The 56,965-nt window shown below is 32.9% G+C and overlaps 6 protein-coding genes across 27 annotated transcripts; 4 read left to right on the forward strand and 2 right to left on the reverse strand.

Annotated features, from left to right (window-relative positions):
- The first annotated feature begins 958 nt into the window (after positions 1-958).
- Positions 959-6,745, forward strand: EME1B (essential meiotic endonuclease 1B). 5 transcript variants are annotated; one of them, XM_022276664.2, is made up of 14 exons: positions 961-1,496; positions 1,682-1,843; positions 1,975-2,048; positions 2,423-2,599; positions 2,684-2,837; positions 2,922-3,031; positions 3,340-3,512; positions 4,508-4,571; positions 4,679-4,797; positions 5,065-5,154; positions 5,600-5,714; positions 5,811-5,958; positions 6,061-6,225; positions 6,416-6,745. In XM_022276664.2, exons 1-13 carry the CDS (start codon positions 1,217-1,219, stop codon positions 6,075-6,077), a joined length of 1,683 nt encoding a protein of 560 aa, XP_022132356.1. In that variant the 5' UTR covers positions 961-1,216; the 3' UTR covers positions 6,078-6,225; positions 6,416-6,745. The 5 variants fall into 5 exon arrangements, with proteins under 5 accessions (XP_022132358.1, XP_087978094.1, XP_087978098.1 ...); XM_022276663.2 differs by having other exon boundaries at positions 963-1,496; positions 5,811-6,225; XM_022276666.2 differs by lacking the exons at positions 6,061-6,225; positions 6,416-6,745 and having other exon boundaries at positions 959-1,496; positions 5,600-5,718; positions 5,811-5,948.
- Positions 6,746-8,557: 1,812 nt separating this feature from the next.
- On the forward strand, positions 8,558-9,138 carry LOC148213362 (uncharacterized). The gene has a single exon (XM_088121978.1). It carries the CDS (start codon positions 8,630-8,632, stop codon positions 8,876-8,878), a length of 249 nt encoding a protein of 82 aa, XP_087978104.1. The 5' UTR covers positions 8,558-8,629; the 3' UTR covers positions 8,879-9,138.
- Positions 9,139-9,387: 249 nt separating this feature from the next.
- LOC111005279 (putative serine/threonine-protein kinase At1g54610) lies at positions 9,388-14,956 on the reverse strand. Of its 2 annotated transcripts, XM_088121957.1 has the most exons (8): positions 14,264-14,956; positions 13,534-13,818; positions 12,979-13,296; positions 12,262-12,483; positions 11,357-11,451; positions 10,825-10,924; positions 10,144-10,221; positions 9,388-10,079 (listed from the first exon to the last, which is right to left on the reverse strand). In XM_088121957.1, exons 1-8 carry the CDS (start codon positions 14,630-14,632, stop codon positions 9,741-9,743), a joined length of 1,806 nt encoding a protein of 601 aa, XP_087978083.1. In that variant the 5' UTR covers positions 14,633-14,956; the 3' UTR covers positions 9,388-9,740. The 2 variants fall into 2 exon arrangements, with proteins under 2 accessions (XP_087978083.1, XP_022132419.1); XM_022276727.2 differs by lacking the exon at positions 10,144-10,221 and having other exon boundaries at positions 14,264-14,955.
- A 1,636-nt stretch (positions 14,957-16,592) lies between these two features.
- LOC111005846 (TSL-kinase interacting-like protein) lies at positions 16,593-21,075 on the reverse strand. 16 transcript variants are annotated; one of them, XM_088120514.1, is made up of 10 exons: positions 20,890-21,075; positions 20,473-20,516; positions 20,092-20,127; positions 19,838-19,999; positions 19,519-19,685; positions 19,170-19,408; positions 18,876-19,083; positions 18,141-18,560; positions 17,403-17,522; positions 16,593-17,105 (listed from the first exon to the last, which is right to left on the reverse strand). In XM_088120514.1, the coding sequence occupies exons 4-10, from the start codon at positions 19,977-19,979 to the stop codon at positions 17,010-17,012; spliced, it is 1,392 nt and encodes a 463-aa protein (XP_087976640.1). In that variant the 5' UTR covers positions 19,980-19,999; positions 20,092-20,127; positions 20,473-20,516; positions 20,890-21,075; the 3' UTR covers positions 16,593-17,009. The 16 variants fall into 16 exon arrangements, with proteins under 16 accessions (XP_087976640.1, XP_087976659.1, XP_087976629.1 ...); XM_088120533.1 differs by having other exon boundaries at positions 19,838-19,969; positions 20,063-20,127; XM_088120503.1 differs by adding an exon at positions 20,614-20,682 and having other exon boundaries at positions 19,838-20,127.
- A 2,402-nt stretch (positions 21,076-23,477) lies between these two features.
- Positions 23,478-28,996, forward strand: NST-K1 (nucleotide sugar transporter-KT 1). Of its 2 annotated transcripts, none has more exons than XM_022277468.2 (6): positions 23,478-23,647; positions 24,633-24,860; positions 25,068-25,252; positions 25,342-25,542; positions 25,797-25,958; positions 28,343-28,996. In XM_022277468.2, exons 2-6 carry the CDS (start codon positions 24,731-24,733, stop codon positions 28,667-28,669), a joined length of 1,005 nt encoding a protein of 334 aa, XP_022133160.1. In that variant the 5' UTR covers positions 23,478-23,647; positions 24,633-24,730; the 3' UTR covers positions 28,670-28,996. The 2 variants fall into 2 exon arrangements, with proteins under 2 accessions (XP_022133160.1, XP_022133161.1); XM_022277469.2 differs by lacking the exon at positions 23,478-23,647 and adding an exon at positions 23,654-23,883.
- Positions 28,997-39,932: 10,936 nt separating this feature from the next.
- On the forward strand, positions 39,933-43,991 carry BRI1 (Leucine-rich receptor-like protein kinase family protein). Its single transcript, XM_022277029.2, has one exon. The coding sequence runs from the start codon at positions 40,110-40,112 to the stop codon at positions 43,695-43,697; it is 3,588 nt and encodes a 1,195-aa protein (XP_022132721.1). The 5' UTR covers positions 39,933-40,109; the 3' UTR covers positions 43,698-43,991.
- The last annotated feature ends 12,974 nt before the right edge of the window (positions 43,992-56,965 follow it).

Consider the following 56,965-nt stretch of genomic DNA (forward strand, 5'->3'; position numbering starts at 1 on the left):
GAGAGGAGTCCACGTCCTTGAAAAATCTGATAGTGAAAAAAAATCAAATCACAAGGAGGGGAAAAAGGATCGGCAGAGAAATGGAGGAATGAATAAGAGAGAGAGAGTTGAGAGGAAGAGGAAAGAGTAAAAAAAATGAGATATATCAAGGGATAATTTGTAATTTCATATAAAAGTGACGTATTAAAAAATATAAAATTTAGAGCTGTTGATACATTTCATAATTGGTCATTGAAAAAGGGCCATTTAATCCAATTTTCCATGAAAAAAAAAACGAGGAGGGATAATAGTTTGTTACACTAAGAACAAAATTATCATTTTTTTTCCTCGAGAATTTTTTAGGGAAAATGGACAAAATAAGCATTCTATAGGCCTTTTTTAATCATCCTTTTTCAAAACATAGGCATTTGCTGACATCACCCTCACACCAAATGACCCTACCCCTCCACTGAAAATTGTAGTATCTTTCTGTATTTTTTCTAATTACTATTATTCTCTTTCTTCTTTACAGACCACAAAAAGCAATTTACTTAAAACCAGCAGCCTCCATGGTTCCTTCGCTGACGACGGCTACATCAAAACCGACGAAGGATGATAGAATTAATGAGATTGTTTTTTTGATAGTATCTAAAAATTAATTTTGAATTAATGTTTATCAAATCAAATTAATTTTGAGAAAAACGGAATCTCAATATTAATTCAAATTGTTTCCCGAAATCTCTCATCAATCTCCTTAAATCTCTCGATGTAGTTTTAATTATAATAGAGGAAGAGGGAGGATGAAAAAGAGAAACTCCAAGAAAATTAGGGAGAATGAGAAAAAAAAAAAGTTTTGCTGAGAAGAGGAAAAGAAAATAATGAAAAACATAACAAAACAGAGGGGAGGAAATGGCAGAGAGAGGAAATAAGGAGGAAAATCTAAAATATTAGCGAAGGAGAGAGAAGAGAGATGGTGTCTGAAAAGACAAAAAAAAAAAAGCAAGAGGGGCATGGGAGGTTATTTGGTGATGTCTGAGCAGAAAATTTGTATTTTGGGAAAGGGCATTAAAAAACTTAAAAATCCGACTTATTTTATCAATTTTCCCGATTTTTCACGTGGAGGCTTCACTCGTCCAGTCGTCCCGCGCTTCTTTCGAATACAAACTAACCTCCAGAGAAATGGAACCGAACGCATAAACCTTCAATTCCTCCGTCGCAGTTGCTCCGCCGCATTCCGATGTCCCAGCCAATTGACCTCTCCGACGAGGAGGACCAGTTCGCAACACCTCTCCCGATCCACTCCAAGAAACGTCGAACTCAACCGGACGCCTTTCCGAGCATAAACTCCACTGTTCTTGTGCTTGATGATGATCCGACCCCACAAAAACCCGGTCGCACCTCTACGGCCTCGTTCGTGCCGGAGACACCTCTCTCTCCGCCTCCGAGTTCTGAGGTTGCTATTGTTAAATGTACGAAGGCGCATTCTAGGGATTTGAATTCCGAGCAGAAGCTCTCCGGTTAGTGGATTTTATTCTCTCAGCTGATTAATATTCTGTAGTTTTTTTATTGTTTCGTTCGTCTCTCATGACGTTTCGCTTAAATAATTTTCCCGCGCAGTAGTTTTGATCTTAGCAACTTTGTTGATGCTGGCTAAGAATAGTTTGAAATAGATTGGCACCGTTTGTTTGAATTGAACCCTCAGGAATCAGTGGATTGATATGCTTGGAGTCCGACAACGAGTGTGAAAGTGATTCTGAGAAGAAAAGGTGTGGGCAGAGTAATCGGATCGGTTCTAACTGTGATGAAGTGAATAACTCAGGATTAACTTCTAAATATGACTCGGCAGGATCCAGGCATTCTCTTGGTAGGTTCATGTTTTCCTTGTTTTTCTTTCCTTCTCTTTGTCGATTGCTGAAATTCTTTCTGGAAGCGTGTTTAATTTCTGGACTACTCCTTTCTTAAAAATCATCAACATTAATTGAAACGTTTTATCAGGGAATGATGATCGGCAGGAAATTCTTGAGGACGCTAGGCATTCAACCTTTTGGCAAGATGATAATATATATCAGGTGGATCCTCTAAAAGCACGATTATAATATCTATTTTCTTTTGGAGATTGAAGATGTATAGGAAGTAATAATGACGTCTAAATTTAAAGAGATGGTTATTTCTTTATGCTTCGTAATGTGACATTGTTTTCGAGGACACACTTGAAAAATTAGAAACATACTTAATGAAGCTCTTTAAATCTAAAATAAGACACTGGTGAACATTACTCTTGAAATGTCAATTGTTAAGTTACTCATAAATGACCACAAGAGTCTTGCAGCTTTTATGAAAATGAAAATAAAGAGTGCCTAATAACCATATTTCTTGAATCTCTTTTTTTGTGCTTTTATCAAGAATTAGTTGTTCTGTTCGACTAAGTTGGATGTTTGATCAGGTCCATGATTATTCTGAAAAGGAAAATGTTGGAATGGAGCATCGTGATAACACTATAAAAGCAACTGGAAGAAAAGCCAATGCTGAGAAGAACAAAGATATTGATAAAGCGATGAGGAAGAAGGCAACTAAAGATGAAAAAATTCGCTTAATGGAAGAGAAGAAAAAAATGAAGGAAGTAGGTTCTGATTGTCAGCAATGGATTTAAAGATTAACTAGTAAATCTTTTGAGCTAATTTGTTGATTTAAATTTGCAACGTAGCTAGAGAAGTTGCAAAAGGCAGCTCAAAAGGCTGAAGCTGCAGAGATGAAGAAAATTCAGAAAGAGAAGCAAAAGTGGGAAAATGGGAAACTTGCTTTGAAGTCCATTGTCGCAGAAATTGATGCTAAAGTAGTGGAATTGGGATCAGTCGGTGGTGAGGCATCTTTATTTCTATTCACTTGTTATTTATTTAAATTCCAACACCATCCCAAAAAAAGAATTTCTTGTCTTACGTTAGGTCATCTGCTAACAAGGTTGGCTGAAAAGGGGATTACTTTCCGTATTAAGTCTAATCCAATTGAAAGGTCTATTTTGTGGACTATGAACGTCCCGGAGCATATTTCAGAGGTAATTAGTGCTTTCTCCTGATATATGTGTGTATATATATACTTTTTAATGGAGTGTCATCAGTATGATAAAGTCTACAACATGTTACAGTGGGTTTTCCTCCCTAATAAAAACATGTTACAGTGGGGTTTTTTTTTCCATTTTCTTTTAGTAAAAAGTAATTCGTTGGAACTTATAAACATAATGGAAATTAGATTTTCTATCCCCTGATATATAATTATATAGATTTCATTTGTATTCAATCATAACTTTGTTGTGCATAATCTCTATTATTTATTTTTAAAAATATTTTAATTTTTTCTTTGTAGTCGTCCAAGGGACCGGAAATTTCATATTTATTACTATTGTATGAGGCTGAAAACTTCTGTGAGCTTCTGATGAAGGAGTCACTTAGGGATCACGTTGCCAGAGTTCAAAGCCATTATCCATCTTACACTATCTGTTACCTCACCAATAGGTTAATGGCATATATCAATAAAAGGTGAGGGGTTGCACGATTCTATTCAATTATATGTCATTATTATTGTTATTTTTCTATCCCCTTCTTTTATGAGGATTTGTCAGGGCTTCCATATTATGAAATTACAGTTCAACAAAAACTTAGTTGAAAATAAAGCATGGATGAGTGTACGATGGAAGAAAGAGTTTGACGTTATATTAGTTTCTTAATAAAACAACCTTGACTCGTTTCAAGTTTATGATCCTACAATAAGTCATCTCCTGATTTTATTTTTTTTAATGTTGCTTTACCTTTAAGAGTTTTGTCATCTCTTGAAATTTTCAATGTTTCTCAAACTTGTATCAATAATGGTTGAAATACTGTTTTTGGTTACCAGATGGAGTAGGACATGATGTTGATTACAAATGGAACAGTGTCTTATGTCCCTTGGTTGTATTGCTTAATTACACTTACTAAAGTTTTTGTTAGTTAGTTTTGTCATCATTTACTCAAGCATTTGCATATTTGAATTCACTTCTTATCTCGCATTCTATTGTGCACCAGCTTCTTTCTAAATAAGGATATTCACTCACCGTGATTCTTAGTGTAATGAAAAGCTTGCGAGCTTGCAATACAATGGTGCAGGATAAGATTACAACCTTTTTGTAATTTTGGAATCCTGTCCTATATTAAAAAATAAGGATTACATGCTGATTTCAGAATCTTGCCCTCTTAGGCCCCAAAGGTGGCCCCGTTGGCAAGGACATAGGTCTCTTGGTAACACCTACCAAGAGGTCCCATGTTTGAACCTTCGAGTGAGCTTAATACTAAAAAGTCTTAATGTCTACTAGGTCCGGGTCCTGAGGCAGGCGTGAGTGCCCCAGTTATAGGGAAGTAAAGCTAAATAGCTTCAATTCTGAGTTATTAAAAAAAAAAAAGAATCTTGCCCTCTTTTTCTTCATTGATCATTAATTATCTTTTAATAATTTGAAATTGCAAGCACAAGATTCTGAAAATGTAATTTTTGGACTTTCTAGGGAACAGGGGAAGTACAATAACTCGACAAGCAGCAACGTTTGGATACGTCCACCTGTTGAGGAGGTTGAATAATGACCATGAATGAATTTTGAAAATACATTTATCTTTTTTTCCCAATCCAAGTTTTATAGTAGAATGTTGCAGTATAAACTCTCACACGTTTCATCCAGGAATTGGCAAAATTAAGTACTCACTTTGTCAAAGTGCATTCTAGGCTGTGTGTGGATGAAGCCGAGGTAGCTGACCACATTGTTGGTTTGACATGCAGTCTGGCATCCTGCCAATTCAGGTGCTTAATACTGTCCTCAGATTTCAGTCTAGTATAATTGATTGAAGTGTGAAAAGTTAGTTTTCTGTTTACTTGGCTTCAAAGGCAAAGGGAAAGCATAAATTAGTTTTCTGCAGTTAGGTTTAGTAAGGATACTCTTATACACTGTTCATCAATCCCATAGACTAGACATTGTATGAAAAGAATTCTAAATCATGACACTTATACACATATCTTAATCCTTTATAAGTATTATCTATTTACCTTTGCTCGTCTTGAAAAATGCAGGAAAAAACCAACACGTCTATCTGTCAATGCTAATGGATCCATTATACCCAAGGATTGTATTGACAGGAATGTGATAAAGAAAAGCTTGTGGTGAGCTTTTCTCCTCTTTTACTATCAAATCTAACCAACATTTGGTGTCTTAACTTTCTGCATTTGCTTGCTATATCTTATTGAACTTATGACTGTAATTGAGTTACTGTCCAAGAACAACTCTTGTAGCTGTCACCAAACTTCTGGGTTAAAAGCTAAGCAGAGTAGTTGTCATGCACTTGATCTCTGCACCGGTCTTTTTTATCTTGAACATTACTCTAAATCATTTAAAAATCGAAGGTATTTCTTTCTATGTCATTTGTGCTTAATTACGCTTGTCCTGTACCTTTTTTAATGCTTCTAGTTATAAAATCATGTAATATTGTTTCTGGAGTAAAACTTTTTTGTCTATTTCATTTGTCTTCTTTCCTTGCAATCCCAACTTTTTTAATTAGCTTGGTTGGGATAACATACCAATATAAATGGACCCGCTTATTGTAATCAGGTTAAAAGCCTTGGTAGCAATTCCAAAGGTACAGCCACGCTTTGCCGTAGCAATATGGAAGAAATATCCGACTATGAAATCTCTTTTGAGTGTGTACATGGACCCATGCAAATCTGTGAGTATGAACAAATCATTCACCATATCCTTGATTGCATAACCTAGTTAGTCATGGTAGATAACATTTCTTCTCGGTCCACTCATATATTAACAGGTGCATGAAAAGGAATTTCTGCTGAAAGACTTGACGATAGAAGGTCTACTTGGCGATGACCGAAGATTAGGAGAGATTTGTTCAAAGAGAGTGTACAGGATACTTATGGCTCAAAGCGGAAGCATGAAAACTGATGACGTTGAGGAGGGTGCTGACTTCTTCAGATCCTAATTGTCTTGATTAATTATCCTATCTAATTATCGACTCCACTAATTTAATGCAATAGCTTATTGCGAGTTCACTATCACAGACAGTTTGAAGGACTAGAGTGTCTCATTTCTCTCTTACAAATGTCCCTTGGAGGTCTGCGAGGCTACTGCCTAGCAACTCGTGGAGCAAAGGGTAAGTAAAGAAATTGCTGTTCTCCAGTAACAATTTCTTGGATGAAGGAACCGTGGATGATCTCATGAACAAGGTAAACAATTGTACAAAAAAGAGCTTCTTGGTTCTTGTGTATAATTGGTTTTTCTTGCTTTCTAGTAGAGCAATTTCAACTAGAGGGAAGCCAGCACTTCCCTTGTGCTGCTCAGAATTTCTACTGAATTCTATCCATTCTTTAGTGTCCAACCATATTGACTTCTGCTCTTTTTTGCATCAATTTGCAGTTGGAGGCTCTGTCAGAGACACTGTTAATATTGTTCAATATTTCAGTTGCCAATTATGGTTGGTTATTGTATTAATAGTGTTCCAGTAGTTGAAGTGAATTGATCATCTATATAGACTTCGTAAGGCGAACATATCTCGATCTGGTATCAGAACTTCAAAAGCTAACTGCTACTTTGTTGTATGAGTCAGAGATCAAGAAACAAGTCTTGGTTGCTATGCATGGTTTTGATATTGAAAGATACATTGATGGTGAACCCTGAGAAGTTTGTAGTTAGTTAGATGAATCTACAGTATTCTTTATTGAGAAGACATGGCATATTCTTTTGCAATTGTGCATTTCTTGTTTCATCTTTTCAAGAATTTTACTTGAATTTTGACCTCTTCATAGGTTGACGTTGTTACAAAAATCAAACACTTGATAAAAGTGCGAAAATGATATCTTTCGCTTGCTAAAGTCTCTCTAACGAGTAAATGATAAAGGTTCGAGTGATCTTGTTGTAAAGTTTTCAACCACTAGGTAGGACTCAAAATAGCCCACAAATATGCAACAATGCCCAAAATTTTCAATCATAGAAATCAATCTCCCTATCTATCAATTTGAGGGAATATGTATTGCATTAAGTCTAAAATTTTACAAAAATAACATAAATGGTAAATTTATACAATTACGAGACCAATCAAATGTCACGTTTGTTTCAGCCATTTAGTATAATTTTCGAATAAATTGATGTGGGGAGCATTTAAAGACATTAGATTTCGAAAAGGAGAAAAAGGCACAATGATGATGTCAGTAATGACAATAATTTGGTAATATTACTTTTCTCTCAACTACTAATATTCCAATTTTGTGGTAGTCTCATCCAAATCTCTCCCAAAGTGGTAGGGAAAAGTCGAAATCAGGTCTTAAATTTAATCCTGAACAAAAGGATGACATCATCTGAAGCATAGTGGAATTCTCACTTTGTAGGGTTTGTAATTTGTATATTCCCAACAGCATTAAATTATAGTTGGCCATGGCCATACCTTTAATCCAATTCACTATCATTCCCTACTCCAATAATTCAAAGCCCTCCACCACACTAAAACACCCACTAATCCATACTGCCACTATCACCACTTGTGTTATGAATGAATCCATCTTCACCAACAGAAATCTTACCTAAACTTACAACTCATCTCTCTCAAAGTTCATGTTTTTTTTTTCTTTTAATTTGACGAGGGTAGAATGGAGAATTTGAATCTTAGGGATAAGGTTAAATCAATAGAGTTTTGTGGGTTAAATTAAATGAATACTAATTGGTGCATCTTGGGAGAGAGCTCTACATGTAAGAATTGAGAAAATACAATTCTACCCCATAAAATAGTAAAACCAACTTTTTTTAATGCTATATGCTTTTATTGGATAAAAACTATTGGTAACATCAAAGAACATAAGACGTGAACAAGAGCTTGCCCGTACTGGTTAGGAGCAGTGCTATATTTTCTGTTAAAAACCCTCTAATGAAATTTTTTTTTTTTTTATAATTAGACTTTTGGAACTTAATAGCCAAAAAGATTAACAAGAGGCATTGTTTTCTTCGCCTTCTTTTCCATCTTACCATCACCAGCTGATTTATTTGTTTGAACATCCAACCGCATTATAAATATATTGAATGCCACAATGCTTGTATCATAAATAATTACTCTTTTGTAATAATTTGTGATGATGTAACATAGAAACAATGATTTATTACTATCCAGACGATAGGTGTTTCTAATATTCCTCCAATTGAAAATATTAAAAGAACTTTTTTTTAAATCTCAAAAGTCGTACAGCAATTCTTTTTGTCACTAGAATATGAGAGAGCAAGTGTCTAAAAGACACACACAATGAAAAAAAGTTTTCAAGTAAAAATATACTTTTGTTAGGAGTCAAAAAGTCCATTAATTTCATCGTTTCGAGTGGTAAAATACTATAATTTAAAATTATAATCTAAAACAAAGTGAAGGATATCTACTTATATTATATTATATTATATATATATATATATATATATATATATATATGACACAAGTACAGTTCCTATTTTACCCTTCGATATGATTTATATGCATAGGTTTTTTCAAAAAAGAAAAAAAAAAAGAAAAAAGGATTTATTGCATAGAAAGGCTACTCTAGTAGCATATATTTATAGGAGAGAGGACATAGTTATGAAACATATCCAAAGTTTCTAATGATGGACAGAAGCAAATCATTCTGTGGGTCTTACTCAAATGTGAGGTTTGGATTTGAGGACAGACCCAAATCATACAGCTTCAATGGCACAATCAACAAGGAAGATGGGGACAATCCAGAGCTCAAGAGGAGGCAAAGAGTAGCCACTTACAATAGGTATTCAATGGAAGGTAAGCTGAAGAAATCCTTGAGGAACAGCTTCAAGTGGATCAAGAACAAGTTTTCCCACAGCTTTTATGATGACTGAATTGGAAACTTTTCTTTCTGTAAACCATTTTTGTGTTCTGTGCTCATCTTGTTCATCTCCTCATAGTCATATTCAATGAAGAGGAACGTTTCAAGTTCATTGAAACTACAAGGATATGTGTACTTCTAAATCACATGCATGTAATATCATCAACTCTATGACTTTGACTATCTTCACAATGATCCCCAAGCATAATTCACTATACAACTTAACAGTCAGTAGTAATACTGTAAAGGTTAATAAAACAATATCTTATGGTATATGTTTTGCCTGGCATGGATGAGCAAGCTTGGGATAAGATCATAAGCTAAGGGAAATAAATAAAATGTCATTATACTTCAGGTGATGGTTTGCTTCAGAGACCAGAAAAATAGATTGCTTCCAGTCTTCCGCAGCTCCAGAACCCTAACAGAAGTTCAAATTTGTATCGTCCTACACTATTAAGTACTGACATCTGATATAGATGCAAGTCTTCACACAATTTCAAAAACTTCATCGGAAGCCAAACATAAATAAAAGAAACAATTGCATTTTTTTTCTCTAAAGGAATCCAAATCAGCGTTCGTCCTCCATCTTACAGCAGGATGGCAGGAGTTTAAATAAATAAATGAAGGCACCATTTCAGAATGTCTGAACAGTCGAACAGTAAAATAAATTAACATATACCCAATGACTTTTGGGGTAAAAAACTGAATATTATGATTTTGGCTAATAAGTAACAAATTAAACGAGTAACTTGAGGACACCTCCCACCCACATCCCCAATCTCTCCCAAAGAAGGGAAAGAAGACAGTTTAGTATGCAAATGAGCATGAAATAAAGGCTGCGTTTGGTATTCAATAGACTACTATTCTTTATCTGTCTAATGGTGCATTGATTGCTTATCAAGATAAAGGCTGCGAAGATCCAGGGTAGAAAGTGACCTTTGATAGTAAGCAAGTGCACTGCCTTCTTTGGGGTTGATGATGTCTGTGATGGAGGCCTGCAAGAGGGTAGAAGCCTGCAAGAGGTTTGGGTTTTTTATGTTCTTAACGGCATTAGGATGACCCTCGGTTTTAGGGGATCTTTTCCCATGTGATTCAAGATTTGGAGAAAGGGACATCTCCATGTTCTTTACGTGCTTAAATTTAAAACTTGAGGAAACGCTGCTTGACGTGCTCCCCGTCCCACGGCTATAAGTGCTTGGATGTGAACTATTCTCCTGAAAATGTCAAAAGAGTCGGTTTTTTCTCTTTAAGATCCAACATAGGTATCAGTAGACGTACCAATTCAAAAAGAATGAATATCTTCAAATGATCCACTTTGTTTGTTAAGAGCTTAGCCAACAATGAGAAGGTAGCTTCCTACCAGATGGTCAGGTGAACATTAGCAAGTTTTTAGAAGTCAAGGAATCATTTAAATCAAGTGTTTATTTGAAAAGAGCAACTGAGTTGAAGCAAATTAAAAAATAAAAATAAAAATAGAATTAGGAAATCAAGACCTCAATCCGAAAATCATGAAGCAACTTTTGTAAATTCTATGAATCATCAAGTGACGAAAATCTTGCAGGAAGATTCCAGAACTATTTTCTTAATCTCAATCCGGAACATAATTTACCATAAACTAACAATAATATTTTAATGTGAATATAATGGCTAGGGTGTCTATCAATCTAAAGCAATATTTCAGTTCAATTAAAACAATGACCTTTTATATGATAGATCATCTGTTTAGCGGGTACAATTGAATATTTTACATCTACTTCCATTCATCCAGTTCTTATTCATAAATTAAAATATATATATATATAGTGGGTAATATCCAAATTTATGTTATAGTAAATAATCCGTCAGAATGAAAATGACTGGTTATTCAAGCAGAGATTTAAAAATAAATCTTCAAAGCAATCGATCTTACTTCTTAGTGATGTTTTTTTTTTTAAAGTAAAATAAAATGTAGAACACTACCTCTTTCAAAGATTCGGAGTCTCTAGTTTTGATTGCGTTAGCTACTTGCTGAGATTCAAGACGTGTCTGAGATGAGTGCATCCTTCTTGAGCTCTTGTGCCTAGAATATGGAGAGATACAAGTTCTAACACATTAGTAATGAGTTTCTACTGCTCTGAATTATATACTAACCAGTGTGTTAAGAGAGTACAGAAAAGTTAAATGCTATTCTTTATTATCCTAAAAAAACGGGATGCAGAACTTCATTTCTGCCATGCCTCCATTCAAGAAGATAATATTTACGTCTTAACACATCATGCAGTTTCAGTTCCACCTTTTAAGTAAATAGGGCCATGGAAAATATGCAAATATACTGCTCAAGGAACTTTTGGGAAGACACAAGCAACGAGACAGAATTTAAATGAATGGTATATGAATGTGTCGCTCCCTGTCAACTATACAGCTGACCAACTAAAAATTGAAATGAGGTTGATAAAAATAATAGGTTGATCACATAATAAAGGGATATCACTTTCAGAACCAAGAAGCGTACTTCTTCCTATTTCTGTTTTTAGCTGGCTCATCCTCGATGTGGTAAATCACTGGTAGATCTGAGAGTTGACATGCCACTGGATATGAACTGAAGAACTGAAAGCAAAAGATAGCCGTTAGAATAACATATAAGAGCATTTTATCATGTATTACAGGAAAGAAATGGAAGGGTTAACAAACTTTCTACTTATGTCTTACTATAAATTTCCAGGAAATATGAAGTTTTGATGCCCTTGCGTACTGGTTTTAGCTTTTGGACGGTGTATCTTTTACTCCCCTTTCACAAATTATCGTCTTAAAAGATCTCATGTCAAACTAGGTCTTTCTGTAATTCAGTTCATGGAGATCTTTTATATCTCATATCATCAATAAAATATCCACCTCCAAAAAAAATAAATAAATAAGTCTTGAAGTCCTTGAATTAAGGTGACCTAGGGTAATACTTTTCTGTTGTTGCCCTTTCATTAATCCATAAACGTACATTTACGTTACTATCAAGGTTAAAAGCTTCCCAGTGCAAAATTAATAAGATTCTTTGGCAGATTGGCCCAGAAAAGAGTTTGACGGTGGAATTACGACATGAAGTTTGATTTGGTTTCTTTTTTGCTGTATGATTACAACATTTGATTGATGGATGTTATTGGTAAAAGACACCTTGTTTTCTCCACTCAACCTTACTATACTGTGTTTGACAAATCCACTCAACCTTACTAAACTATGGGATTTTAAAATATCATCATAAGTTAAGTCCATCTTGATATTAGTGAAACCTCAAAGCAACAAGTTTGAAGTAAAAGCATATAACTCTTTCGTTTCAATTAAACTAGCTAAACAAATATTGTTTCTATTAAACTAGCTAAACAAATATTTACCACATATTACAAGGGATTTGAAGTTTATACTTACTTCACTTTGAAGAGCAGACGATGCAGTACCACGACGTGCTGGGTCTAACGAGAGAAGTGTAGTTAAGAAGCGAAATGAAGGTGTAGAAAATCCTGAGAAAGCCTCTGGGAAACCAGGTTGATAATTTTGTGGTGGACAGAAGCTTGCAGGTAACTTCATTTTTTCCCAGTAATCCTTGGCTGGTGAACCACAAAGCTTAAAGATTCTATGAAGTTGTTCGACCTGAATAGGAATGAAGCTTGATATATCAATCGATTTCCAGTAAATATAATAGATGAAAATCCTTGTGAGAAAGAAACCTATCTAAAATATATTAACTGAATGAGAGTAGTGTAGTACAGATCTATGAACCATTATGATATTTCTTCATATTGCACTCTGAGGGTTTTGCAGATGTGAATGAAGGCATCGCAACAGAAAGTGGCATCACACACATAAAATTCAAATTTAGATGACAAGTAATTCATGTCCAAAAGGGGATAGGGATTCAAGTTAGCCCCTAAATCTTTCTTGACAGGAAGAAAGGGGAAATGAAATTCTTCTGGGATTTCCTATAGTACAAAAGAAATCTACATTTACAAAAGTAGATATTGAAAGAAGAAAATAATTGCTACAAATGAACGTAGAGAGAGAATAACAAGAAAAAGTAAAATTCTCTTAAAGGTGTTCAGTACCTAAACACCTAAGTTCCACAGGTTGTGTTTAGAAAGTCTCTACCTCTGTCCTCCCAGGCAAAATTGGCTTTCCAATAAACATCTCGGCTAGAAGACAACCTGCACTCCACAGATCAATACCAACTCCATAATCTGTAGAACCTAACAGCAATTCTGGAGCTCTATACCAGAGTGTCACAACTCGGTTTGTAAGGGGACGTCTTCTTTTAGGAATGAAATGATTGGCTAGCCCAAAATCTGCAATTTTTAGCGTCCCACTTTTATCAATGAGCAAGTTGGAAGGTTTAATATCTCGGTGTAAAATTCCCCTGTCATGGCAATGCTGAAGACCAGATAGTAGTTGCTGCATATAGGCCTTCACCTGGAAAAGGATAGCAATTTCAAGACGTTCACAAAGTACTAAGAAGGATGATAACTCTTACCAATATATATATATATATATATATATATATATATATATTTATATATCTTGATGAGCCCAGCCACAAAAGTTCCATCCTACGTCGATATATAATTGTATGATAATGCTAAAAGAATGCCAAAGTTAATGATTGTTGACCAATTGCTATAGAACTTCCAGGAATAGATAAATTCATACCTGAGCTTCATTGAGCTTCTTGCCGAAACGAGAGATTATTCCAGTTAAGTCAGACAGCATAAAATCAAAAACAAGATAAAGGCTGTAAGGCATTCTTGATGTGACTATTCCTTCAAGCTTGATGATATTGGGATGATCCAGCTTCTGCAACATCGTGATTTCCCTTGCCATGAATTTGATACTATCAGAATCCGATGTGTCAAATCGAACTTTTTTCAAAGCAACAATCTTTCCTGTGTCCCTGTCTCGAGCTTTATACACATTGCTGTATGTCCCCCGACCTACCTGCAAACCCCAAACATCAAACGAATTTATAGCTCTTTCCTTACCATCCGGGATTTTTCTCTTGGTCAGAGGTGGTTTGTGCTATTGTATTATTTCATATATTTTCAAATTTACCAGTCAGAACTATTGGCAGGCAACAGAGAGCTTATTTAGACGAAAAGTGGGCTGAAGAGAACTAATGAAACAAACCATTCCTTTTCTAGGTAAGGGGTGGGCCGTGGGGGAATTGGATGAAAAAAGGAAACAATTAAAATGATTGACGAATAAAGAGAAACAATTTTTTCCTGTTGCAGAGTTTCATACTTCTCACCTTCGAACTCTAAAACATTCGACGTAATGGAAAAGAAACTTAAATGGCAATATGTCATAAGATTACGCACTCTGCAACATTAAATCATAGGAATCAAGCACGAGCAAAGAGAAATAAAGTGAAACGAACAATGACCTTAGCCAATTTGTCATAGGAATCGGCACTTTTGGGAACCAAACCTGCCAAAGCTTCTCTAGAAATATTTTCAACCAGCCACTTCGGCCAACCATCCACAAGCTCTTCTCCTCCGACAATCTCAGGCACATTCATCCTCCTCGAAACATTACCAATATCACCACTCTTCTCCATCTTCTTTTCGACAAAAACGACTTTTCTAACTCCGCCATCATTCACAACACCCGAGGTTCTCCCTACCTTACCGGACGGATTCCGATCGACGGAGCTCCTCCGATTCCCTCCGGCGACGTAGTGACGTTCCACATTAAACTTCCGAGCGCCAGTAGTTGGCGAGTACTCGAAGGAATTTGACTGAACACACCCCATCCGTCGTGAATCGCGAAATCGTCCACCGTTTGATGCGAATCAAAGTTTCGGTGAAAGCTAGGCAGCATAGTAATGAAATAATGGCGACATTGAGGGATGTATAATGGGGATATTCCTGTACAGAAACCTGGAAAAGAAGTTGTGATGATTCCATCGTCCAGAAGCCGGCAGGATTTGGAATGATGCCGAAGGGGAAGATGATCGAATAATTTGGCCGGATTGAGTTGGAGTTATTGAGATGTCCGAAGCAGAAAAATTAATCGCCCAATTTTGGCGGGTGAAACGTAAGGGATAATTGGAAACATTCCAATCCTCGCAGATTTTTCAAAATTTTATTATTGAAGTTTAGGTTTAAATCTCTTTTTCAAAAAAAAAAAAAAAAATCATTAGTTCAGTTTTAAAAATAATAAGAATAATAATAACATACATTTTGGTAATTAATTAATATATATTCATCAAATATCTACTCTAACCAGTCTCTATGAGCTTTTATACGTGCATATTTCTATATTGGGTATCACCTTTCTATTTAAAATAGTTGAATGTAGATGTAATTATTGTTGGGACTAAAATAAACAAATTTGAAAATTATTCTAAAAAAGAGATTTGAAAAATTAGAATAGGAGTAACTCAAAATTTTAGAAATTAAAATAGGTATTTTAAAATTTTAAAGACTAAGATGCGAATCACTTTAAACATTGTTAGACAATTTCATTTAAGCCTATAATGAAATAATATATTAGTTCAATTTCAGTTTTATTTATTTAAAAAGTAAATATGATAAGTTCTTTTTTTTTCCTTTTTCAAGTTCAACAATGGTAAAGATGAAATCTTCCATACTTACACCATGCATGTACTCAATTGATAGAGATGAAAAGATTTTACCCTATCATCATAGATACACTAATGCTGATTAATTATTTGCTATTTTTAACAACTTTATTGCGTAAAGTTCTATAAACCATTTTTTAAAAGTAAACTCTTATCAACTTTCATTTTTGGAAGATAAACTCTTATCTACTTAATATCTTATATTAATTATTAGTTATTTAATTAAATTATACTTTGTAACTTGTAAGTTTGCATGTCATCTTGTTAATTATAATCTGATCCCATTTCTACGTCTATACCAATGATTAAGTTATCTCATCTTTTGACTATTGGGCAAAGCAACTGAGAATGATTAATAATTAATTTCACTTTTTTTTTCAAGGAAACAAAAAAGTAATTTGTTTATTTCAAAAAATAACTAATTTTACTAAATCAAAATTTGATCAAATAATTATAAATTTCCACCTAAGAAAAATAGTAGTATTATTATAAATACGAAAAATAGAGATGTTTTAAGATTAAAATGCAATTTCAATTAAAATGATAGTTAATCCCAGCATAACTTAGCGAATAAAGCATGTAAAACTATTTTAGATATTAATAGTTTAATGATGCAACCTACCATTGTTAAATTTAAAAAAATATATATATCATGGTAAAAGGGCGTGTTTGAGAGTAATTTTGACATGGCCAAAATTACTTTTGCTATTGTCAAAAGCAGTTCCCTTTCTATCAATCATGTTTGACAAATTAAAAAAAATGATTTTAAAAAAATTTTAAATCACCTTAAATTAATTTTTAAGATATTACTTTGACGTTAACTTTGAAAAATCAACTATACTAAAATCTATTTTTTTTCAAAATCACTTATTCTACCATCACTCTCAAACACACCTAACATTTAGCAAAACTTTAAAATTTACAACTAAATAAAAAAAAAAAGTACACACAACCCATCCGGATAAAGATAGGTGTTTTAACCAATTTATTCAAATCAAGTATAGAAACAATTGAATTTCATAGGCTTTTAAGCTTAATGTAAAAAGCTTCAATAACATTCAAGCTTATTCATGAAGCTTAGAATATATTCATTTCATGCACAAACCAAAATAGTTCAACTACAGACTGCTGAAACAAAATCACAATCATTTGGCAATTACATTTTCTTCATAAACATTTGACAAAATGTATTGTATCTATATACCATCTCTAGACAACAAATCTAATGTCTAAAGTTGAAGCCCAGGTCGAAGCAGGAGCTTCTGTAGTCGCAATACATAGATTATACTGACTAAAGCTTCAGGATATTTCAAGTGAAGAATCTATACAGTTACAAATGACATGCCAAAATATTTGCAAATGAACGTACTATACTTGTCCAAAGTTCTTAACCAGTGTGTTTTGTAGGATGAAATTGGCTCTGTATCGAATATCTGTTGGGGAAAAATATACCATCCCCGCCTCGCTAGTGTCCCAATGCTCTCTTCTCGGGTCTTCAGCCTCTCCAAAATTCCTGTCTCTCTATATGCTGACAATATCTTTATTGCTATCTGACAAATCCACTCATGCTAAGACCATCCCCACTTGAGGAGACCTTCCGGGAAACAGGTAAGCCAAGATCAAAGGGTCCTAAAGAGTCGCTCTGGATAGACCATCAAAGAGAATCAAAATGTTATTCGCAGGTATTAAATTTTCACCTACATATCCACATTTCTATATAGATTCGAGATCAACGTGAGGACAACATTTCTATACAAAATTTCACTAATATCACTAATATAGACCTAATATAAATATTAATTATGGTTATGAATTCTTTATTTTTATAATTTTTTCAGAAACATCCATGTACATCCACGTTTGAAGCGTTCGCTACTTGCGAGAAGAGGAAAAGGGAAAGAAATGGGAGAAAAGTGTGTAAAATTATAACTAGGCGTACCCATTTGATTCCTGACAGCCCAAGGCTACTTTCATCGTGATAAACCCGCGAACAGAATATCAGATCTGTCTTGGATTCTTTACCAGCAAGATCTTGAGAAAGCTCAGATCGACCGTGGACCTGTAAACGATGGCAATGGACCAATGGTAAAAGCCCTATCGAAAACAAAATGTCTAATATAAAAGATTAAAAAAAAATCATAATTTATTAGCTTAAATTTATAGATTTTATGATAGTTTAAATATATCAGAGAGATCCTAAATTTAAATCCATTTTTTAGAATGTTAAAAAATATATGTGAAAGATTAAATATACCAGAAGTTCATATTTGAAGTTGAGTGTTTAACAATTACACACCACAGTGGCGTCGGCTCACTTTCATGTAATTGTTGGCACTGAATCAAACAATTGTTTGTATGTGTAACTCATTAATCTCTCTCCCCTTAAATCAATTCTAGACTTCATCAATCAAATTTTCTATCCCATGTTCCTACGTAAACGGTTGTATAGAAAACATACGGATACCTAGAGTTGATTTTAAATAATATCTAAATTTGAGTTTTCTACCAGTCACAAAGATTTCTAATCCACAACTTGAGTTTCTAGCACGGGAACATAAACAAGATGGATGTTCATAGAACAATTTTCAAATGAAAGAGACAAACTTAATTACTCGACCAGGGAGATATCAACTCCATGTGACGTTCTTAGATAAATGTTCAAATAAAAGAGACAAACCTGAGATGTTTTAGGAAATTTGAATAACTTGGAACCGGCATCTTGGATGGTGCCCCCAGCACTGGGATCTAGAGAGAGAATATCTTTGCTCGAGGAAGAGAACCTTTTCATAGGAAATGCGTCACAAGTCTCCTCGGCATCCAAAATAGACGAATGTTGCTCGTTATGGGGCTGCTTTGGAACTTGAGAAGAACTCATCTGGGCCGCAGCAATGCATGCGTCAAGTGAATCAGTTATCACTTGAGTTGGCTGTACGCCTGTACTGCCACCAGTTATCTTTGAACCCCAGCTACTGCATTTTCCCAACAAGGAAGCTTCAGACAGGAGGCCTCCCATGCTTATGTTTGAAATGCTATCTAACTGCAGAATTCCAGACTTTGATGACATATGAAGACCAGAGTCTAACGGTGGCCCATTATCCTAGTTTTGAAGCAGTGTCATCAAGTTTCAGAAAATCATAATATTTGCTGTAAGCTACAATGGACGTTTAAATAGAATCATTTGGTTCGTCAAAATATATATATATATATCAATCATGTGTTATCTGCTTGTTTTCGAAAGCAAAGATTATAACCCTTATCGAATTGTAATGGTTCATTGCATAGACCTCACAAGCAATGTGAAGGGAGAAAAATAATCATGTAAATTTAGTTACTATTTCTAAATAGTTCTCTCTCTCTTGTAGTAGTGTTCATTAAAAATTTTAATAAAACTTTTGGAAGTTGAATATAATACCATCGGATTAGTAGGACAGTCCACAATCTTCTCAGATGCAGCAGTGTTATTTACATCATTCACGTTGCTTGATTTCACCTCGTCCATCATTTCCTCAGATAGTTTACCTTCCCCATGCACCATTTGCACATTACTACCACAACCTTTCTCCAAGCCTTTCGAGGATGAATGAAGTTCGAAGGGAATGGACGTGGAGACCCACCCGTACCTTGAAAAAGAGAGTAGTTTAAGTTAATGCAGTTAACTGAAATGGCTAAATAAATTATTAGTGAGGCAAATGATACAACTGTGCACCTTAAGCGGAAAATTGAAAAACCTCCAACGGCTGCATAGACATCTCCAGCACTGATGTCACAGTCGTTCAGAGTCCATTTTAGACCACTGGCAAGACTTGGCGGCTTACTATATGGAAAAAGCATGAGCTCCCCTCGTTCCACACTAGATTGTCCCCACTTGCTAATAAGATGATTTAATACCGAAGAAATTTTCTTTCGAGCCCTTAAAGTTAGTTCCAAATGTGGATGATAGCCATCCTACAAGAATATAAGGCATATTTTTATCACATCTCAAATATGAACTGAGGTAAAAATAACATAGTTATCTGTGCTCACTCGATCCTCAATGTTTTAGCTCATGACACTACCTTTTCTAATGCCATGCGGGTCTTCTCATTTATTGGAAAAAGTTGAAGCTTGATTTTTGTGCGAGGATGGAGCGTCTGTGTGGGATGAAGATCAGCAAGAGCTAGCCTCTCTGTCATTTCTGTTGGATTAGTCCAATTCACCGAACTCTGAACATTCTTCAAGTCATCTGCACTAGATCAAAATTTGTAGTCTGTAAATGCCAGTCTGGTAAATACAGAAAACAACTGCACGCAACGAAATCAGTTCTAGATAATACGAGTGAATACGCTAGGAAAGTCTAGACATCAGTTTAAAAAAGACACAAATTCGTCGTCAAACCTTCAATGTATGCATTTTCAGGAGCTTTTATCTTCTGGGAAATTCTCTTTCTAGATTTATGAACACCAGTAGTGTCAGCAGATTCCCCACACCTTTTCCGCGACTTTTTTGCTCGTCCATCCGGGTGCCTGGCTGTTTTCATTATGTTTCAACTTTCCAGCACTGATAAGGTGAGAAGAATCACTTGAGTTATTTTTCCAAAAAGGAAAATTAAGATGGCACAACCTGAAACGGCTAAGAATCAGCAACTTCACCATCATATATAACCGTGTGTTCCATGCTACTGTGAGCTGCGGCAGAACCGAAAGTTTTTATAGGGATTGGCAAAATTTTAGATCCTAACCTTTCGTAAATAATTTTTTAGGGCAAATTGGAAAGAATACTTCAAAATCTTAATTTTTAATATAATTTTTGTAATATAAAACAAAGTTCCCCTCTTTCCTTCTTAGCTCCACCTCTGATAGTGAAGAGGCTGCACACGAAATTACTAATTGAGTTACAGAAAACCTAATTCCAAAAATTGAGTTAAAGATCTTCCTCATGGTCTTAATCCTCCCTTCCCCATAATAACGATGATGATGTAATCTATGTTAAGCAGACAAAACCATAAGAGATCACTACCCTCGGAAACGTACCTACACAAGGATCAGAAAACTTCCAAGCATCCTTGGGGAGAACTCTATAGAGAGAAAAAGGAAAATCGCATATAAATCACGCACTCAAAAGCCGCAATCAGTACTTCAATGATTGAAATTTTATATCAACCCAAACCAGACCTGTAGATAATGATCAAGATGATAAAACGTGATGGTGATAAAGCATGATTTATTAATTCTTTTTGAAACCTAGAAAATAAACATAGCTCGACATCAAAAAACACCGCACTTAGTACAACAGACTACTAAAATTCCACATAACGGGAACCAGAGATTCAATGAAACAAAACAGAAAATACCATTACACGCTGCTAATTGAACAAAATAAATAGATATACGAGTTGAATTCTTGAGTTGGAGAGAGAGAAAACGGAAAGAGAAGAAAATAAGTACAACCCAAGGAGCTATCAATCAAGATCGATTGAATTTTCGAACAAGAGCTTAAGCAGATGACGAAGACATCCAGATGCTTCAGAATCTCCGGAACCAGAAACACTGTGTTGCAGAGAGATTTTGAATTAAGGCGTGAAAATGATAACGCGGGAAATGCAAAATTTTCAGATGTTGAGTCGGTTGCCGTTCAAGCCGGACATTTTCGCTCAGTCCCGCCTTATATATTCACTATTCCACCGATTTGAAATGACAATTTTGTCCTTTTGTCATTTTTCATTCATTACCTCCATCTTCTAAAATATTTGATAATATAATTTTGTATGTGTAATTATAAATATAGTCCTTTTTAAGTATTTTCCTATTTTATTAACACAAAATCTTAAATCTAAATGAGTAATTAGTTGGTTGTGTTCCATTTTTGTTGAGATTTATAGTTTTTTATTATAATATTATAAATATGTAATATGGATTTTCGAATGTTTCGTCCTTATTATTTCAGGGTTGCAGATTTTTTAGCTTGGGTATTAGGTTTTTTTCTTTTATTGAGTTTTTTCTTTTTGTTTTTTACTTTTACTACTTGGCTTCGGTGTTAGTAACTTGTAGTTACATTTTGTGCAAGTATGTGGTGTGGATTTAAGTAGAAATATCAATACCATACTTTTTATTTTTTATAATATAATATTACAATTTTTTTAATAAATATAATATAGTATTACCTTACAAATTCACGAGGGAGATAATTGAATACTTTTCCTAACAAAATAAATATTTTTAACCTTTTATCTACACCAAAATGTTACAATTCGATAGCACTAGGATTAGAGATTATTTTCCATCGTGCTTGTCTCCTACCTTAAAAAAATTCTTCAATGGTCAATGGGATAAATATCCTATACATAATTTTATTCGAAAGGGATCACAATCGGATTGTTGACACTCAAATAATTGCTCATTAAATGGACAATATCCGTTGTTTATGCACAATCTAATAAAAAGGCAAACAATTTTAACCATTTGCATTGTATATCTAATTACTTGTATGGTTTAAATGAAATGTGTGATGGCATAATGATATATTTGAGAGATTTTTTCTCTCAGCCCATTAGCAGCTTAATTAACTAAACTAATTAAATATTTATTTTCAAGAAAAATATAGTTTATGATACTTTTTATCATTAGATTTTAGATAAGTGTTTGCAAATTATTATGGAGATTTGTTCAATGGTCCATGTCATGTTGACTCTCCCCAACTTAATTTGGCGTCTTTGACTTGTTAATATTCAGTCTTCAATGAAATTGTTATATATATATATATTTTATAAATACAAATACAAACGTTGTCTTCATAAAAAAAAGAATAAAAGAAGTAAATTAGTGGGGGATGTACACATATCTAAAAAAAATAAAATGAAGATTATTGGTAAAATTTTGTAATTTTCATTTGTTTTTCCTTCCATCTGACAAGTGAAATAACGTGTCAATCTAATAACTTATTTTGTTAATTAGGTGAATGTTAGGTAAGTATTTAAAATTTGATAACACCTGTAAGGAATTATAATTACAATTATATATTATTGTATTACTTTATTATTTATTTATTTTTTTGAAGTTATGGTCGAACTTAGACAAAAATAAATAATAATAAATAAATAAAGATTTGAATAGATTTTTGAAAATTTTAATTTCAATTTTACTTTAGATGATTTAATTATGTAGTTATCCAAGTAAATCACAATCTGGATTCAAAAACAAAAAAATAAATCGTAATCTTTTTATTTTTATATTTAAATTTGGTTAGATTTATTCATGTATTTATAAGACTTTGGTTTAAGAATCTCCGTCTCTGTTTTTCACTTCAATACATTCCAATTCTCCATTTTGTTTGCATCTAAACCGGAGGTACGTTTTTTTTTTATTGTATTTTTCTTTCGTTTTTTTACTTTAATCTTTGCAGTTAGATGTCGATATTAACTCCTTTCCTCTCAAGTTCTCAACCACGGGTATGTTTTACTTCAGTTTTTTCAAATCTCGCTATTTTTATTTTATTTTAACTTTGACAACTTTTTTTCCCCTAATTTTTGCAAATGCTAGGGGTCATGATTCAAAGTTTTTCAGAAAAATTATTTATAGTTTAGGGTTTATAGATATTTTAGTGCGTATAGGACAAAGTTCTGTTTTTGAAGAAAAACTCAAATTTATAGACCATTTTTATGGTTTATATAGGATAGGATAGTCCCTTAAATGTGTGTATAATGTAATTAACTTAGATTCCACTTATTTTAAGTCAACTAAAATATAGTTGTTTGAAAAACCGTCTTAAATGGTCCGTTGGAATTTAAGATTCTGATTTGTTTAGTTTTTGTGCAGAGATTGGTTTATAGGCTAAGAATGCTCGATGATTTATAGAATAAATTTAGATTTTATTTTAATAAAATATTACTCCTATATTTTGTGCGTGCTTTTCTAATTGTTTTATAGTAAATGGTATAATTACATAATTACGTTACGCTCGTAATAATTTATAAAAGAAATTAATTATTAATAGTAAAAGGGAAGGGGGCGGTGTCTGTTTTCAATGGGAGTCTTGTGCAAGTTGTCGTTAGTGGTGAAGAATTTAATAGAATTTGACAATGTCTCTTCCAATTCAATCGTTAAACATTCTCTGCCATTTTCCAGCAATTAATGGCGGCAATTCTGGGGCGTTTCTTCTGCTTTCCAATTCCTTTTATCTCTCTTCTTCTTCCTCCTCTTCATTTCAAAGGTTCGTAGTACTTGCCTCGACCTTTCTCAGTTTTGACCCGTCTATCGCCTGCCTGATTTTTGTTTGTTTCCGGGGAAAAGTCCTTTTCCCGCGAACCATAGAGGAAACATCTTCAATTCTCTTCTTTAATTTGTTGAATTTGTTCTTCTGGAGCGTGTCCTTCGGTTAGCTATTCTTTCTGTTGTTCCGGATTCTTTGTCTCCTGCGCAGTCGGCGAGAAGTGGATCTAATTTAATGTGCGTTTTGCTTCGATTTTGTTGCTGTTTTTATGTTTGTTGCTTTGTTTGTTTTGGATTCGGTGGAAGTGAGGATCTGCTGATCTAAGTGTACTATATCTGTATGAAATAGGGTCCCTTTGATTTTGCCTTTCTTCTCCTGACTACTTTTTTCCAGTTTTTATTTTTTTATTTAATTCGGCTTCTCTTGGAAAGATCATTGTTGTTTTGGCTTGAATTTTTGTTGGAAGATTTTGGACTCTTTTGTGGACTTTTTATTTTACTTATACAAAGGTCTAAGAGTTAATGATGGCAAAAACGTAAAGTTTTTCCAAGGAAACGCATCTCTGTCGCGATATTGTTTTAGATCTGAATCGTATAATTGAATACTATGCCAATGAAAGTGCTTAAGTAGAAGGGCTTGCACTTTGAGAATTGGCCTGCACATTACTCTTGGTCAGTCGATGTTTGTTGTATTTTCAAGCTTGTCCAGCTGCTGCATTCTCTTGTATGTAATTAAATCTGGAACGTTCTTGTAAAATTTGAAGTTTTCCTTTGAAACTTGTTGACTTTTAGGAGTTATTTTTCTTTACTTGTCATTTTGACTCCCAATTCACGTTCTGTTTCTTCTGCACCTACCGTTCATTATATGGTTAAAGTTCAACGTTATCTGGATAAAATATTATAACATTTTCGTGATTCTTTTTTGTCCTTTTATTTATTTATTTTTAGTCATTGGTACTTTGCTGACGGTAAAATTTGTACTACAGATAGTTTTGTTAAGCATCAAGATCAAGCACTTCTTTTTTTCTTTTGAATGAAGATTGAGGACTTAAACGACTGATTAAAGACCAAGTTATAGATTATAATGTCTTCACCCGGCAAGATTGATCAGAAGGCAACTCTTGATGCTGCCTCATGGATGTTCAATGTTGTCACATCTGTTGGGATAATCATTGTCAATAAAGCATTGATGGCCACATATGGATTCAGCTTTGGTGCGCATGATAATTCTCAAATCTATTTGAATAGTGTTTTCCTTTTTTTATTTTTGTTTACATTTCTACTAATGGGGTGCTTCACGTCTCATAGTTTCCATGGTATAGATGAAGTGAAGTGATCATTGTTTACAAAACATTATTCTTACATGTTTTATTTTTGTTCCAAATTTGACATTTTTTAATAATTTATTCATCATGATGCAGCTACAACTTTAACGGGCCTACATTTTGCCACAACCTCCTTGTTGACTTTTATTCTTAAGCAACTTGGTTATATTCAAGATTCTCATTTACCATTCCTCGACATTCTAAAATTTGTTATATTTGCGAACTTCTCCATCGTGGGAATGAATGTGAGCTTAATGTGGAATTCTGTTGGGTTCTATCAGGTAATTTTTTTGTTAACTGTTAACTGTTAGTTTCTTCCTTTGATTATTAGAATTAAGACATGTGGTTGTGTTTCTTCTCTCATTATCAGATCGCGAAGCTGAGTATGATCCCAGTATCTTGTTTTCTAGAAGTTGTTTTGGATAAGGTGCAATACTCAAGGGACACAAAACTTAGCATACTGTTAGTTCTACTTGGTGTTGGAGTTTGTACTGTCACTGATGTTAGTGTCAACATGAAAGGTTTTGTGGCTGCCATCGTGGCAGTATGGAGCACTTCCTTGCAGCAGTATGTAAGTAATTGCATTGTTAATCTTAAATTGGTGCAGCTGCATAAAATTATTTGAAATTGTGAATTTATTTTCTGCTATCTTGAAATTAGTTTAATAGGTGTGTATGATTGGAACTGTGACAGAATTAGTTTAACCTACTACTTTGTGTCATGGTGAAATTAATGTAGACTGATAATTTGGCTTGTATGGGCTTGTTCTGGGAGCAACTCTTCTTCTTCTAAAATGGTAGCCTTGCCTTTTTTCTTTGTGTGCAGTATGTACATCATCTCCAGCGAAAATATTCTCTTGGATCCTTCAACTTATTGGGTCATACTGCACCAGTGCAGGCAGCTTCTTTGTTGTTAGTCGGGCCCTTTTCAGACTACTGGTTGACTGGAAAGAGAGTTGATGCCTACAGATATACTTTTATATCCTTGGTAAGTTTTCTTATTTATTAATATACTCAGTAAGTTTTTGCAAGCTCTCTATGTAAGTTCTAAATGTGTAGAGTTCTAAGTTGATATGACACTCATTAGAAAGAAAAAAGGAAATATTGAAATATATATAAAAAGTACCAACGATTTTGTTGCTTTTTATCATTAATTAGGATATATTTTAATCTTAACCACAATAAACCACTTGTAGGCAAATTAAATTAAGAACTGCCATTTTCCTCATATGGCCTCTTACAGATGGTTATTGCTTATAATTTTGTCTACATGCCTAGATTATGATGGGGCGTGGGTTTTTTCAAAAACAACAAACCGTTTCATATATATGGGGACAAGTTGCAAAGAAATCTGATGACGTACATCCTACTAAAGCTCAAACCTTCTAAAAGCACAAACCCAAGGGCAATGTTTCCAAGAGAGAACATTTCCAATGAAACTTACAGAGAATCACCCCAAATCATTATTGATACAAGAGAAGAATTATTGGAAAAACCTTTTATCTTCAAGGCGAGATAATTAGTCGATCAATCTTGGGATAAAGGCTCCAGAGCTGTTTTTCGCTTGCCTGTTGCCTACTTTATTAGTATAGTGTTAACGAGCAAAAAAGCTGATGTGCTAATGCCTTTATGCCCTTGACATCTAATAAGAGCGTATTAGAGCCAATGGCGAGACACCCAAAGAGAACAATGGTATTTGGCTTTTTCAAACACATCTACCCAATCCTTTGCTGAACTGAATCATTGAAAACCCTATTATTCCATTCCAACCAAGGACTCCATAGTATGGATTTGACTGCACTGATGCATAAATTTCCGAGGAATCATCTCATGCCATGAGTGCTTTCCAACATTGCTTGTTTTTATTGTTGCACTATCATCTTGTGGCCACCTTCACGTGCACACGCACGCATATATATTGTATAAGAGAAAGAAACTTCACTGAAATAAAGAACCAAACCAACCTAACAGCTAACAAGATGAGACCTCTTACCAAGAAGGGATCAAACAAACATGCCCCAATACAAGATCAATAGTTACAAATCGTAGTGCGTAAAGCGCTTCAATTTGAGGCAATAAACAGCAGAATGTCACAAAAATCTTATTTCTGCCTTTCATCTTATTGATCTGGGCGACTAATGCAGTATAAGTCAAGTATTTTCTTTCACCTTGTTTCTGAGAGGGAGACCCAACGACCCATTGAAGCTTCCAAAGAATCTGTTAATGAGGCTCACCAAGTCTTTCCAGCCTCTTTGGTTTTCACTCAAAGTCAAAAGGAATGATGATATTAGACTTGCTTTTGTTGTTTCTTCAAACTTCTTCTCTCTTTTTTATCATTAACTCATTTTGCCAGAGGACTTCTTGAAGAATTTATGGTTCTAAGGGGTAAGAGCGTCATGGTTGACAAAAAATCAATTTTGGACTCGTAAAATTTCGACCTTCTTTTTAAAGAAAAGATTGAATCTTTGAATAGTGAAAGCCTGTTAAGATAAGAAATGCGTACTAAAAATGTTATGAGAAACCTGTTACTTTTATTTATTGTGCAAAACTGGATGAGACTAGATCTCTTAGGCAGAGAAAGGTCAAACTTGATTCCTTGTCAAAATGAACTGGAAAAATCTTCTTTTGCATACTACACTTGCATATAGTTGTTGAGGTCATGGTTGAAAAGGATAGGAGCTAGCTAACATACAAAGTCTTGTATAATGAGCAACCTTAGTGGTTCAATATTTCCTTGGATCTTGTTGGAGGCTGATAGCAGCATAAGACTTCCAGTGTATTCCACGTACACCATGAGGGTGAGTGGAAAAAAGGGAGACAATAATTAGTTAGTTATGGTGGAGGTGAACATTAGCGGAGCGGGTGTGGTCGTGGTCCCCAATTTTGTAACAAGACAGACGTGTAGGAGTGTATGGGGAGGGTCGGAGGGGGTATATGTTGTATGGGGGGTGGCCCTTGCATGGGCATTGGAGCGTTTTGGTATTTTATACTGAGTTTCTTCTAAGAGGAAGAATTCATGGCCTCTCCGGTCGTGCTTGTGTGTTCTGCTTCTGCATTTATTTTTAGTTATTGTGAACGATAGGGTCATCCGATACCTATCAGGGGCACTCACCTTGCTTGTTATGTGTTCGCAATTGCTTGAATCACCTGCACGAATCAAGAAAACTTTATTCCTGTAACATTACATAGATCTTGGTGACATCAAATTGTGTGTCAGTATTTCTTTCAAAGTGATGCTAATTTAATGACCGCAAAATGGAAATTTGTATAACTGCTTTTGTGCCTCTTCGTCTGCAAAAATACAGAAACTACTTTCTTGAAGCTAGTTGTTTGCTTAGCAATTGATTCTTACCAATGTGTATTTGTTTGCAGTCGTTCTTAATCCTTTCGTGTACCATTGCGGTAGGGACCAATCTCAGCCAGTTCATATGCATTGGTCGGTTCACTGCTGTGACATTCCAAGTGCTTGGCCATATGAAGACCATTTTAGTCTTGACCCTAGGATTCATTTTCTTCGGGAAAGAGGGCCTCAACTTACAAGTAATTATAGGTATGATCATTGCAATTCTTGGAATGATATGGTACGGCAATGCCTCATCTAAGCCAGGAGGGAAGGAGCGTCGTACTTTTTCCTCACCGAGCAGCAAAGCATTAAAGCACACCGGATCAGAATCTTCTGACCCTGATGAAAAGGTCTAGAGTTTGGTAGAATTTTTAGTTTTTATTTTTCCCCGCAATAATGTCCATCGAAGATAAAATAAAAAAAAGGGAAATGACATATAGAGAGAAAAAGAAACACTGGATATTTGACTTCAGCTGATTCCAGGAGATTCTTAACAGTAATTGGCAGGTCCCTCACTGATTTTAGTCCATTATAGCCTTTTTTTCCCCTTCTTTTATTCACATGAAAAGTATTCCATCTTTTGAAGGGATGCAACCCAAAGGTTCCCCCTACAAAAAGTTTACAATGTTACACAGACCACAGTTATGAATAGTAGATTTTTCCCTGCAAGAGATTTATCTCTCCATGTCCTGTCGCTGTTCCAACATTTTAGTTCATTGGTTGGCAATATTATTATCGTATGTTATGCTCTACTGTTTTAAATTTTCTTACTATATATGATTACCTTACCCCCTTTCAGTAGCCAAACATTAGTGGACCATTAGCTGCAGTCTGATTTCTTTAGATCCACCCACAAATTTATGCACGTGTGAAACATACCTTGTTATGTGTTTTGTGGGCTTTAAAGTGGAAGAAGGATCTTGAATTATTTGGAGGACTACAAGCATTAAGCTGTAGAGTTAGGAACCTCCTGTTGGTTCAATTACCGCGGTCCCTCTGAAACACAGTTCTGACTTCTGATCTTCCATTTTTTAACCCAAACACCTTGGATGCAGGCAATATAGAAGAACAATACCTATATTGGAACAATACCTATGTGGCAGTTCTTCTTTGAACAATGATGATGCTTTCTCTAGAATAGTAAACTTTATGCCTGATTTGAAACTTGTGGAGTTTTCATTTGCATATTGGAAAATTCCATCTCTCTCTCTCACTTCCCAACATGTTTTTTAACTACAGAAGATGCCTTGTTTGAGTATAATAGGAACCGAGCCCTCTTTTACACTTCTTTTCAATTTCACTTCTGTTGCTTCATTTTGGAGACAACCTAATTGTTTAGGTTGCTCCGAGTGATGGTTTCAGTTTCAGTCGTGGAGAAAAAAACAATTGAAATGGTTCATGGATTTGCTAAGAAAGTTTTGGAGAGAGAAAATTAGGTTCATTTCATATACAGCTGCCATTTGGGTCCAAGAATATGTCCCTTTTTGCCTCAGAGTGGCCATGGCTGCCTAAGATTTCGGTGCACAAAAATTGGACATTATCTACATTGATATTCCTTCAACATAATTATTCATCTCCTTTGCTTCCACAATTATCCTCCTTGTGTTTCATAGCTGAATATAGCTTTTGAGTTTTGAATAGTATATGCTACTGTTCATGTACTTTTTAGCAAATAATTTGAGAGAGAGAATGGAAAAAAAAAAAACAAAAAACCTAACATATCTTCAATCGAACAATAATTGAATAACATATCGCCAATATCAAATAATGAAAGTGATGTATCATGGAAAATACTGAAAATGCAATCAGTAAGATAGTTTAGAACTCAGTTTGACAATTATTTGTTCTTTATTTGTAGTTCTCAGAGAATAACAATCTAATTGTTGTGTTTGGTTGAAGTGTTTTAAGATAGGATAAAATGGTAATTAGACAAGATTATTTTCTGAAAATGTTTTGTTGAACAGATAGAAATATTTCTAACTACTGTGAAAATTGTATTATTTTAAACGATTTGGTGGATATAAGTTAGAATTAGGTTTGACTTCAAGTTTTAATTTCAATGCTGTGTTCTATTAATTATTCATTGAATAATGATGAAAGTGACAAAATTTCAGATATTGAAATGTGATTTTTTTTGGGTTAATTGTTATATATAACTTTTAATCATTTAAATCAAAACTTTTCAAATCGATTGAAGCTCTTCAAAAACAACTTGGAAAGCTCGTAGGGCTTCATGGGCCTCAATGAGCCAAATGTTGAGGGAATCAGACCCTTTTGGGTAAAATATTATTTTCATTTTTCATACGTCCGTTTTTTTTCTTACAAAATAAAAATAATGCAAATTATTGTGACTATTCACAAAAAGTATTTCACTTTTTTTTTTTGCACAGGTTTAAATAATTGGCAGGAAAAAAAAAGCATTTCACTATTTTTACTAATAACTGGTGATTTCTATTTAATAGCACCTTTTTTTTGGAAATAATTTCTAATTATTTTTTGCACCTTTTCTTTTGTTTTTAGTACAATAAATATGGAGTATGAGGAGTACGAGGATTCGAAAGGTTCATGTTTGTAATATAAAATGAAACTATATACTCTTTTGTACCAACAAAAAATATTAGATTACTTGCCAACATTAAGACGTCGAGAAAAATATGTATATCATAAATTGTCATAACTAATATAGAGATAATGTTGCTTCAAAAAAAAAGAAAAAAAAAATATATATATATATAGATAATGTATTAATATATCTTTTCTTTGTTTTTTTTATTTTTTGAAACAAATGTATTAATATATCTATGTTCTACCTCACTGACCATTCTATATACTTTCAAATTTGATTCCACAAGTTTTTAAAATATAATGCTGACATAAAAAATTTTCATCTATAAAATAATTTCGATATATTATAGCCCTCCCAGACATTATACTTATTAAATCTAATTTTTTAAATTTCATATACTTTTTATCATTAAAATATTTGGAAATTAATACATTCACGAAGTATATGATTAATACTTAAGATAATTAATAGTGAAGTACACAATTATTTATATATTGTAATAAATTGATATATTTTATAATATAATTGAGATTCACAGTTATTGAATATATAGATCATAAAAAAAAGTAATATATAGTTTTTTTAAAAAAAAAAAATATAATTAATATCATCAAAAAGTACATCAAATTAAATTTCTCAAAATAAATAAATGCTTCAGGAGCTTTTTAAAATCAACTCATTAGTTACTTTATTAATGTTTTTTTTTGACAGAATTACTTTATTAATGTCATTCAAACTAAAAAGGTAAAAAATTAATTTTAGTCCCTACAATATTCCCATTCCTAACCTGGTCCCTAATATCAAAAAATAATTCTCTTTGCCCCAAATTCAGTCTTTTTCTTAAAAATCAAAATAATATTTAACGAATTAGAATTTATTAATTTTAGAGCTACATATTTTTCAAAATTGAAATAATTACCAACAGTTAAGTATTTTCTTTTGTCCTTTTAAAAAAAGTATTTTCTTTTATTTATTTTTCTTTGGGTTAAAATTTGAAATAAAGATAAACTGTTAAATTTCCCTCTTTTTGGGGCAGATGAGAGTCAATGAAGCAATTGGAAACCAGCTTTGGGCATATCCCATCACTTTCAATCTGATCTCTACACTAACTATGGTTAGATCCACAACTTATCTCAACCTTCGAATTGAGTTAGGCCGATCAAAAAATATTTTACATCCATTCAAACGAGTTTACAATCTTTTTTATTTTTTAGAATTGATGTCGTATGGCTTACACGGATTGGATCCCTATAATCGAGGCTCTTTAAACAAAGCACAGAGTTTGGACTTGAAACGTGGAAAAGCACCTCAAGCTTCTCACCACTACATCCACGTGGCACGAAATCAGTTTATCACTCAATCTAAACCAAGAATTTTGAATAGTAAACAACACAATAAAATTATTGATTACTTCTTGTTATCTCGAAATTGACAAAGTTAGATCGAAAGTACCATTTTTATTACAATCACTACTACAATATTTGGAATAGACCAACTTGAAATGAATTGAACTAACCAACCTTATGTTCGAGATCGAGATCGAGGATGATGGGTTAAGTAGTTTTTTTCCCTCTCACTAAAAATGGAATACATTTATCCCAAAAATAATATTGGTGGGTCAAGAAAGTCCCAAAAAGTGATGGGTCTCGTGTGGCTTATTGATTTTATTTAATTATTATTATTCTACTATTCATCAGTACTTTCATACAAAGAAACACCAAAAAGAGAGTTAGACCCACACCCTCTTTCAATTTCTTCCCTTTTCATTTAACCTAATCCAAACCCACCTAATCATCTTAACCAAGTTTAATTTATTAATCCAATATCATTGGACCCTACCCCACATTCAATGTCTTACTCCTATTAAATCTAAGGCTAAATTACAAGTTAGATCTCTAAACCTTGGAAGGTGGCTAGTAAGTCTCCGAACTTTCAATTTTATGTTTAATAGGTTCCCGAAGTTTGAAAAGTATTTAATAGGTCTCAGGCATATTAATTTTTAATTCATGAATCTATTAGACATAAAATTGAAATGTCAGGGTCTTATGAAACAAAATTGAAAGTTTAGAGACTTAGTAGAAATCTTCAAATTTTAGAGGCGTATTAGACAAAAAAAAATTGAAAGCTGAATGACCTATTTGACATTTTTTAAAGTTTCAGAGACTTATTGACACAAATAGACTAAACTTGTAATTTAACCTAAATTTAATTATTCGATTAATAAAATATTAGATGATATTTATCACAAGTAATTAAGTTGTTTATGTTTATGTACTAAAAAAAAAGTTGTTTATGTTTAATTTTTGTTGCAATATCTAATATTCTTTCTGGCATAAAAGACTACTAACATGAGAATCATAATAGTAAAAAGGCCACAATATATGCTATTTGAAGATAACTTAATTGATAAAAAGACTACTAATCTATATTTTATAACTCAAAAGTTTGAATATCCGCTTCAATTATATAATATAATATTAAAAAAAAAAACAAGAAAAAAAAAGCCAGGATATAAAGTTAAAACTTTGCCATTTTTTTCTTAGCGGCCTTTTCTTAAGATATACTTTATTCTCGAATTCTTTTTATCTATATGTACATAATCGTAAACCTTATATATAGCTTTAATTCTTACAACTTTGTTTATTTTTTTTTTCTATTTTGATTTTTTTTACTTTTAAAATTAAAAATTTTGTTTTACAACTCTGATTTATTTCCTATCAACAACAAAAGGATAACTTCTACTAAATAACAATATAGCTCCTAATAATGAAGGAGAATCTCACAATAGGTGATTTGAGTAAAATAAAAGGATTAAGATTGAGATTTCTTAAGCTACCGATGTTAAGATTATACTTATGAAAATAAAAAAATGTTAAACATGTGAACAATATTTAGTGTTGACTGTCAAATTTCTAATGATGATAATAAATACATTAGTTAAATATTTTTCTATTCTATAAAAATATGTATGTATTATAGCAATCAAAATAAACACAATTCAACAATTATTTCTTTCGAAGGTAGAGATTCAAACCTCGTAGCTCATTTTATTGTACTACAAAATAATATGATAAATTAATAACTTTGGAAAAAAAAAAGAGAATATGGTTAGAAAATTATGTGGGAAGTGGGGCCTACAACTATATGTGGTGGGTCCCAGAAAACCTCCAATAATTGTATGTATCTGTGTTGTGCACGTGTGGTGTTCTCTCTCTTCTTTTCCCAAGTTTCCCTTTTCAATGTATTGCGTTTAATGCATAAAAAAAAAACTTTTCAAAATTTTGCTTTTTCTTTTTCTTCAGTAATTAATAGTATTTCGGTGCAAATAATAAAATGTAAATACACTGGGATTTTTCTTTCTTTTTTTAATATTGATTTAGAATTTCCGTAATTTGAAAGATTAGAAAAAGGGATTGGAAGCTAGAGTAACAGTGACAGGCTGGCCAAGCTGTCGGTGACCCAGCAGTCAAAGTATGCCAAACCCTACGTGTCAAATTCAGCCACGTCATCATACTGGACAGGGGCACGTGTCGATGGCAGCTTGTGGGTCCCTCCTCCCACAACATCATCATCACCATCAAATTTGTTTTTCCCTTGAGAAATTTTCAAAAATTAATTAAAATAATAAAAAAATCTCTCTCTCTCTCTCTAGAGACATACCCCCACCTCCACCCTCTACTGCCCATGCCAATGCCAAACCCAAACTCTCTATCTCTCCTCAAATTTTCAGTGCCAAATTAATCAAAAATAAATAAATAAATATTGGGTGGTGAAATTAGTAGGACCCATCTTGGGGGAAATAATAGCACCTCTGGGACCCACTGGTACCTAGAGAAGGACAGAAATTTAGAGAGAGAGAGTTTAGACTGATAGTCTCATCAAACTCATCACTCAATAAATTTTTGTAAAGTGATTGGAGTTGTAATCCATTGGTATATCATAGGGAGAGAGAAAAGAGTTTCTCTCTTTTTCTACAAATTTCAACATTAGAGACGAAGAAAAGAGAGCGTGTAATTGATCCCCTCTTAGCTCATATTACATCAGAGATATTTTGAATGAAATTAGAATAACTCTACGTGCACTTCAGTTCAAATTTGACAGTATTAGTGTTATATTGTTGTAGAAATACAAATGCATAAATTTGATCCTTTGAGATTTACCACATTTGCACCAATCTTTAAGAATAAAAGAGATCCGACAAACCTGCAAAATATAAATGTTACACACCAGTGTAGTGCTAGTCATACACTCCGATGCACAACAAAGAGTAGAGTTTTTGTAGCGTACTTCTAAGGTTGAGTTCTCCACATCTCATTCTCTCTAGGAAACCTAGTTGTTCAGACCTTGGGATGTAGTATTGTTGTGGGCTTTAAGGAGAAAAGATCGTCGGCCTGTTTACCGAACCTCATTAATTGGGAACGGGGCCTATTCTTCGGGACACCAGACGACCGACCATTATATTGGTCGATGGCCGAAACCTTGTCGACCGACGTCAGGTCTTGGTTGACTCAGCCTTGTGCCGTTGCTCGTCTGTTGGCCTTTTGAATTTGGGCTTCCATTCTTCATTTGACCCATTAGAATCTCCTTTTGCTTATGGCTTCCTTCCTCTTAACTAGGTTTGCGGCTTGTTTGTTGTAACATATAAGGTAAATTGTATAATCTAAAGTGAGTATAGAAAAACTGTGCCACGTCATAAATGATTTAAGTAAAGACATAGCTGTATTTATTTATGTTAAAATTATTAATAAGAAACGTTAAAAGAGATCCGAAACAATTATAAAAGATGGAGGATTGGATTAGAATAAAGATTTAAAAATAAAATTTGGAGACAAAGAATATGACTTGAACGTTAAATCCAATTGGACGTATAAAATCCAGTACATTGTACGAGACAGCGAGAGAAAACGTGATTGGGCCAAAGGGAGATTCTTTCTGCACACGTGTCAGTTCACGCGAGCGAGTGCGGTGGCCGCCCACGCGCTCGCTTTTTTATTTTTTATTTTTGACCAAACGCGCTGGCTTTTTCCGCGATGCAATCTTTTTTAGCCTAAATTCGCTTGTCGTAAGCAAACTCAGACCAAATATCCGCATTTTCATTTTTCTTCTTTATTTTTTTTTGTTTCTAAAAGAAAAAAAAAAAACTGACCGATAAATGATGCAAAGGTAACTGTAAAAACTGATACCACCAGGCTTTGGAAAATACTATTTCCACTCTCATTTTTGGCTTCCGCCACTCCCCTATTATTTTATTTTATTTTTTCATTTGATTTTATTATTATTTTTTTAATTTTGTGGTCGAAAAAGTAGAGTGTATAGGGTACAATACGACCAAATATTAAATTAAAATAATACACAAATTTTATTAAACTTTATCTCATTTTGAATTTATTTTATCTATTTAACCTACTGTTAAAGATGAACATGAACCCAACAAAATAGAATATAATAATTTATTCGAAGAGAAAAATGATAGGTCCAAATAAAATAAATACCACTACATATAACTTCATTAACAAAACTATGAACAACTCTAAAATATCTAAAAATACATATTGGATTAAAAACAATAAAATTTTCTACTTTTTTTAGCACAATAAATATGAGATTAGAATTTGAACATTCAAACTCAAGAAAATTAGTGAATGTCTTGACAACTAATTTGTGCTTGCATTGACATAAATTTCAATCTATAGTTTTTGATATCAAATATCATCTTCATTATTAAACGATATCCTAATTATCATGAAAAATTAAACACCTTTGCACTAATGACCTATGACCTATTTTAATATTGATGGAATCAAATAAACTCTAATTAAAATGCAATGTGTTTTTAAACTAATGCCAATAAAAGTCAACAAATGCGAATAATAAATATAATTACAAAAAGAATTTTAGCTTTATAAGAATAATGTACTAAAATTGTCCAATATAATTTGTCCTCAAGGTTTTATGTAAAGGGAGTATTTTTTTTTATTTTATGTAGCCAAATTTTCGAATAAAAAAAGGCTACGATATTAAAAGGCAATAGCCAAACAATTAAGAATAATGGTTTAGCCAAATATAAATTGCTGCCATTTGACCAAATTCCAAAATTGGAAGAATTTGTTTCCTTTTGTTAGGCAGTGTTTGGTTGGCTTTGAAAAAAAAATATTTTTTATTCTTTCCTTTTTCTTTCAAAACAAACAAATGCATGAAAGTAAAAGCGTTCCATTCAAACTGTTAAAAAAGCAACTACAAAAGAGAAGTGAGAGAATCAAGCTTTTCATTGAAGTCGCTTTTAAGAATTATTTTTTTTTCATTTTTTAAAAATAATATTCAAAAAAGATGGAGGAAAATGAAAAATATATAATTATTATTGTTATTTTCAGTTCAAAATGAATTAATTTTCATTCTTATTACAATGCAAAAGAGAGAGGGATTTGAAAGTTGGAATGCGAAGTGGACAAATTTTATGGTTTGTTACTTGTGGGGTTAACGTTTGTTTGAACTTTAAGACAGCAAAGCCCTTTTTAATTTCTTGTCTTTGTTTTCCACTAATTTGTCATTTATCACTTCTTTTAAAGTTTTTAATCATTTTCTTAAAATAGTTTAAATTTTTATAGCCTACTTTTTTGGGTTTGTGAAAAATGATAATCCTTTTAATTGTTCGGTTTATTTCTACGTGCTAGATATTTATTTATTCGTAAAAAAAATAGTTGTTTTAAAGAAGGGTCTTTTATAAAATCGAAGGATAGAAAAAAAATTAAGTTTCAAACAATAAATATTCAAATATGCTTTTACATTAAAAAGTAAAACTTTATTTAAAAAATATAAAATATATTGAACTGATAAATATGAGATATGAAGATTTGAACGTATTTGACCTCAATAGAAAGTAGATGCAATATATTACTATTATGAAATTGGAAATGATATGTTAAAGTCAAATTTTAGTGACATTTAAACCTAAAACAGTAATAATTTTAGTAACAAGTTTGAGATAAAGTCTATTTTCAAAAGAGAAACGTGTGATATTTTACAAACCTATGACTAATTTTTCTAGAACAATAAGCTGTTGACACAAAAAGCATATATCTTGTTACAATAAAAACAATTCCAACAAACATAAATTATTTAAAAATTTATTATGATTCATCCCTCTTTAGAAGAAAATCCATGAAAAATGTGATTAAACTTATAATGGAAGAAAACCAATTTCCTAAAATTAGGGATTTATGTTGGCCTATACTACTTTTAAAAGTTGACTCTAGCTTTATTGCTACTCCAAAATTAAAAATAATTATCATAATATTCCTCTACTTGTCTCATATTCTCCTTATTTTCATTATTATTACGAAAACGCGAGTATAACTCCACTGGTAAAAATATATATCTAACTCCACCCCACATGTCTTTTTACTAAAAAAATCTATAAAAAAAATTCAACTTAATTATCATTATGACCTTAATTCAACCATTAATGATGGGTTTTGGGCCGAATTAAGATGCTTTTGGGCCTCTTTAGCCCAATTTAAAAGCCCAATCTCCCCATCTGAAAAGATAATCTAGGAATAAGTGAAAGTTTGGGAGTTAAAAAAACTGATCTAAAAAGACAGTTCATCCTCCAATTTTCCGAACCATATCCGACAAAATATATGTAATGACAAATATACCCTTAAATGTTCTGCGAAATCTCAGAATCATCCTTCACTCAGGAGAACAATCCCAATTATCGGATACCCTCCGGCGGAAAAACAAAATTCCCCACGTAAGGACTATAAAGGCACCTGAAATAACAACAATGACGAGGGTATCTACGTCATTTCATTTCCCTTACTCAATCTTTTACACGAAGATTAATTACAACGTTTAACATTTGGGTTATGATTTAATTTCATGACTAATCAAGTAAATGCGGATTTTATTTAAAAAAAGAGCATCATTTCAATATTAATGATTGAACGAATAAATACATTCAAAATTTCCAGCTTATTAGAACTAATTTTTTTGATTCTATTCAAATAATAGTATAATATTATAATTCACATCTCCCTAAAAAAACGCTCCCTTAATACAATCATATTAACATCGTCGATCTTTCTCTTTATAGTAAGCTTCACGTGATGTGGTGGGGTCAAATTATGATTGCATCGCGACGCTTAAACGAGTCGGTTTATAGATATTTTGATACAAAAGGTTCAAAGACTCACGATTTAAACGACAGACATAGATATATGCATTCCCTTCATCTCTTATATCTCATTTTTTCCCGACTAATAAAGTTAAATTATTGAATGCAGAAATTCAAAAGGAATGAATTCATTAAATGAAATTAAATAAGTCAATCAAAGTATGAAAAGAACTCCAAAAACAGATTTGATGATTAAAAGGGGGGTGTTTCTTTTTTGTTCTAAATATATATATTTTTTTCTTTTGTTTTGAAAACTTGACCACATGCATGCAAACTGAAAGAGGGCACTATTTAATGAAGGGAAAGGGAAAGGAAAACATGCAATGTAATTGCAACTTCCAATGGGTTAAGTTAAGACCCTCTTATGAATTGAATAAACAGAACAAAAAAAAAAAAAAAAAAGAGGAGAGAGAGAGATTATTAGTTTAGAGAGAGATGAAACAGATCTTCAATTAATTGATGGTGATGGATCAATCGTTGATCACACGTATGTAAACATAAAGCTAGAGAGACAAAGTGATAATTTTAGAGAGAGAAACCCAACAAAGATAAAGAATAATTAAAGGGTTAAAAAAGAACAATTAATTTAATGGATACTTTACCAGATATTACGTACTCATCACCCTCCTAGAGAGACAAAGAACCTGTTTTGGAGCCATAAAATTAGTAGATGAGAGAGAGAGAGTCTCTGTTTTCAAACTGTGAACTTAAATTAATACATTTCATAGATAAGCTAAATTAAGCTTTTAGACTGAGAAAACATTAATTAATCAATTCAAATATTCAATTAGGGGGTTTTTCTTTTTTTCTCTCTTACAGAGTCACATGGCATGTGAGCAACAGCTGTGTCCACTCTCTCAACTTGATAAATACCCTTCTTACCATCCTTCCTCCGACTTTTGACCCCTCTTTCTCTCTCTCTCTAACCACCAAAAACCAAAACCCACTTTCTCTGGAAAAACCAGAGCTTTGGAGCTCAACTCCTCTCTCTCCAATGGCGGACTTCAAACCCTAAACCCATCTTCCACCTTCTTTTTCCCTTAATAAGCCAAAAAAAATGATACCCTTATTCCCATCTTCTTCAAAATCTTTCCTCTGCTTCTCCCTCTTCTTCCTCTCTCTCACTCTTCTCTCCCCCTCTGCTTCCCCTGCTTCTCCATCTTCTTCCCACAGAGATACCCAGCAGCTGATTTCCTTCAAATCTTCACTTCCGAACCCGTCCCTCCTCCAAAACTGGCTCCCCAACGCCGACCCGTGTTCATTTTCCGGCATTATCTGTAAGGAAACCAGAGTCTCCGCCATCAATTTGAACTCCGTCTCTCTGAGCTCTAATTTCACCCATGTCTTCCCTTTGCTCGCGGCTCTTGACCACCTCGAATCGCTCTCTCTCAAAGCCACTAACCTCACTGGCTCCATTTCTCTGCCCTCTGGATTCAAGTGTGGCCCTCTTCTCTCCGACGTAGATCTGTCCCTCAATGCCCTCTTTGGCTCTGTTTATGATGTTTCTAATTTGGGGTTTTGCCCCAATGTCAAGAAACTTAATATCTCCTACAACACCTTGGATTTTCCTCCAAAAGACCCGTCTCCCGGATTCAAGCTTGATTTGGAGGTTCTCGATCTTTCTTCCAACCGGATGGTTGGGCCCAAGCCGGTTTCCTGGGTTTTCTCCGGCGGGTGTACTAATTTGCGGCACTTGGCATTGAAGGGAAACAAAATTAGCGGCGAGATTAATTTTTCGTCGTGTAGTAAACTCGAACATTTGGATATCTCTGGGAACAATTTCTCGGTGGGTGTTCCGTCGTTCGGTGATTGCTCTGCTTTGGAATACCTTGATATCTCAGGCAACAAGTTCACCGGCGACGTCGGACGTGCTCTGTCTCCTTGTTTGCAACTCAGCTTCCTCAATATCTCCGGTAACCAGTTCACAGGTCCAATCCCTTCGTTTGCATCTTCGAATTTGTGGTTTCTGTCGCTCGCGAACAACGATTTTCAAGGGGAGATTCCTGTAAGTATTGCGGATTTGTGTTCTAGTTTGGTAAATCTGGATCTTTCTTCTAATAGCTTGATTGGGGCTGTTCCTGCTGCTTTGGGGTCTTGTGCTTCGTTGGAATCTTTGGACATTTCGAAAAATAACTTGTCCGGTGAGTTCCCCATTGCCATTTTTGCTAAAATGAGCAGCCTCAAGAGACTCTCTGTCTCGGGTAACAAATTTTTTGGTGTCTTGTCGGATTCTCTGTCTCAGCTTGCCTTTTTGAACTCCTTGGATCTGAGTTCCAATAACTTTACTGGGTCGATTCCGGCGGGGCTGTGTAAAGACCCTAATAACAGCTTGAAGGAATTGTTTCTTCAGAACAATTGGCTGACTGGTCCAATCCCTGCTACTCTTAGCAACTGTTCTCAGCTGGTTTCTCTTGATTTGAGCTTCAACTTTCTGAGCGGGACGATCCCGTCAAGCTTGGGATCGCTTTCGAATCTTAAGAACTTGATTATGTGGTTGAATCAGCTGGAGGGGGAGATTCCACCGGATTTTAAGAACTTCCGGGGGCTTGAGAATCTGATCCTGGATTTCAATGAGCTCACCGGGACGATTCCTTCTGGGTTGAGCAACTGCACCAACTTGAACTGGATTTCATTGTCGAACAACCGGCTGAGTGGAGAGATTCCGTCCTGGATTGGGCAGCTGCCTAACCTTGCCATTCTTAAGCTCAGTAACAACTCGTTCTACGGTACGATTCCTGTCGAGTTGGGCGATTGTCGAAGCTTGATCTGGCTCGACCTCAATACCAATTTATTGAATGGAACGATCCCTCCAGAGCTGTTCCGTCAATCGGGTAACATTGCCGTTAACTTCATCACCGGGAAGTCGTATGCTTACATTAAGAATGATGGAAGCAAGCAGTGTCATGGAGCTGGAAATTTGCTCGAGTTTGCTGGGATCAGACAGGAACAAGTGAACAGGATTTCAAGCAAGAGTCCCTGCAACTTCACCAGAGTTTACAAAGGCATGACTCAGCCGACGTTTAATCATAACGGGTCGATGATCTTTCTTGATCTTTCGCACAATATGTTGTCTGGTAGGATTCCTAAGGAGATTGGTTCTACCAACTATCTCTACATATTGAATTTGGGGCATAACAGTCTCTCCGGAGCCATTCCGCAAGAGATCGGTGACTTGACGAAACTTAACATTCTTGATCTCTCAAGCAATGAGTTTGAAGGATCAATTCCATTGTCTTTGACTCGACTTTCCTCCCTCATGGAGATTGATCTGTCTAACAATCACCTCAACGGTACAATACCCGAATCAGCTCAGTTCGAAACGTTCCCGGCATCTGGTTTTGCAAATAATTCAGGCCTCTGTGGGTATCCTCTCCCTCCATGTGGGGTTGATTCAGGAGCAAATGCAAATGCTCAGCACCAAAGATCTCACAGGAAACAGGCATCGCTCGCGGGCAGTGTGGCGATGGGGCTACTCTTCTCCCTCTTCTGTATATTCGGTCTAATTATAGTAATTATTGAGATGAGGAAGAGAAGGAAAAAGAAGGATTCTACTCTTGATGCCTATGTTGAGAGTCATTCCCAATCAGGCACAACGACTGCCGTTAACTGGAAGCTCAGCGCTCGCGAAGCGTTGAGCATCAATCTTGCAACATTTGAGAAGCCACTTCGGAGGCTTACATTTGCAGACCTTCTAGAGGCGACTAGTGGCTTCCACAACGACAGCCTGATTGGTTCCGGGGGTTTTGGCGATGTGTACAAGGCTCAATTGAAGGATGGAAGCATCGTAGCGATCAAGAAGCTAATTCATATCAGTGGACAGGGCGATCGGGAGTTCACTGCAGAAATGGAAACCATTGGCAAAATCAAACACCGAAACCTGGTCCCGCTTCTGGGCTACTGCAAAGTTGGAGAAGAGCGGCTTCTGGTGTACGAGTACATGAAGTACGGAAGCTTGGAAGACGTTTTACACGACCAGAAGAAATCCGGGATCAAACTGAATTGGGCTACAAGAAGGAAGATTGCCATTGGAGCTGCAAGGGGACTGGCTTTCCTTCACCACAATTGCATCCCTCACATCATTCACAGGGACATGAAATCAAGCAATGTGTTGTTGGATGAGAACTTGGAAGCCAGAGTCTCAGATTTTGGAATGGCAAGACTCATGAGTGCCATGGACACCCATTTGAGTGTCAGCACATTAGCCGGGACGCCCGGTTACGTCCCTCCCGAATATTACCAGAGCTTCCGCTGTTCCACAAAAGGCGATGTTTACAGTTACGGTGTCGTCATGCTCGAGCTCTTAACAGGAAAGCGACCCACAGACTCCGCTGATTTCGGGGACAACAATCTCGTCGGGTGGGTAAAACAGCACGCCAAGTTGAAAATAACCGACGTTTTCGATCCCGAGCTCATGAAAGAGGACCCAAGCCTCGAGATCGAGCTATTACAACACTTGAAGGTTGCTTGTGCTTGCTTAGACGATAGGTCGTGGCGGCGCCCGACAATGATCCAGGTGATGACGATGTTCAAGGAAATCCAAGCGGGGTCAGGGATGGATTCGCAATCTACGATTGGAACGGACGACGGAGGATTCAGCATGGACATGGTAGACATGAGCTTAAAGGAAGTACCAGAATGCAAGTAATAGAGAAATTGCTTGGGGGGAAGGAAACAAAAGGTTCAAAAAAGAAGAAATGGAAGGTGGAGACGAGAGATTTCCAGCTCCAAATTTTAAAACAAATTTCTTCTTTTACCACTTTGAGATGGCAAGCAGCTCTACCAATTGAATGTATGTAATCTTGTTACTTTATACATAAAAGTTGTTTAAAACTTTTTTTTTTCTCATAAAAATGTGTATATAAACAGTTTCTCTGAGTTGTTGATGCTTTCTTTTTGGTTGTTTTGCTTTATATATGAGAGACCAATGGATGATTATTCATTTTTGTGATGGAGACTAACTTCACCTTTCTTTTGGCCCTTTCTTAACCTTTTCTCATCTAACTTTACTTGCAATTTTTTTAACAATTTTGAAAATTTAACAGCAAAAGAAAATGTGGCCAAAACAGCATCTAGACCATTTAAGTCAATTTTAGTGGCTCTATGGTAAGTTTTAAAGTTATATTTTTGACCCATTCAACTTGTTTTTTTTTTTTTTTTAATTTATAAACATTTTAGAAACCTATTAATTTCTTAAACGCACACTTATGATTTATTAAATTAGAACTCCATAAATCATTCTATAAGCTCTTCTCATTAATTTGGTGTGGATGTGTTTGGCATTTCAAGCCAATTTAAGTTACATTTCTGGACCACTCACTCCTAAATGGATAAAATTGTCATAATTGCAAACCCCTACTCAGAACAGTTACCACTCCTCAAAATTTTTCTCCCTCTCTCTATGTATTTTTTTTTCCTTTTTTTTTTTAATTTAAGAATAATAATAATAATAATAATAATAATAATAATAATAATAATGGGGATAAACTATTTAGTTTTGTCTGTTTTTCCATGGACAGTGTGCATCACACATGCTCGTGACCCAGAAAGCAGAATATTATAATCCTCCCTTTCTATCTTGGAAAATGTGTCCCCTCGTTTTATATTCAATATTTTTCTGCTTTATTTTCCTATAAATAATTATTTTATTAAGAAAATAATAGCCATTCGATTCAGATCGGATGGTTCTAACTCTAACAACTTGTTTGAAATTTTATTTTCAAAACCATTTAATTTCTTAAGAAATTTGGCTCGCATTACTTAATCAAGATCAACATTACTTTTGTTATTTTAAACTCATAATTTGGAAAGAGACAACATTTTCCATCTTTATCATTTTAATTCTATTTTAATTTTTAAACTTTCGAATATTTTGTTTTGCTTCTAAACTTTGCATGAGTTATTGTACCTAGTTGTTATTATTTTTGTCATATTATAATACTAAAAGAAGTTGAAATTTTATATTCAAATTTAAATTAAATAATCAATGAAAAATTAGCCACGGGAACTAAAATAATATTTTTGAAAATTTACACCCGAACTAATAACAACTTTGTCATGAGAATATATATTTTTAAATAATTTAAAATAGTTATTCATGTCATTTCTTTTTCCAGTTGGGATCCAAGTGAAACAGCTGGGAGACATTTTTTACTTTCCGAGTGGGCATTCTAAATACTAAAAATTGGACAATTGGGAATTTAAATGATTTTGAAAGCCCTGCATTTATTTTATAGAATTTTATGTTATTTACCTTTATTGACTTTATTTATTTATTAATGTAATTAAAATTCTTTGTTTTTCTCGAATGTGGTATAGTTATTCTCCTTATAAAGTTGCTTGCTTTTTGTCAAAAAATTTACAGAAGTATATACTAAATGCATATTCTAAAGTTGCATCTGATACCGCCATATATATTTTTAGTTATATAAAAATGGTTGAAAATACATCTACTAGCTATCTAACCTAGATGTATAAAAGGAATCTGAGCCGACCAAATAGTTCCAGACTATATTTTCCTAAATAATCGATTGAACTGACTTCTTTCTCTTTGATTCAACCTATTTTCCGACAGACTCCACGACATCACGTCGTGTTTCACGGTTACCTTAAAGAGCCGTTAAAACCTTGTTGGGAACACGGTCAGGAACTTTTTCTATAAATAAATAGGACTCATTTCCTCTGTTCAAAAGTATGCGAACCCTAAATTTTGTCTCGATTTAGTTCGGCCAACTACTGACTTAAGCATCAGAGTGTGCTCTGTTTTGTAGGTCACTCGTCTGGTCCACTTCTAACTCGACCTTTGAGTGATCTAAGGTATCGAGCCGAGGTTCGCGCACTTGGTTGATTTTGTGATTCAAACATAAACATATGTTCTTTTCTCTTTGCAACTGTGAATACAATTTAAAAAAAAAAAAAAAAAACCCCTTCTTTTACTCGTTTGACAAACCAAAAATTTTGATTAAAATAAAAAGAATCTTTGAAATGGCCAAACGAAAAAAGTTCGATCTTAACGCACTTTTTTTTTAGACAATGGGATGAAAGTTTCCACGAGAAACTCTACCTCCACAAAATTATCAAAAACTTTTATATGCAAATGGGTTGGGACAAGTACATTATATATACACTAATTTTGCTTGGGCATTATTGGAATTTTTCTAGTAAGGAGGTTTGACTCGTAGATAGATCATGATCAATATCAAATTTGTGACCACTTGGAATAACTAAATTATAAAATTTGCCAACTATAATTAAATGTCAATTTTTTTTCTTATGCATAGGATAAGATTTTATAAATTCATCCCTTCAACCATATATATAAGAGCCTTTTTTTTCAGTTGGTATTTGAACTATATGTTTTTTTTTTCCCTTAATAGGGTTAGTAGATGGGTGACTTGAGACAATTGAAAAATTAAGAAATATATATTTGGATTTTTTTAATGTCCCAAAAGTAAAATTGAAAAATAATTATAACTTAGAGTCAAAAGTTATAATTTAGCCTAAAAGAAGACACATAATTGCTTGAGAGTTTAACACATGATGGGGGATTTGGAGGGAAATTGAAAGGGTAGAAAGGGAAAAATCATAACTTAATGATGAGCTAATTTAATTTTGAGGGATAGAGGTTTTTATTTCACTAAAAAAAAAAGAGGGTCATTTATCCTTAAAAAGGCCCAACTTTTTCATCCATGCAAATAGAAAAGCCTGATTGTATATGCATGTCATTTTCTTCTCCTTCCTTTATATATATATAATTTTTTTTTAATGTTTCTTTTAATTATTGCTTCAAAAAGAAAGGTGTTTGATTTTCTTGTATATTATGGCCTACTTTAGAATAAAGTTTTTCTCTAAAGTGGGCCACAAAATTATCCTATTTTTTTAATTATGAACTATTCTATATTTTCTAAAAAATAAAATATTTATATAACCCCATTTATTATTTTCCTTCAAATTTCATGCATTTACTGATAAATTACCATTTACTGATAAGAATATAATAATAATAAATTAATAAATTCTTAATACCAACCAATCTTTTTAGTAATAATTCAAAGAAGGAATTACAAAAAATCATAATAAATATAGTACTAACAAAAATAACAAAATAACAAAAATGAAAATTTTTATTATAAAAAACAAACTCAAAATAGTGAATATAAAGTCAAACTCCCAAATTTTTTATTTTTAAACGAGATTGAATTTGTAAAAATATTGAACAAGTGGACATGAATTTAGGTGTAAGCAAGTGAATAATTAGATGCTTCATTATCCAATCCTCTTGATCTCCAATCTCGGATCCCAAGATAGGGTTTGGTTTGAATATTAAAGTTCAAACAATTTTAAGTTATAAAAATATTTGGTGGCTTAGCGAATCCATGTATTTCCATAAAATTAATTAAAAAAGGAAACCCTAAATTAGAAAACAGCTGTGAGAAAAGAAAGAAAAAAAAAAGGTGGAAAATGGCTTTTTATTTTATTTTATTTCTTTTCGTTTTGAGAAAAGAGAGAGGTTGATTAAATTAATTAAATTAATAGAAGTTTGCTGGGGTGCTAGGGTTACAGCATATCGTACAGATTCGGATTTTAATCCACCGATCTTTTGAATTTAATATTCCACCTGTCAATTATCATTTAATTCTTCTTTTGTATTTTTATATTTATCTTAGAAAATATGACCATTTTTCTTTTTCTATACTTAATATGTAGCTTTTTTTATATTTTATTTAAAAGATAAACTACTATTGGGAGGTTTTTAATTTTACAATATTTAATGTACCATAAGTACAGATATAGAAAAATAATTTTATCATATGAAAAAATAATCTTTTCTGTCATATCAATTCAACGAGGGTTTAAACCATTAATCTATAGGAGGTGTTATTGATGCATTGATTAACCGAACTATGTTCGAGATGGTATATAAGACGTTTTGATTCCATACAATTTATTTAGAAAGAATTACAAAAATAGCTCAAGGAGAATGTGTATTTTTATATATAGCATTAGGTTAAAGTTTTTACAAAAATGACAAAAATTACAAATTTATACAATTATATGAAACCAATCAAATACCACTTTTGAGGTATTAAAAAAATAAAAAGTAATGTTACTTTCATAAATATTTATTTATTTGATGTCATTTGATATAATTTTCCATTAATATTTTTTAAGTGATTTGTAATAAGAAACATAAGTTTTAAAAAAGAAATTGACCCATAATCCACGTAAAGCAAGTGTGATAAATAAATCATTAAAAAAAGATATATATACATAGAGAGAGAGAGAGAGGGTGGGACGGGGGATGGAGAAGAATCGTGTGGTGGAGAGAGAGGCATCAGAAACAAACACGCGTTGGGTGGGCGACACGTGGGCCAATGGCCCAGTTGGTGTTGTCGGAGGTATTGCCCTACAACGTCGTCTTCCAATGGCGGTGCTGTCGATTTTTTGTACTCGTTCCAATTTCATACCCCTATCTTAATTCTCCACCGTCTGATTCATCATCGCCACAGAAACTTGTCAAATCCGTGGGCCCCTGGTTTTCCACCAAAAGTGACTACTCTAGATTCGACCACACGGGATGACAACTTCATCCGCGCGTGCGTCTGGCTAGTACTCCCCTCCCCCCTCTCTTCCCTTTTCACGTTTCAACAAAGCTTCATCTTTTTCTTTTTCATCTTTTTTAAATACTATTTTGCTCTCAAATCTATTTCTATTTTAGTTCCTATAAAATATTTTGTTTTACTCGTCAAATGATGCGGCAAGTCTCTAAATTTAATGACTATTTTATTGAATACGTAAATGATGGAGATTTGAATTTACGATTTTTTAGACGGAGATAGATATTTTAACTATTTAAATTGGGTTTAGGTTGACTATTGCTTAATTTATGTTTGCCGAATATTCATTAATGTTCTCTAATTTATTTAGTTTGAATGCATACTCATGTTAATACATTAAGATGCTCTTGGAGAGTTAGAGTCGTGTTATCTCAATTTGTTAAAAGCTAAATAAATGTAAGAATCAAAATAGTTATTGTTTAATGTTCCGAAATCAAAATTAATATTTTGAAAGACTAGGACCAAAATAGAATAATTATGAAAACTCATGCATCAGATATCTAAAATGAGATGTAAGCTTATAAATAAATTATTTTACTAATTACCTTTACATTTTTCGTTAATGTATTTTGAAACTAGACACTTAACTTAAGACGTATAAATTATTTCTTTTTAATAAACAAAAAATGTCAGTATGGTGCATGAGTATATCGCTCAATCCAAAGAAAATATATCAAATAGAGATTATGATTAGTCAATTTTTAGTTAGTTTAATTGGTCTTTTAGTTGGTTTAGTTATTTGGGTCAATTTTGTTTTATAGTCATATCAATGAAGCATTTATTTTTCGCCCCCTTAAATGAGTAGATGAATTCCAATTATATATATATATATATAGTTTTTTACTTTCTTAAAACCATATCATGGAGTAGATTGTCTTTACTATAAAAAAAAATATAGCAAGAAATATAGCTTAAAAATAGTTACATGAACGTCTATATAATTATTAAAAAATTCATTGAATAAACAACCATATTAAAGAGTAAAAAATATTTAAGAACTAATAAGTTGGAAGAAAAATACTTTAGTACAAGTTCCTATTCATTAATATTTGTTGCAATGTTGTACCATATAGCAATATTTTGGAAAGCATGTTGGTAGCCAAATAGCTAAGAACTATTTAACTACTCCTTATGTTCCCTTGTAATTAAGGCTAAATGTAATAATTAACAAGTACTCGAATCCCCATTCCCAAAGGTGTTAACTTCTATTTTTTTTTTCCCAAATGTGGATTGCCAAAAGAAATTTTCTTTAAATGCAATTAGATGCTATTTTTTTAGTACCATTTCATTATTTATTATTATATTTTTATTTTTTAAAATTATTGTTGGGTTTAATATAGATTATAGAGTAAATATCCAATGCACTTTTTATAATAAATATGATCTATGCCTATAGATGTTAAAATAGTAATATTCAGGTTTTAAATTCATTTTAGAAATATTATATTTTTTGTCTCTTCACATATTCAAATTTAACCAATCAAATTAAGGTGGTACAAAAATCATTTTTTCATGTATCATTCTTTTTTATAATTTAGGTGTGAAAGCTACTCAATTCAAATTAACTACTCAATTCAAAATTTGAGATTTCAAATTTTACCAACCATAAATTTATTAAAATCGTGAGCGGTAGAAGGTATAGTAAAGCAAAGAAATAAGAAGGAGAAGAAAGAAAAATTTTAAAATAAATTATAACTTTTAAAATTACAAATTAGACTAAGAGTATGGAGTTTAAATTTAAATTCATTATACAAAAAAAAAATAGGAAGAAAAGAAAAAAAAAAGGAAGAAATTTAAATTTGGTGAAGTTAATGATAAGGCACTCCATCCGTCCACATAATTGGAGTTAAATAATAGTGATTGGTGTACGAAAATCAAGGCAATCAAGTCACGCGTGTGATGGAACTCGGGGGGGGGGGGGGGGCCCACGCTCTCTGATTATAATTTACTCTCCTTAAAATTATTTGAAAAATATTTTTTTATATATAAATAAAAAAAGTTGAAGCAATGGGAACCGTTAATTGCGTAGGAATTTGAACACAATGCGTCAGCAATTGTAAATAACCGTGTGATGTTGACGGAGCAGACGTTGTGGGCCCGGAATTTTAAAGGGATGAGAAATATTTTTTTATAGAAATGAAAAAATATATATATATAAAAAAAAACAGAATCCCGTATTTCTGCAAATTCCGTTGACTCACACCTTATTCAACGCAAAGACTGAAGATTCTAACTGTACACGGAACGGACGCCCTCCTCTCTTGCGCTCTCCAACAATTTTACAAATTAATTTATTTTCAAACAATGATAATAATTACATAAAACTCATATTTACTCTAATAATGGATTAAAATATACTAATAAAAATAAATACAAAGACCAATAGTTATCTAATATGATTTTCAAAAAAAAAAAAAAGCCATCGACTTTTGATTCTGTTTATATTTTCTTTTATAATTCACTCATATCACCCTCTCTTGTATGTAATATTAAAAAATAAAAAAATCGAAACTATTCCTTTTATTTCTCTGTAGGATAAGTTATAAGTAATTCGTAAAAAAAAAAGCACTATTTCATATTTTAGTGAGTTGTACAGAAAACAATTTAAAAAATGTTAATCAAAATTTCACATTCTATCAAAATTTAGGTAGAATTTCATTTTAATTAGCCATGTTATTTAACCTTAATTTTAATTGAGTTGTATACTTCTAAAAAATTTCATTTTTATATCTAATTAAAGTTTATTTGTCAGTCATTCATGCTATTGATAATAAAAATAAAATGTTAAATTACAACAAATATATTCCATGCATGTTACCATTTATTTTTAAAAATTCTAAATTTTTAAAAGTTTCAATACTACTATAAACCTTATAATAAAAATAAGAAGTTATCATTAAAAAAACGGATGAAAATCATGAAAAAAATAAGGACTTTTTTTATTTAAATATTAACATATATTTACTCAAATATTAATTTTGAAATATTTGTGAAAAGTTTAAAGGATTAATTTTAAGTTAAAAAAAAAACGGTGTAGTTTTAAAAGAGAGCGCAAAATTGATGGATATACACTATGGTGAAGAACAAATGTTTTTGTAAATTTTAATAAAATAGTAGAAGAAAAGGAGAGAGTTAGAGTGACGCGCCATGTAATTAAATTGAATGGGACGGAGATAGCGTACGGTCACGGGACAAGAAGTTTTGGGTATGAGCGATATTTGTCTGCGTGTTGGCTTTTGACCGTCCCAAAATTTTGGTACCACACCCTGCCCCTGCCTCCCCCTGCACTATGCACCCATTCCAATCTATTCAATTTTTAAACCTTTCTTTTTTAATTTCTTCAATTAATAATTCATATGCTTACTACTCCCTCCCCAAATTAACAAACATTAACCACAAATTTTATCTTAGGTTAAACGGTCACATAAACATAATATATTGCCTTAAAGTATGGCTGATCGATGATATATTTTTTTTAACTTAGTTAAAATTACCACTAAAATTATATATATATATATATATATATATATATATAGAGGATAAGGTACAAGTTTGACATGTATTACACTATCCAAATCAAAATTATCATTATTCAAATTAAAAAATAAAAACACAACTTCATAGTTTTAATATTTAATTGTACGACTGTAGAAGGGTAAAATAGCATTCAACCCAAACTCCTAAAACTTCTTAATTAAGAAGATATAGAATATCAAAAAAGAAAAAAAAAATCCAAAAGGTGATCGATTAGATTATAGTGAGGTTGGCAAAGCATCGGTGTGAGCGGGGCACAGGGTAGAATTTCAAGGCCGAAAAAGAGAAATTAATTAAATAACAAAAATATTTAATAAGGAGAAGTTTTGGCGTTGAAGGGCCTTGAAATTAGGGTTTTGAACGTGCGGGTCACGAGACACCCACGTGGTAGTCCCCCAAGTGCCGGTGGGCCCCACCACGGCAACATCTTTTAGAAGAGAGAGAGAGGGCTTTGTTATTATTATTATTAATTATGTATTTTTGTTGGTTGGTTTACGAGGCAGACCCGACTTTTTACGTGCATTAAACTTAATGAATATTTATTTATGCATTACTTAAAATAAAATAATATTAAGTTGCTGAATTATTATTTTTTAATTTTTTGGAATTATGTGACTATAAATTACTTAAATAATTCACAAAGATTAGCTTCACTTCATCAACGTTGAAATTAGTAGAGCTCACGTGCGAAAGCTTCTTTCTTTCTTTTTGTCTTGTTTTTATTTTTCTTGAAATAAATAAATTATTTTTTATTATTATTGGTAATTATTTTAATCGTCTTTATTACTTTACACGTACTTCGAACATCACTCGAGTCAGTTCTTTTCTTTTGGTAAAAGTAATTGAAAATAGAAATCTGTACTTCAAAATGGGTGATTTAGAACTTAAAAAGATTGTTATTTGTTGGGTAATGTTTTTATTTCTCTACTTATTTTCATTTTTTTAAATTCTTTATCTATTATTTATTGTTCTCATTTTTAATTTTGACCAAATATTTTTAAAAGTATGCATAACTTATGGAAAAAAATATATATAGTTTATTATTTAACTTGTTTTAAAGAAAATTAAGAAACAAAAAAAAGTCACTTGACCTTAATTTTAATTTTATTTTATTTCAAGTATAGGAGATTTGAACTTTCAATTTCAAAGAAAAAAAAATTGATGTCTCACTTCATATGCTACAAAATATTGGTTTGGGTAGTCTTTTAACTCTTAAATCAAGACATCTTTATAGGTAAAATAGGTAATTATGTATTTATTTATTTATTTATCTATCTATTTATTTATATTGGTGGTGGGCAACATGGTTGCACAAAGGTATTTCCTTTGGGTACCAAAATTTGGTGAAAGCATTTAAACCAAAATTCAATGCACCATGAGGTTGATGTTGGGTTGGACTTCCAATTTTTCCTTACAATAATATTCAAAATATCCATAAAGAAAATTACAAATTTATTTAAATATAAATAAAAACAATTATCCTTCTTCTCTTTTAAGTTCATTTTTTCTATTTTTTTTATGGCAAAAAATAAGGGAGGATTTGATACAGTTAAATTATATTCACGTAATTTCCGTTAATTAGAATTAAAAAAATGGAAATAGAATTAAGTTCATTGATGTGGAAGGGAATTAAAAATAATGAAAATGAATGGGGCTAGCTAGTTTGAAAAATTCACCAAGGGAAGGGGAGGGAAGAGAGCCCCACAATGATTTATCAAGCCAGCTCTCTCCACAACCCTCGTCTTCATCCTCTACATTTGGACCCCATAAATGAGCTTCAACTATATATATATATATATATATGAAAAAAAGGTAGAAAACTTCGATATTGTTTGGTAACCATTTCAATTTTTGTTTTCTATTTTTAAAAATGAGGCTCATAAATATTACTATAGTCCATTGGTTTTGCCACATCCTTTTTACAAACATTAATTTTGAAAATAAAAAATATAATTTTCAATAACTTGATTTTATTTTTAAAACTTTGGTTAAAAATTCAAATATGTCCATAAAAATGAAATATTATCCAACAACACTAGCTATATAGATTTAGCCTAATTTTAACTCTAAAATTTATTTTTGATAAATTGAGTTTTAAACTTGAATAAATTCTAAAACTAATATCACCTTCGAAATTAAATTAAAATTTTGAGTCATTCAAATAAAAACAATCAGTGTTAGTTTTAATGTAAATTTGGTCTGTTATATTACTTCATAATAATGTGTTTTCTTTCCCTTTTACTATCAACTTTTTTTTAACATTTGTTTAGAAATCAATTTATGTATATTAGGAAAAAAATATATAATTTATTAGATTTAAAAAATTATGCTGTTTTTTTTCTCTTGTTTCTTGTTTTTAATTTTATTAAAAAATCACTTTTTATGTTTCTTATTTCTCATTTTCTTTTTCTGTTTCTTGTTTCTTATTTCTTGTTTTTAATTTTATTAAGAAATCTAAACTTTTGAAAACTTTTTATGTTTCTTATTTCTCATTTTCTAGAACAATCAATATAGAACTTTTGAAAAAAAAATCAATTTGTTCCGACATAAATCAATATTTTATTTTGTCATTCTTGAATATGGGGACATGCAATTAAAGTTTTTTTTAATTAAAAAAAGAGGAAACAGAAAGTGAACATTACCAAAAGCTCCAACCTATCATATTTTAAATAGATTAATATTTTACGATATTCATTAAAAAAATTATTGATTAAAAAATTTTGACGTTTAGAATCAGTTTCGATTTATTATTTTTTGTTCTTTCCTAAGATGTAGGCATGCATGTGTCATGTGTGAATAAAGGACTTTTTGGCATTATATATTTGGGGAGTTTTAAAATTATTTAATTTATAATGGCTATTTGTGCAAGAAGCCTAAGTTACAAACAACAGTGGATAGCTCGAACGGCCCAATGTTTAAACGGAAGCCGGGCCCAATAAGACCAAAGCCCAACCCAGTAAATTAAACTGGGCCCTTTTCTTGTACGATACAAAACACGGTAACCTGTAATTCAGGGCCGAGAGTAGTTGGATTGTCTCAAAAGTTGGAATATTCTAGCGCTTTCATGCTAAAAAAAGTTACACAGCAACTTACGTTTTTTAGGGAGTATTTTATCTGATTTTCTACCTTCTAACATTTCAACTCTTTTGAATTTTTTTAAATAGTTGAAAATAATTTGTGTGGTTGGTTTTCTTTTTTGTTAATTATAATAATGAAAGGTTTTCTCATTGAACCTACAAAAATTAATTGCTACCAAAAATAGTAAAGATTAAGTAACTAACTTGCTAAAAAGTTAAAGAAAATGAGGTTCATAACTTTTGATAAATTAAGGTATTATTGAACTTAAAAAAAAGGAATCATACCTATTTGATATGGAAAATGTGATTAAGGTTTGCAAAGGTCGAGCTGACTAGCTAACAAGTAGAAGGGCGAGCGAGGGACCTACAAAATTGAGTAAGCACTCCCATACTCAAGTTAGTGTTTGTCTGATCTATGCTTTAGAGAATATAGTTTCATGTACCTGAAAATGTGGCACGAGATCTCTATTTATAGGCTGGGCTTTCGACAGGTCTTTTAAGGGCTCTCTGTCCCAAAAATTGCGATGTGTTGTTTAAGATTCTGTTAGACGCTTGCACCTCTTGAAGCTATTAAAGGTCGGCTCAACTATTAAGTCAAGCTACGAATGTGAGAGATGTAGATCAACTCAACACGAAATACGACTTGTAATCCATCATAGATTATTAGGAGTTTCAAGCTGTCATTCTTTTCTAGAGTGATTCATTATCTTGACCCACTATTGTTAAGCTACGTATCGAATTTTCGTCATATGGCAAGTGAGAAATAACCTCCATAACACCCAATCTAAAATCTTTAAAAAATTGAAATTGCTATAGCCTACTACATTGAACTTTAAATCTGTATAAGAACCAAAGAATAATGGAGAAAAACAATGGATTATTGGTGAAGAGATATCAGAGCTCACCTTTAGTATGAAAAATGAACTCATTTTCAATTTGTTGAGGGTGACAGCTCTCATAAAATCTTTAAAATAAGAAAACAAGTTCGATAATTAATTATATTCAAGGAGAACAAAATATTTCAAATTATAGATATAAAATCTATTAAAAGCGGGACTCATGAGATTTCAGCAGTCAAAAATCTACTTCGTTTTAGAGTTTTAAAAATACGACAATTTAATCTCTAAATTTTAGAAAATAATTTAAATGACCCTTAATATTATATTGGTCACGCATCTGTGAGTATGACACGTTGTGATATATTTGTTACTTTTTTTATTATTATTTATAGAAAAAACTTCTGATTAGTTTTGTATTATTAAATATACTGATGTCACATAACATTTAATATATGTTCTTAATTCACTGTGGCAAAAAAATCATTAAACTTATTTTACAAATGTATTCGAAATCAGAATGTTTTATATCAATTCTACAACTTGCACGTGTGGTTCGATCCCAACTTAGTTGAACTAAAAAATATATATTTTAACACAAAATGTAAAACAGAAACCCTAATTTTTCTTCTTCCCTCCCATTCAGTTAATTATAACTCCTGGTCCCATCTTGAGATACTGGCTATTTGCTAGAAGAGACATGACTCTTTTTGGTGTGGTTATGTAATTAAAAGAAAAATCCATTGAAATATTTCAATCACTTGTTTCCATGGTAATGTAAAACTCTCCTATGCTCCCGAGACAAGGAACAAGAAATTAACGAGTCCCTATTTATCGTCTAGAGCCACAGCT

The sequence above is a fragment of the Momordica charantia genome (genome assembly GCF_013281855.1).
Source record: "Momordica charantia cultivar OHB3-1 chromosome 1 unlocalized genomic scaffold, Mcharantia_2.0 BLBB01000001.1, whole genome shotgun sequence".
Classification (NCBI taxonomy): domain Eukaryota; kingdom Viridiplantae; phylum Streptophyta; class Magnoliopsida; order Cucurbitales; family Cucurbitaceae; genus Momordica; species Momordica charantia.

Bases quoted from the DNA above. Each gene is read 5' to 3' on its own strand.
- EME1B (XM_022276663.2), top strand. From the start codon at position 1,217: ATGTCCCAGCCAATTGACCTCTCCGACGAGGAGGACCAGTTCGCAACA. The intron at 2,049-2,422 runs GTGGATCCTCTA...ATGTTTGATCAG, and splicing joins AAGATGATAATATATATCAG to GTCCATGATTATTCTGAAAA. The intron at 5,155-5,599 runs GTGAGCTTTTCT...TATTGTAATCAG, and splicing joins GTGATAAAGAAAAGCTTGTG to GTTAAAAGCCTTGGTAGCAA.
- LOC148213362 (XM_088121978.1), top strand. From the start codon at position 8,630: ATGATGGACAGAAGCAAATCATTCTGTGGGTCTTACTCAAATGTGAGG.
- LOC111005279 (XM_088121957.1), bottom strand. From the start codon at position 14,632: ATGGGGTGTGTTCAGTCAAATTCCTTCGAGTACTCGCCAACTACTGGC. The intron at 13,297-13,533 runs GTATGAATTTAT...ATCCTTTTCCAG, and splicing joins AGAAGCTCAATGAAGCTCAG to GTGAAGGCCTATATGCAGCA. The intron at 10,080-10,143 runs GTACGTCTACTG...TGACATTTTCAG, and splicing joins TATTCATTCTTTTTGAATTG to GAGAATAGTTCACATCCAAG.
- LOC111005846 (XM_022277495.2), bottom strand. From the start codon at position 19,979: ATGAAAACAGCCAGGCACCCGGATGGACGAGCAAAAAAGTCGCGGAAA. The intron at 19,686-19,837 runs GTTTGACGACGA...GATCTAGTGCAG, and splicing joins TGAAAATGCATACATTGAAG to ATGACTTGAAGAATGTTCAG. The intron at 19,084-19,169 runs GTGCACAGTTGT...CTCTTTTTCAAG, and splicing joins TTTTCAATTTTCCGCTTAAG to GTACGGGTGGGTCTCCACGT.
- NST-K1 (XM_022277468.2), top strand. From the start codon at position 24,731: ATGTCTTCACCCGGCAAGATTGATCAGAAGGCAACTCTTGATGCTGCC. The intron at 24,861-25,067 runs GTGCGCATGATA...ATCATGATGCAG, and splicing joins CACATATGGATTCAGCTTTG to CTACAACTTTAACGGGCCTA. The intron at 25,543-25,796 runs GTAAGTAATTGC...CTTTGTGTGCAG, and splicing joins GCACTTCCTTGCAGCAGTAT to TATGTACATCATCTCCAGCG.
- BRI1 (XM_022277029.2), top strand. From the start codon at position 40,110: ATGATACCCTTATTCCCATCTTCTTCAAAATCTTTCCTCTGCTTCTCC.